The sequence below is a fragment of the Anopheles nili genome, chromosome 2, assembly GCF_943737925.1.
Source record: "Anopheles nili chromosome 2, idAnoNiliSN_F5_01, whole genome shotgun sequence".
Classification (NCBI taxonomy): Eukaryota; Metazoa; Arthropoda; class Insecta; order Diptera; family Culicidae; genus Anopheles; species Anopheles nili.
In genome coordinates this window covers 25348587-25404968 of record NC_071291.1, presented here as the reverse complement: position 1 = coordinate 25404968, position 56382 = coordinate 25348587, and the positions used below count along the sequence as shown (strand labels likewise).

The following is a 56382-nucleotide window of genomic DNA, read 5'->3' as shown; positions in this document are numbered from 1 at the left end:
CCGGTACGGTACATTACATCGGAACGTAGCTGGTTTGCCAACTGAAGGGTACCCATTCCTTTGGCCGTGGAAACATGCGCAGTAATATGTAAACGTGCTGGAGCATTCTCACCAACTTTTCCTCAGCTCTGTGGAACAGTAGAGCCAAACCGTAACTCTCTTGTACGGTTCAATACGCATGTGACAAGTTATCACGGTTTACGAATCCAGTGCTGCAGCCTTAGTTGTGCTAACAGAAAGCAGCTGTCCGTACGTAGTGGTTGCAAATAAAATATTGTCCGAAATTTAATGCAAACCGAAAAAATCTATACCCTGAAAAGAGAAACAGGTGCAAAAATAGGCAAGTGTGCTACAATCGTTCCGCTGTTCTAACGATGCTAAGCGTGAGCTGTGACGAAGCTTGAGGTTTTTCACAAGTGTCCTTGGGCTTTGGAGTGGCACGGCAAAGAAGGCAATTTCAGCTCCTGGGTGTATAAAATGGAGCGCAAGTGAGCGATGTGATACCTACGGTTCGGGACAAAATATGCTGCGAAAAAAGATTTGCTAAACATTCAGCAAATTTATTCAATAGATCGTTTAGGTGAAAAATGCTTCCACGGTCAGATTCGTTCGCGTGTGCATTACTTGCCAACCATGGCTTGCTTTGATTGGTGAGGGGAACGAAACCATCTGGTGAAGGTTAGGCTCATACAGGCCAAATTTGCAGGATATGTGCGTGCTTATGGTAGCGTTTCGTCATATGGTGGATATTTAGAGCATTTAATTTTACGCATAGTGCTGTTGTTGGCATGTTTCCGGCTAAAACAACTAAAGAGAAGGAGCAATTATAGGACCAGAAGCTATAGAAACCACACCGCAACGGTTCCATACGGTGCATCTGCTAACAATTGACTCATTCCATCTTCACGCCAGTCATCGGTAACGGATTTACATCACAATCGCTTGAAATTGCAACAGGATTTGCAATCGTAGCTATCGAAAAATGTTTCCCGAAATAAATCCCCCGAGGAAAATGTCGTTTCAAGCAGGTACGACACAAATTACATTTCCCCCTCCGTTACGTATGCATCCCCGTTGCGGATTGATCGTTATGTTATCGCCATCTGTGTTTGTATGCTTACAATCCTCGTTTTGCGAGCTTTTTTGTTGTTTCGGTCTGTAGCGCAATATGGCAACAAGTGACTACGTGAAATGGGATTAATATTTTTTACAAAAAATGAAAGTAAATTGGTAATATAAGCTTCTAAAAACACCCACCCACCGATGCATGAGTGACTAAATCATTTAAAAAAAAACACACACACATACATTTGCGTACGCCCGGGTGAAATTTGCACTATTTTTCCAATTTCCTTCTTCAAACCTACATCGTTTCATTGCCGAGAGCGAGTAAAACCTCCAGGCATAGGAAGTGGACAGCGATTATCTCAATTTCGAGCAAGTAGAGCTCTCTTTCGTGCAACGAACATTGTGCCGTTTTGTTTATATCGCTTTTACTGACCATCCACCAGCTGTTTCTACGGCCATCTCCAAGTAAAATACGATTTTTTTTCGAGAGAGAAATCTCCACCCTCGTAAAAGGAGCTCTTGCTCTATCTGCCATCGGCATGCGAAAGTTTTCCTTGTTGCACTGTGTTTGATGGGTTTCCCTCGTTTTTGATACGCATTACTACTCCCACACCACGAAGTGATAGAGTGTACGGATATCTCGGATACGGCTGCGTATGTTTTTATTGCATTAATTAAATGGCCACTAATTTAGCCCTTTTGCTACAAAAGCAAACAGGTTGGTTGGGCCAATAAGCTCCGCTTCCCCCGCGATTATGCCGCCAACAGAAAGGGAGTCACGGGTGGCATATGCCGCGACATCCCCATCGTACCTGTGTATCGTATGAACGCGTTCCATGAGCAACGTTGTTCCTTTTGCAAACAAAAAGGCAACGAAAGGGCAGCGGATACAGTGGGCGCCCATACAAGATATACCTACAATATGCTTTCATTTGGAAGATAAACAATATGCCGCTGAGTGAAAGGATGATTAATCGGGCTCAAGAAAGTATCAAAGGAAAACAAGTAGCAATACGAGAGTTGCGAATTTCCCGATAGTAGTAACCACCTGCTACGCGGGATTCGATTCCGTGAGAGCGGAAAAACGCTTAAAGCTTCTCACCAAAAGCTGCTCACCGTGAGTGATGGTGAGTGGAAGTGAGATGAGATGAACGGTGAGAAGCGACGAGTGAGCGAGCGAGCGAATCTGGGAGGTGAACTTTTCGCTTGGTTTTCAGGCCGTAGATAATCGAATCAAACACTGCGGCACATCCGGTCAGCAAGGGTCATTGGATGGAGCCGAAAAGATAAAACCTACGCCTACACTCGGTTGGGATTCGCGTGCATATGTGTGCCACAACACTGGGGGCGAAACTGGTAAACAAGCTGCTGTAATAAGAAGGCTGCTGTAATGCAAAGATGGCATTTGTGCTAAATTACATTACGAATTTTCTTCTGTATGCTAGCATCCCTTCCATCTAGCGAAGATGTACTTTGACGATTTCATCCTCCATACTGTCAATTACCAGCCACCAGGCACCTCCATCATGATGGCGAGGCCTGATGGCGTTACTTTTGCATTTCCAAATCGTACATCAAACGAGCGAGGTGATATGGTTTGCGCTTGAGAAAAATTTAGTGTATTCTCTTTGCGATTTTTCCTCTTTTGGTACATCCGCTTTTACCCATGGCTCGCTCGCTCGTCACTTGCTGACGTCAACACCGGTCAGTGGCGAAAAAAACGAATTTTTACGAAGCAACTTTGGCACATGTTTTGAATTCGCTTTCATCAATCATACCTATGCTTATCTCTCGATATTTTACCTCTTTTTGTTTTCAAACATTTCCCCCCTCCTCCCTGCCCAGCACTGGTCGCCGGTTTGCATGTGTAGATTAAAGCCTTAATTTAATTTTCGTGGCATTGCTCGCTTTCTGTCATTCATACCTGTTGCTTGTTATGTTAAACAAGGAAAAAAGATTGTATAAATATCTGTAAGCTTTTCCTGATAATCTGACGAAAAATCGGATTACGTTCGAAAGCTCCATTTAGTGAATGTTTGTTCTTATAATTCGTCCTCACATTATGTACCTCCCTTCGTACACTTTTCGTCTTTGTACAACCCGGTCAACCCACTTTGGGCCATCACGCTCATCTCATAATCCTTCCGTGATTAAAACTTCACGCCGTTGGCGGTACATTTTCGCATCGTCTCGCGAGTGCGCACTGCAATCGAAAACTGAATTCCAACACGTGTCTTTTTGCATTTCATTCCTCCGAAACTGGGTTCACGTGGCGCAAACTAACCCCGTCCCGGTCAAAACCATCCCAATCCGTCCCGATCACGCACGATCACAACGATCGCGCCCATACGATCCAGACCCGGTCGATTTCAAAGAAAAGCTCATAGCAGCGGTGAAGAAAGAGGTCAAGCAGGTGATGGAGGAAGCCGTCACCAAGAAGTACATACACGAAGAGTCCTGCTCGGTGACGGCCCTGTGTGCAGCGGTCGAGGCCTGCCTGAGCCAGGGTCTGCGCCGGCGGGCTCTCGGCCTGTTCAAGACATCATCCACGACGGCCCTTCTGCACAAGGTGGCCAAGGTGAGTACCCACGGGTTTCCGTGCCCGTGTATCCCGCCCCCCCCCCCTCCTCGGCTTGTTCTCTCTCTCTCTCTCTCTCTCTTACTCCGGTGCCCTCCAGCTCCCGACTTTCCTCTGATGGCGTTTAGTGTAGATCGGCTTACGATCGGTTAGTTTTACGTTTCCTGTCGCTGGTCGATGGTGTGCAATCCGTTCAACGTGTTAAAAGTACATTTGTTGAGTATTGAGTAAAGCGAGAATTGGGTGGAATTTTCCACACCCCCACAAACGTATCTGTAGTGTCTCATTCGGCGTTCCCACTCCATGGAAGAGCAGCAAAAATGTAAGCAAATTTTGGCCAAACTAAACTGTCGTTAAGCGTTCGGTAGAGTACATGCGTTTGGTTTTAGTTTTGTGTTTTTATTTTCTTCTTCAGTTCCAGCCCATTTCATTGCCGTTTGGTTCGATCGGTACAAATAAAGCGCTTTCTAAATCACAGTATTTCTCATTTCCCAACGCTTTACAACTTATGTTTGAATTGGGCCGCTTTTAGATAGCAGATTTCATGACAACAATCGCGACAAAAATCATCTTTCAAGCTTTTACGTACACTTTGGCAATCTTGAGTAATTTGTTTGTTTTGTTACATTGTTCAACTTGTACGTTTCATTTCGTTCATTCGTTCGTTTGTAGGCTGTTAGAGACCTGGATTAGATTCACGTCATGTCATTCCGCAACTGTCTCGTTTCATTTGTACTGTATAGTGGATTAAGTCTTGAAGTTGAAGTTTTCATTACCAGCTGTTTGTTTGGGGTGAACCTCTGTTTAAATAGCTGCAGGTCTGTTGGTGTTGCGCCTAAACGTAACTCAAACACGCTCTTGTGACCACCAGCGCGTTCCTTTTCGGTAATCCATACATCCCAACATCCAAGATCCGTTTACAGTGTACGGATAACACATCTACATCCGGCAGAAATTGTGCCGATCGATCCTTGGGACATTAGATCCTTCCAAATGAACACCATCCGATAGTACCTTTGACCGTCCCGATGAGGCACAAATAACCGCTTACACATACAACACGTGCATCTACGTTTTGTTGGATGTTTCTTTTTTTTTATTCTCGCCTTTTCCTGACCATCGTGCCGCACAACCAACGCAGCACTGCCCCGAAGCCGCCTGTATCAGTAAAAAGGTGCAGGACATCGAAAACAGTGACCCAAACAAGCGGTCCTCCTCCAGCAGCGACAGCACGAATAAACCACCGATACTGAAAAAGGGGAGCAGTAACTCCGTATCGACTACCACACCGCCCCAGACGACGACCGTTGTGAAGTAGGTGTTCCCAACTACTTGATGGAACTCTGTTGTATTAATCCCAATCCTTCGCCACAGATACCTCTGGATACGGTTGGCCTTGTACGAGAAGAAACTGTCCCGCATCATCGACCACCTGGTAACGAATGCGACGCGATACTATGAACGAGACTCACTCGTCGCCGATCCAGATTGCGGTTCCATACTGAGCTCACTTCTTGTGGGACCGTGCGCTCTCGATTACTCCCGTGCCAAAACTGCCGACCACTACTGGACCGATCCGCCCGCGGACGAATTGGTGAGTGGACGATCAGGACTTGCGATGATTCCTTGGTTCCTAAATAGGCAATACAACAAACATCATTCCCACGCAGGTACAGCGACACCGAATCAGCTCGAGCAATCCGACACCACCGGCTTACCGAAGACCAATGTTGAACTTCAAGCGAAGCCTTCACACCAGCTCGGACGAGGGCAGTATGGCGTCGTTCAAGTCCAACAGCTTGGCGTCAGCCTCGAAGGACTACGTGGAATCACTTCATCAGAACTCACGCGCTACGCTACTGTACGGCAAGAACAACGTTCTCGTCCTTCCGGTAAGGCACTCGATGTCGAGAATTTGAACTCCCTTTGCTGACAGTTTCCTTCTTCCATGCACCCGCAGAAGGACGTCAGTGAACCGATGCCGGGGTACCTTAGTCTGCATCAGACGGTACAGTCCCTCACGATCAAGTGGACACCGAACCAGCTGATGAACGGCTACACCGAGACGGACAACATCGACAAGAGCTCGTACTGGGCGTACGCGTTGAACGTGAACGTCGACGAGATCGTGTACGTCCATTGTCACCAAGCACGTGGTGGTGATACAGGTGGTACCATCATTCTCGTGGGACAAGATGGCGTCCAACGTCCACCGATTCACTTCCCCGAGGGTGGCCATATGGCGGCGTTCCTGAGCTGTCTCGAAACAGGTACGTAGACCCTGTAACTCGATGAGCCAGCGTGACGTTGCTTCCGTTATGCGTTTTTAGGTCTGTTACCACACGGCCAGCTAGATCCGCCGTTGTGGTCCCAGCGGGGCATCGGACGTATCTTCCCGTGGCCACAAAAATCACGCCGCCGGCCACTTCCATCACTGCTCGAGAACAACGACGAGATGCCAATTGACTATGTGTTTCGGGTGGTAAACAAGGGTAACACGGATGAGTTTCGTACGTATCGACACACGCCGCTTGTATCGCTCGAATTAGTGATGATCTTCTCCCTTGTTTCTCTGTCGACAGTGGCCACACACTCGATACTGGAGCTGGGACGTACGAGTCCACGGTATCGGGCCCAGCTGAGCAGCTGTTCGACGAACGAAAGCAGTGACTGTTCCAGCAAGAGCCTCTCGATCGATGCCATGTCCATCGACAGTCCGAATGTGAGTACAGCGGGGCGTAGGTTTTGATTCAGGATGATTTCCTATGATCCGTTCTACCTATCCGCTCTAGCCCCAAACGAACCAGTCCACCAGTATCGCCCTCGTGTGCTCGACAATGAAGCGGCAAATCATTTCGCGCGCCTTTTACGGTTGGCTCGCGTACTGCCGCCATTTGTCCACGGTCCGGACGCACCTGTCGGGGTTGGTGAATGGGCGCATCACACCGGAAGCTGGTGCCGAGGAGGGTCTAACACGATCGCGCTGGGAAAGCCTGCACGATGGAAACGGTGTCGTAGCGGACGATCAGGAAGTTTATCGGTTGGTGTACTACGGTGGCGTTGAGCACGACATCCGGAAGCAGGTGTGGCCGTATCTGCTCGGACATTACACCTTCGGGAGTACGCCTGACGAACGGGCTGAGCTGGATGAGACGGCCAAGCACTACTACGAAACTACCATGAGCGAGTGGCTGGCGGTCGAAGCGATCGTACGCCAGCGGGACAAAGAGAAGACGGCTGTGGCCGTGGCCAAACTGAGCTCGGGAAGTGGCAGCATGGAGAACAAGAGCAAAACCATCGATCACGACGCAGACGGTGAGGAGGAGGAAGAGGAAGAGGAGATGGAGAACGAGGTGTTCGAGGAAAATGGCTTTTCCGACATGTCCGAACCCGAGGTCGAGGGAGAGGAAAAGCCGGAAAGCAAATCGAAAGCGGCCAAGGCAGCCATCACGCTTCCGGTGACTGCTCACGGGACTGCTGTGGAGAAGGAAAATGACCCGGAACAGGATGTGAATGGACGACCCGAGGCGGACGAGCATGATCAGGAACAGGACTTTGATAGCAACAAGAGTTCTCCTTCCGATTCGTCGTACGCTACGGTCGGGAACGATTTTATCGACGTGGCGGACATCATATCCCCTATGGGTGAAGCGGGAATCGAGCGCATGCAGGAAGGTGAAGATGACGAACCAGAGGAGAATGCTGACGTGCAGGAGGATCCGGAATCGCCACACTCTCCAGAGCAACCACGTGCCGTCATCGTTACTGATGCGTCCATCGATGTCACCATGATGCCGACCGAGGTCCGAGAGCTCAACAACAACAACAACAACAACACGTTGTCAACTTTGGCGGAAGAAGGCAGCAACCATCAGCAAGCACTTGATTCGCTGCAAGAGCCCAAGTCAGCATGCGTGTCACCGGCCAGTTCAAACGGGGGCATCTACAGTGTACGTGATTTGTTGCGAGCCCAGTTTCACCGATTTTCCGTCGATTAATGAAAGATCTGTGGTTGTCTTTTATTACAGAGCGAACTGCTGGAATCGTTCGGGTTGAATCTGCATCGCATTGAGAAGGATGTGCAGCGGTGCGATCGCAACTACTGGTATTTTGCCAACGAGAACCTGGACAAGCTGCGAAACGTCATCTGCACGTGAGTGGATGCTGATTTGGGGCGTTTAATGAAGGAAGATTTTCAATCCCCTATTGTTCCTTTATCTATTTCCGGCACCAGGTACGTCTGGGAGCATCTAGACGTCGGGTACATGCAGGGCATGTGTGATCTCGTCGCGCCCCTGCTAGTCATATTCGACGACGAGTCCCTAAGCTACGGTTGCTTCTGCCGATTTATGGAGCGCATGATCGAAAACTTCCCCAACGGTGGTGCGATGGATATGCACTTTGCCAACATGAGGTAAAGCGAGCTGGACTCCAACTCCTGATCGTATAAACCGTTCGGATGACCTTGGGTTTTTTGCTCTTGCTTGCAGATCCCTGATACAAATCCTGGACTCTGAGATGTACGATCTGATGCACGCGCACGGTGACTACACGCACTTTTACTTCTGCTACCGTTGGTTCCTGCTCGATTTCAAGCGCGAGCTCATCTACGCCGACATCTTCTCCGTGTGGGAGGTGATCTGGGCGGCTAAGCATGTCGCATCGGCCCATTTTGTGCTGTTTCTGGCGCTGGCCCTGCTAGAAACGTACCGTGATATCATTCTCTCCAACAGCATGGACTTTACGGACATTATTAAATTTTTCAACGGTAACGTCAACGCGGATGGGGGCGAAAGTTACACCCACCTGCTGACACTGGTTGGCTTTGATTCTCTTTCCAGAAATGGCCGAAAGGCACAACACACCCGCCGTTCTGAAGCTGGCGCGAAGTTTGGTCCTGCAACTGCAAACCATCATCGAAAACAAGTAAGCTGACCACGGGATGGTTGCGTGGCGTTCGCTCCATCGTGAGCAGAGAAGGAATTTGAACCACATCCTGTGTGGTGTAAACTTATATAAAGTCTATCCGCACATGCAAGGCAAATGCAACGCGTATACATTCACATTGTACAACAATGGCTATTCTGTAACTACTCCATTGCGAGTGCGGAAAGTGAGGTAGACAAATATTATATATTTTGACATGGCAAGGCCACCTATAGCACATGCGGCCCAGTAGCCCTATGGCACCGATATGATGATACAAACAAATAAGAAGTAAACGAAGTGGGAGAGATGGTAACAAATTTACGTACTAGACGAGAGCCAGAAAACTCTTTTAAATACCAAACTTAACTGTGAACGTAACTGGTTCTTTAGATACTTCAGCACTCTATCTGTCTGTAATGTCGCTGTTACCTATTGAACAGTTCCCTCTGCATTTTTGTAGTCGATCCTTGTAGCTCAAACAGGCCCAACGATGCGAGCCTCCGTTTGTCCTGTCCTGTGTATGTGTGTATGTCCGGAGTGCGTACCGGAGTACTGTTGGTATTTTAGTTTGCTTTTCTTTATCGTTGTTGATGTTGTTGCTGTTGTTGTTGGTGTTGTAGCCGTTTATCGAGATTTTGTTATCTATTTACACTGCGCTAGAGAAACTGTTTACACTTTTACAAAAAGTGTACTACACTTTGGGACTGTTTCCTGCTTGACGGAACCAACAAAACCCCGAGTATGCTTGCAGGTGTATTTCCAACATTCCGGCCGGTACCGACTGTGTCGCTATATAGTTGATGTACAATTGCTAATCCTATTGTACCATGCTTCCATTACAAACGCAACTACCACCGTTTCAAATGCAGTAATCATGCAACCGAATGCAATCTGATGATACTACCGAAGCAACCATCGCACGCACATCCTAGTTCCAATTGCATCTGTCGCTATGGAAACCATTCGGTTTTATTTTCCCAACCCTCAAGGACTCGCCGTGTCTGTTGAGGTTATCGTTTTTACCAATGTAAATGTCTATATCAAGTAGCAACCGACAACAATATCCTTAATATAACATCCATTAACACGAAAAACAAAATGAAACGTAATACCACTTAAATATCCAGTGCAATTGAATCTTATGATGAACCGTACTACAAAAAAAGAAAGTAACAAAATAAAGTTCACGAAACACGTGGAAACTATTTTAGATTTGTAAGAAGCCTCCGATAGTAGCAGGGGAGCATTAGTGCAATGGGTCTTACCAGCATTAGTTCCTGATGTATTCGTTTGCTTTCTAGGGTTAAATGCAAGACAAAGTCAAGGGTATCACTAATGAACCATGTACAAAATCCACTCAGACACGATTTCGATTTTGTTGGAATATTAACATCTCTACCGCAAGTTTTGTTTTTCGAAAAAAAAAAACACTACCTGCAACAGGACACGATCCATAATGGCATGATTTGGTGATCGAATTTGTCGGTCGCGCACAATCAAACCTTCAACCAAATCAAACAACTCAGTGCAGACATCGTCAAGTCACAACCAACAAACTAAAACGTTATCCTTATAAAAGACAGAAGAGTCAAAAGTCGACATATAATCGCATACCAACATATTAACCTATCCTCGACACTAGTGCAATCAGGTATGGATCCAGAGCAAGGTTAACGCAACAATTGGCCAAAACACTAGGGCCCTAAAGGCAGGTCCAGTAGCACAGCATTTTAGAGCAAAGGGTAACGCAAGCGTACCAAACGGGTTAGAGCCAAGGAAACCGCTGCAGAGCAGCCGGTCGTGGGAGTATTTTTGTGTAGTAAATGTTGATATCTAAGAGTGTTTTTGTGACAGGAATAAGCTGGAGCAGCAAGGCAACACAACTAAACGGCAGGACTAGTAGACGATCGAGGACACATCCTTGATACTGTGGTTCTATTTTTTTTATTATTTTGAAGCAAGACACGGCAAGCAAACAAAGTTTGCAGCAAACAGTGTTTAGAGCAGCACTATTCAATAAAGGCATTATATCCTACAACAAACTTAACGGATCTTGGTTCCTTGCGTTCGCTTCAAACAAACACTTGACGGCAGATGAGCGCTCGCGAGCTCATTTGTTGTGATACCTCGGTCTTCTTATGTACGTACGCCAGTAGAAATCGCTGAACATCAGCAGCATAAAAACGTTCTGCATTCCCACGAACCACAACACCGCACGTGGATAGCCGCAATCGATGTCGAGCAGAATGGGACGGAAGAAATGAAATACCAGATAGCCGAACTGTGCCATCTGCAGCAAGGTGATGTAGCGCTTCCAGGACGCACCACGTGTCACTTCCGGTCGGTAGATCGTGAGAAAGAAGTAAAAGTACATGACGGTGTGCACGAGCGTGTTGAGCAGGCCCAGCATAAAGCTGTGCCCTCCGACTAGATAGCGCATGAAGAAGGACGACGAAAGGGCCATGATCGTGTGGTGATACACGTGCAGGAACGACACGTGGGATTGCTTCTTGCGCAGCACGAAGAACACGGTGTCCGCAAGGTCGAGGATCTTCAGCAAAAAGTAGAAATATCCAAGCCGCAGGATCGTCATCGCTTGAGGGTTCGTGTCCAGTTGCAGCGGTTGACAAACAAAGGAGTGTGAATAACTAAACAGATACCGTATGCCCTGCAACGTGACAAACAGCCGGATCAACGCCAATGATAGGATTATATTCGGGAGCTAACTGGTGATAGTCTTACCATCGAGAACGCTGTCGCATTGGCCACCACCTGCACCAGATTGTAGATGATGAGAAAGCCGCGCATTTGGATCGGTTTTCGATTCGCCATAAGCCTTGGGCCTAGACTCTGAACAAAGTACAGGTAGGCTGCCGTTATCAGTGGCACCGTCCAAAAGGACTGCAGAAGAGGAAGGTCGACAATTCTGGCATCTATATAGGAATAAGTGTGCTCTTGATCCTTGGAAATGCTCCATGATGGAAAAGGTGTATGTGTATATACCTGTTTTATCCACGAGATAATTCCTATATTCACTATAGATTGATCGTAAGATCAAAGCCATGATGTACGCCTGCTCGCAACACACTCGAAGAGCTCAACGATCCCTGCGGCTACAACTCTAGAATGGGACTGACTTCCACCCGACTCGTACAAATTCCAGCTAATAGGCGGCTTTTGGTGTTCTTACGGGCAATTAATTAACCATACACCAACGTGGACAGTAAATAGGTTCGTCACTATATGACGTAGATATGACGTGAACTTCAGCGGTTCCTATCGTCGACGAAAGTGATCGTTGTTCTATTTGTAATTACCTCCCGTGTGCCTCACAGGACGGCTATGGCAATGAACTGCTGCGAAGGATGTACGAGCAGTAAATAAAATTACAAATCTATGTGCAAATTTATCGTGCTCTTATGCGTCAACACGTGGGAGAGGAAAATTGTGCCAGTGACCTGTAACTTGGTGTAATTTTACGTATCAATAGCTCGCGATGCACTCCATTCCAGAACAGATGCGTCTGATGTACCTGACCTACAACTTTGGCGGTCAATTACGCTACGTAATTAAGGATCGTCCTCTTTTATGTGTCAAGGCTGCTTAGTGCTATACAAATGGGCATGTTTTCAACGGTAGTGTCCTTTTATTCTACGACTATTGACGTTCTGCACGTTTGGCGCAATACACCATGCTTACTGCCTTCAATGAGTTGCCAAAGCTTAAGTTGTCGAGTAAGTTAAGTGCTTTAGTACTTTAGTTTAGAAATAATCGTGGAATAAATGTTATACCCATTTGAAAAAAAGGAGAATAAATGCTACAAAAAGACCCCATTCTCAAGCGAAACAGCTTCCTGTGCTGGCCACGATGAACCTTGTGTAAACATGGTATGTAACTAACCCCGCAAATAGGGTTAAGGTCGTGGAATTTTCGCTGGTTCACGTTCGGCATACCTACCCGGTACCGGGAGCAACAGCGTCACAGTGACATCGACAAATTCGCACGAGGAACCACCCAACGGTGTACTAACCTATCTGCCGTAGAGCGGATAGGAATAATTGATTTCCTTTCATTTCCTCGAACCGCTGGGACCGGGAGCAGCGATTGGAAATTGTAATTAATGGACCCGGTTCATCGGTTGATTCTGACATTGGAAACGGAACACCTCTTGTTGGTTTCGATTTTGTCCGCTTGTTTTTTACCTCTAACTGGTATCAGTCGTTTTATTTGGCTTTTCGTTTTCGGTTTTGGCTTTACATGTTTTGGTTTTTCCTTTACTCGCACTCGTTTACATTTTGGCGGTTGGCGCGTTCACAACTTTAATTTGTACGTTGATTCGTTTCGTTTCGTGTTTTTTTTTGTTTGTGTGTGGCAGCAACTAGAGTTTGCCCCCTTGCCGGTGCCCTGCCTCCAATGGCGGGTCGCCCCTTGGAGGTTGGCCTCTGGCTGATGGCCCCAAGGATAGCCCCCCAGTCCGCAAGCTACCGCACACATGTTACTGCCGTTTCTTCTTCACGATGTACGACTTAATGTAGAAGTCCACGAACAGGCCGAGGATGACGATGGCCTGCAGGAAGCCGACCCCCATCCAGAAGCGCGGAAACTTGCACTCGCGGTTAAAGAACAGCGGAATGCCAAAGTGGAACGCGAGGTGAACGAACTGCAGCAACTGCATGCGCGTTAGGTGTTGCTTCCACCAGGCGCTGTACTGCGACCCGTACGATGACAGCAGGTAGTAGAAGTACATGACGGCGTGCACGAGCGTGTTCCAGATCCCGAGCATGATCGCGTGGCCGCCGGGCACGTACAGCATGCCAAAGTACGACCCCAGCACCATGATCGTGTGGTGGTACACGTGCAGGAATGACACGTGGGATTGCTTCTTGCGCAGCACGAAGAACACGGTGTCCGCCAGGTCGACGACCTTCAGCAGGAAGTAGCTGTAGCTCAGGTACATCTCCTCCAGTCCGCGGTAGTCCGTGGTGTAGTTGCACACCTGGCACGAGTAGTTGTAGTCTCGGTACACGAAAAACATCTTGGTCACCTGCAACGAAGCCGAATGGAAAACGCGGGTTGGCAACACTGGTTCGTCGCGTCTCACTCGCAACGCGGTCACTTACGATCCACACAAACAGCACACTGTTGATGAGCACTTGCACCACGTTGTACACGCGAATGACGCCACGCAAATCGAACGGCTTCCGGTGGGCCATGATGCGTGGACCAACGTTCAGCACCAGAAGCAGGTAGGTACCGAGCAGCGCGAACAGTGGCCACGGACTTCCGGCTAGCGGAAGATGCGCACTGCGCATGTCGCGCCTTTCCACCATGTACTCCCGGTACAGGTCGTACATTCGCTGCAAAACCAGCGTCATGGCGTCAGGACTTGCGTCTCCTGCAACGACGGGAACTGACGGCGTGCCGGGATCGTATCACTAAGGCGATGGTGTACGGTTTGCCACGTGGCACGACCACGCGCTACACTTTTCGACTGAGTGGCCGCTGGGGTGGGACCGCTGCTTTTAAACGCCTTAAATTTGCAATGCATATCCGTGCGCACGATCGGGTACCTATGGCTAACGGGGGACCCGCTTAAGAGCCGCTGGTCTGAGCTTACACTCGGAATCGAAGTCGAGGAAAGTCAGTTTCCTTGTGTACGATTGCGCTGGTGCAACCGAATTGGCTTTCGCTTATGCGCGAAACTAGGCCATTTTTCGAACCGGAGCATGCACTAGAATCGCCAATCGGGATCGGGTCTGGAAGTGCTTTGATTTGGGTGCCGGAAATGAAACGATCGTTTCAACGATCGTTTTTTTTTGCATTTGCACTTATGCAATCGCCATTCAGGGCACCTGGATTTTCCGACCGTGTTCGCGATCGTTGGTGTATTTGAGTTCGTTAACCACAAACTTGCATACAATGGTACCCGTGCCAATTGAGATAAGTGAGATAAAATTAATGTTTGGGTGATGTTTGATGACATGGTCATGGACGGCTAGACTGTGGCGCTTCCGCTTCATTTCTAAACAAGTGGCACTTCTCCGAGAGACACTCAAAGCCACAAACAAAACACGTCCAAAGCGCACCGGCCGGAAAAAAAACCCGTACCCGGGTGTAACGTATGCGGCTCAGCAATTACCGTAGCTTTGCAATTATCCACAGTTGCACCTCGTGCAGTTGCATCTCAGGGCTTGATGTAGTGGCCGGGTAAAGTGGGTCATGACCTTGTGCCGATCGGCCGGATCCTAGCAGACGAGATTCCTTGGCGCTGAGTGGTGCTAGCGAATCGTAACCGATCGATAAAAAAACCATCCCTTGCCCAGTGGCCGCTTCGGACCGGTGCGCTTGCACAAATGACCGTCCCAAGGTAAAGCTGTGCTGGCCCACGTTTGTGTGCGTACGATGCGGCCAAAAAGTCACCAAAAATAACATTAGATAATAGAAGGTTAATGCCGGCAATGTACCCCGCAGAAGAATGCTACGGTTGAGGCCAGCGTCAAACCGGAATCAAAATACCGGTTTTTGTATTTATTCATACATATTCCATCCCCTCCCCCTCCAACCCCCTTTCACCCTTGTGCTGGTTGCCGTTTGCTACTGTCGCGCTGGTCAGACGATGTGCTTGGGACGAGGATGGCTTTTTGTTATTCTCTTGCAGACAGTCAGCATCATGGGACGGTTTGTGAGCGGATGTGTGGTGTTTTGTTTGGTGATAACATTAGCGAGGAGTCAAAATGGGGCCGGGTCACTTTCCACGCCGACCGTCGATGCGGGCGTGGAGAGATTACAGCAAAGTGCGCAGAAATTTGCCTTGCAATTCTACCAGGTGAGCACCCGGCAGGATCTGTGAGGAGACGTTCCGAGCCGATCGTCTAACTGCGAGGACTACGGTGGCGAGTTTTCGGACGCAGCCGATAGCGTCTGACCTTGGGAGGATTGTGTTTGAAGCGTGTCTTGTTTTCTTCGTTGTACGATTCGTTTCCTTTCCGCTAGTACGTCACGGAACTGGTGGACTACAATCCGAACGTGACGACAACCAACATCATTGTGTCTCCATTTTCGGCGTGGAACTTGCTGCTTCTAATAACGGAAGGTGCATCCGGGAGAACGCTCGACGAGCTGTTGGTCGCCCTGGATGTTCAGCGACAGGAGCAAATTCGCAGCTATTATAAGCCGTTTGTGCAGAGTTTCAGGTGAGATTTAACGACGAACGGTTGACTAAAAAGTCACAAAGAGAAGGTGTTAAATACATCTTTGCAAATTTGTAGCCTACCTGATCGTGATGTGCAGCTGGCAGCGGCACAATACGTCATCACCGACGAAAACCGGCCGGTGTCGAAGGATTTTGAAACGAGCTTGGAAAATTTCTACAACCCCAGCATACTGCAGCCGATGAATTTTGCTGATCGCATGCAAACTTACGAGCGAGTTAATCGGCTCGTGTCGGATGCGACAAATGGCCATATACCCAAGGCGATCGAGCTGAGCGATCTTGAGGAAGCACGCTTGATCATGCTCTCGGTCCTGTTCTTCCAAGGCCAATGGACGGTAAGAGTGTAAGCCGTTGACGGTGTCTTTGGTGGGAAATATATTAGCACCATTTTCTTCTTTTGGGGGTTATGTTGCAGGTTCCCTTCAATAGATCGTTCACTACCAAGGTTCCGTTTTATGACGAAAACGACCAGGCTATCGGTATGGTAGAAATGATGTTCCAGAGAGGTATTTTCCCGTTCGCTGGCTACAAAGAACTAGATGCACAAATTTTGGAACTACCGTACGGCGCTAACAAGAGACTTACAATGCTGCTTATAATGCCCCGAAAGGGTGTTCCGCTGGTCGAAGTTATTCGTAAGCTCACACAGCACGGCATGGATCGCGTTTTTGAGGAGCTAGATCGCAGCATGGAGGATTTTGATGACGACGAAGTAGAAGTGCATTTACCTAAGTTTGAGTTTAATTCGGATTATAATTTGATTCCAATTTTGAACCAGGTACAGTACCACTTTTAAATTTCGATTCCTTTTTTTAACTGCACGGCAATTAATGCATGTCTTTTTTCTCCTTCGTCCTTTAGATGGGAATCAAGGAAGCGTTTGACTCTGGGTCGGCCAATTTTGGTAAAATATCTGATTTGAATGCGGTTTACGTTAGCAGCGTTATACAGCAAACCAAAATTATAGTCAACGAAGAAGGCACCATGACGGCCGCCGTAACGACTGGTGTGTTTGCCAACAAGGCAACACCGCCACGTTTTCTTGCCAATCGGCCGTTCGGTTTCATGATCGTCAATCGGCAACAGCGAACGATACTGTTTGCTGGACAAGTCAAGAGGCCCGATTTGGTTTAAGCATTTAGTATCTGATGGTAGCATTCTAGAGCGTTCTACCATGGGATCTTTCGGAATGAAGTAAAAAGGCGGGGGATTTGAAATAAACTTGGCTTTACCGGAACAAATTAAATATGACTATATTAACTTAAATAAGGATCAATATCGTGCTCCATCCGGTCCGATTCTGTTTCTGCTCCAACGGCACATGCTAGTAGTGTGTTGATGTTCTTCTCTTCTCCAGCTCCGTACACGTAGCCATTCGCTTTATCTATCGCGTTTTTAAGTCTCAGTAGACTGTTATCACGAGAAGAATCTAGCAGCAGGAAGGACACCAAACTATAGTCTTCTACCATGGAAACAATAGCGGCATTTAGTTGAGTAAATTTTTTCCCAAAGCTACTCGTTTCCATGCACTCCAGCAAATAGCTTAGATCTAATACTTCGGTGTAAAAGTCTACATTGAAAGGAAGTTTTGCTTCATGATCCTTCAACTGGTCGGCTTTGCTGAGCACATTGACGTGTGGCAGGCCCATCTGCAGCATCGTGTGCAGAGACAGCAACAGGCACGAAATAAATTTGTACGGTTCGGCACAATAGTGCGACTCGACAAGATGAACGGTACAAAGATGATACCCAAGCTGCTCTAGTTTGGCAAAGATGTTTTTGAGCGCATTGTTGTGCGTGAAGAGCTCCACCTGGCCCGGACAATCGAAAATAAAGTAGTTGCTGTCGATGCTCTTCAGTTGATCCAGCAACCATTGGAAGTTTGTTTCGAGAAACTCTACACAGTAGATTAGTGCGCCATTCGGGCCAAGCGCAAACTGTTCCATTGCATCCTGTACCGTGATGAGCTGCATGATATCGACAGCGCTCGTATACTCCATGTTGTCGTTGGCAGGATCCAGGTTGACGACGGTTGCTTTGCGGCCGATTTTTTCAAGGAACTTTTGCATTTTATGGCAGTAGCTAGTTTTACCTGCACCTGGTGGTCCGATGACCAGTTGGCCGTATAGAGGTGACTTTGTCCGTAGTTTTACTAGTGAATTCTGCATTATGTTTTGGGGTCTAGAAACCAATGAGACTAGGAACCAATAAAAATGGTCCTAGTTTTGATTTGTTTACTGGTTTGTTTACAACACAGTATTGTTGTGACAGCTGGAAATATTCCGGCACAGGGTGCTCTGTACATGTATCGTTTTTTTTAAAAGAATTGTTGTTTTGGAATGATTTAGAAAAAACTTTTATGTTAATAAAAAAATGCATAACATTGAAGATTCATTTTAATTTCGTTCGTAATATACTTAGTAAACCGTAGTTCGAAACGATACGAATTTGAAACGGCCCAAATGTGACGTTCCTATCTCTTTGACAGCTCTCTCTGGTATTGGATGGCTCAACGTCGCAAGCTACAAAAAATGCAAGCAAGTCCAAGGAACGAAAAATCAATAATACAGCTTTGCTCTCAATAATTTGCTCTCGTCCAAAGTCGAGGTCCGTGTTGCGAGCCAGGAACAATCTTAAGAAATACGCATACGCATCGTGCAGTGTACATTGTCAAGTGTTAATATTATTGCGTCGAATAAACAAGAAACGTGAACGCCATGGCAGATAATGAACAAAAGGCGATGCAGTTGATTGCGGAAGCTGAAAAGAAACTGAATTCATCGAAAGGTTTCTTTGGTTCCCTATTCGGGTAGGTCCAGGCATTGTCCCCTATCATACATTGGCACTGTGTAGCTGGCTATCGAGATTGTGAAATCATATAGAAAACAGGTGACTCATACTGACTGTTTTGCGTACGGAACTAGAGGTCACCTTACTGGATTTCCCTTTTTGCCCGTGTCATATTGTGCATGAGGGTGGCTCCCACCTCGACGTATACACGCCCCTGGATAAAGGGTGCTCTTTGTATTGCCCCATCCCGCGGGAGGGATCCTATGTGCGGCGCACTGTGGAGCACAAACTAAAAGACAATCAATAAAGCGTTCTAATCCTTTTACGCCGTCATCATCGTTCGGTGATGGCATTTGTTTCTTTTCATCACCCTTAGCGGTGGTTCTAATAAGGTGGAAGATGCCGTGGAATGTTACCAGCGGGCTGCGAATATGTTTAAAATGGCCAAAAAATGGAGCCAAGCTGGGTCGGCCTTTTGCGAAGCAGCTAATCTGCACGCGAAAGCTGGCAGTCGACACGATGCCGCAACCAACTACGTGGATGCATCTAACTGCTACAAGAAGGTAAGCTATCGAATACTCTGCTACACTATCAAGTAACGCAATTGTGCTCTTTCATGATGTTGCTTGTAGACCGATCCAAACGAAGCCGTCAATTGCCTGCTAAAGGCCATCGATATATACACGGATATGGGAAGGTTCACGATGGCCGCAAAGCATCACCAGAGCATTGCGGAGATGTATGAAAATGAGGCAAACGATTTGGTATGTACATGTCCAGTGAAACGTTCAAAAAGGCGATGAGACTGGTTGGTTAATTGTGTGTATACTTCTTTACATTTTGTAACTTCCACAGCAACGAGCGGTGCAGCATTACGAACAGGCGGCGGATTATTTCAAAGGTGAAGAATCCACCAGTTCGGCTAACAAATGCATGCTGAAAGTGGCCCAATACGCGGCCCAGTTGGAGGATTATGAAAAGGCGATACAAATCTACGAACAGGTGGCTGGATCGTGTCTGGACAGCTCTTTGCTGAAATATAGCGCCAAAGAGTACTTCTTCCGCGCGGCCCTGTGTCATCTTAGCGTGGATTTGCTGAATGCTCAACATGCGATGGAAAAATACGCACAACAATATCCAGCATTCCAAGACTCACGGGAGTATAAGCTTGTGAAGGTACGGTTACTTGTTGGACTTGAATTCAGGTTCGTTTAATAGTTTAAATGATTGCCGTTTTTCCTATTAGACTCTCTGCGAACATTTGGAGGAACAAAACGTGGATGGATTTACCGAGGCAGTCAAGGAGTACGACAGTATCTCAAGGCTGGACCAATGGTACACCACTATTCTGCTGCGAATCAAGAAGCAAGCTAATGACAACCCGGATCTGCGATAAGCTGTTTTCCTGCATCTCTATTGCGAATGCATGGTATTGGTATTTTTGACGTACCGTCGTAAAAATCGAAAACTGTGCCGTCGTAACACCCTAGCCGCCGTTTAGTTTTTGGGCCGTATTTCGGTTTGTACATCGATTTTATTATCTTGTTTATAATTTGTTCAAAAATGTGTATTCCTTAAAATTGTGCTGCGTTCGTTCACCTGATACATTCTTTCTTTCCCTTTTTTGCGGTACCAGTGGTGCGGTGCGGCACGGAAACTTTTAAACTCATCAATCCCACTGGATTTAAAGGACAAACAACAATTTTACCTTCTATTAAAAACCAAGTACGATTGACAAAGCACTCTTCGCTAAGCACAGTAAGCTGTATAAAAATATATATCGAAGCCACCCCTAGCGTAATAACAACGAGTCATCAATCCCGTTTAGCCAGGATCGTTCCTGGGATTCCGTTTGCTCTGTTAACGGCGTCTGCTATTGATTTACATACGTAGAGTGTTATTCTAGCAAGCTTATTATATTTTTGTTAATACAGTTAAGCCGCACTAGGTACTAAGACGTTAAGCATTACGCATCTAAGTAACGGCATACGAGCGTGATTATATCGAGTGAAATTTGGGCGGAATTGGCGTATCTCGCGTTCCGATGGCTTACAAGCACATCGTTCGGTTCTGTAAAGCTTTTGTCGTGTTTCGTCATAATCGCAAACTTGTTTGTATGATTTTCTTGCAAAGGACATATTCTGCATGCCACAGATGGTAAGTCGTCGTTAAATAGGCTAGTGAATGCGAACCTTGCTATCTGCGTTGCAGGCTGACGAGCGAGCGTAACCTCCGCAAGAGCCGGTTCCTCGTCCATTGTGCAAAATGTGCTCGCGTTTGTTGCTGAAACAGAGGCATTAACAAGTAATAGTAACGATTTACTGCGAAATTCGAAATAGAGCAAAGACGTAGACATCATAAATAAAGACCGTATCTTACACCCAGAGGAACGCGCCGCAAGTTAGGGTCAATCACATTGTTACTAAAATATATCTATATACGTGGAGTGCGCCGGCACTTGTGAAAATTGCCACGGGAAAATTACCATACAAGAATTCATTCGAGAACGTTTCGTTCCCAGAAAAGGAACTCCCGTGACAAGCGAATGGCATCAGTATGATTGAAAAGACGGTATCAAGACCGAGCGACTATAGTGAAGCGTTCATTAGGCCTGATAATGGAAATCTGGTATCATCACTTTCTTGCAAATACATTAAACTATTACTACTGTAAACCAAGAGGAATCATAGAAGCATCCTCGGTAAAAAAGCGATAAGGAACAGCGAAGTGCGTGAAAGGACAGTAAAATAGTAAACTATACTAACGATTACATGTTTCCAATTGAATTGCAATAACAAACTACCGTGAATAAAGTCAATAAAATAAAATCAGCGCTATAAACAAATGTCGCGTGTATGCTATTGAGTTCATATAGAAAATCATCCAAACTTAGCATTTCCAATATTGAATCTAATTCTTTATGCCATTTGGCCCAATCCAACGGAATGATCACGCGAATGAACAATCTACAGATCAACAGCCACAATGCACGAGCATCTCTGCGCACAACCCTGAAAAGCCCTAACGAACATCCTTCCCGCAAGCAACCGTGCAAGGTGGGGTTGTGCAAGGATTTTCCACCCCTCGGTCCCTGCGAGCAGACGCACGTCAACAGTCATGCCGCACGCACACCAATACCTCGTTACAGGAGGCACCCAAAGGTCCTGCAATGGTCCCCTCCCATGTACCGCTCTTTCCCTCTTTTGCATTGAACCAACTGCCTCGCAGTCTGTTGCGACTGTTGCTTTCTCTCTTTCCCGTGCTGTAGCCGAATATATCAAGGATTACACTGCCTCCTGTGTGTTTGCGCCAGGAGTGTTTCGGAACGGGAGGGCAACGTGCGATATGGTTTTTGCATGCGCACGTGTGTTCATACGTAGCTGTGCGCGAGACAGTGTAGTAGTGAGCTCGAGCAAAGGACTAAGGATAATAATACAAAGTTCCATTTTCACCCTTGCGTAGGGAAAACTACGGAAAAAGCCCTACCAAGAGAGAGAGAGAGAGATCGAGTTGTCATCGGTTTGGACGGTCGATCCGGTCGGAGGGTTCGGTAAAAATGTGCCCGTTGTCGCGGGTTGAGTACGTGTCCGACACAACCGCCTCCTAGAAACGAAATTATACAGCACGGATCAAAACATTTCCTCAACCCGGGGCTAAAGGACGGCTTCCAAAATCAAGCGAACGAACTTTCGCAAACTTCATCATCCAGTGCGTACCGGAAATCACTGGTTTCCGATTGTTACTAGAAAAAATCGCGGTTCCCAAAGCCTCCTTCGCGGTCTGGAAAAGAGAGCCTGCGAGAGCCTGTTTACCGAAGCGCAGGGAGAAGGGGGGAGGGGGGACGACGATAAAAAAGGATAATTATGAAACCGTCTGTCGGAAGGGACTGTGCACAAAATATAGTGTTCCCCCGATTGCTGCGATTACGGATGCGAGTTCCAGCCTGCAAGTCCAATCTTTTAACAAGTTGTCGGTGCTAGTGTACTAAAAAAGGCGTGAAATTATTGCAATTACCTCGGCAGCCTATTGGCTATCGGAATTGCGTTACACAAGTGTGAAACGAACTAAGCGAACGGCTTACGCCCTTGATGCGCAACGAGTACGATTAAAAACGTGTACAACGTGTTACAAAGCTTAAAACTAGCTCGTGGCGTGAGGCAGATTTGATAGTTTTTGCTCTGTGATCCACTACGGTGCAGCTTCCTGGACCGTACCGACCGGAGAGGATTCATGTAGATGAGAACCGCCCGATAGTAGCGCTTCACGAACCGTGGGCGGAAGGGAGTGAAAAAAAAAGCTAATCACTGGCCACTAAATGGGACGTTGGTGAACTTTTGGCCGAATTGCACGTAGTTTCGAACCATTGCGGAACATTAGACAATCGAAGGTGACAGCCATTATTCTAGTTCAGTGTCGTTCGTCAGATTGAATGATGAAAATTGGGGAGGGAAAAATCAACCCCAACGAAAAGATCCGCCAGCGTTCAGTTGGCCGGAGCTAGTGAGATACGTATTAGCAGCTCGACGCCAAAGCCAAAGTATATCGGTACACGTCAACCATCAGCCGGCCACGAAACCGCCCCTTTTGGTCAGAATTTAGAATACCCTACCGTGAGCTCGGTACATCCAGATGCCGATCCAGCGTCAGAAGCCACACAGTGATAATCGAATCATCAGTTGAACCAGCATGCAGCACAGTTACCGCACGAGGGCGCCCAGTGGCGTGTAGTTGCTGCCTCCATGTGCTCGCCAACATCGGCCTGGACCGGAAGAGGAAGACACCGCGTTAAGGTACAGCTCTAGATTAGGAAGCACGCCACGATGCCATTATTCGATTGCCGCAGACCACCGGTCTTGCAGGGAGTCAGTCATCTGTGAACGAACCACATCACATCGCTGCAATAGCCATCAAGTTGGCACACGTTTGAAATATCCACCTCTCGATTGCGAACCCAAAGCTCCATCACCAGAACAACCCCGAAATCAATTACTCAGGCGGGTGGAAATGTATCTATGATGAGACTATCGAAGGTGTCGCCCAAGAAATGTTTTTTTCTCGTTTTATGTTTCGCCGTACTGATACTATTAGTGTTTAATCTAAGGTAACCGCAAATCGATCGTGATCCCGAGACATCCGTAACCTTCTGATTCGTTTCTTTTCCCGCTCAACAGAGACAAGGATTGGAGCTCTAAATCGCCACATGTGCTATATGCGAGGGAAGAATACCAGCTAGATGAAAGTAGCGTACGACATGAGGTACTGTATCGGCATCAGATGAGTGCGTGCAATTAGGCTTGTAGCATATGAAGGGCATGATCATGACCCATGTTCGTTGTTCGTGCGTTGTTTAGCTACAGCTATTAGCTGCTCGAAACCATGAAGATCCATATCAGCAACATGTTTTCATCTCATTGCAGGCGCTATCGGTCACAACGGTGGAAACCGTAGACGCAGCCGTTGGGGGTGAACAGGAGAACGATATCACCGACTACGGGAAATCCCGATCGGACGAGCGTGCGAAGGACACGTTTACCGCGAGTGATCTGCCGTGGTACTTCTCGCAGGGCATGCGATATCCCAAACCGGCACGGCGCAACCGGAAGACCAACAAACGGGTCGCTCGGCTGCTGCCAAGCGAAACGTCCCGTGGAGACCGCATTAGCAACCAGCTCATGTTTGTACCCCCGAACTATGAGACAATCAAGCGAAAGGGCAAACTGAAAACGATCCTGCTGTACAACGGGTTGAGCCCGTGGAACGTAAAAGCCGGCCGGGATGTGTTCCTCAGCTCGAAGTGTCCCGTTTCCACGTGCAGCATAACGGCCCACCGGGAGAAAGCCTCCACGGCCGATTTGGTGCTGTACAAGGATCACTACATCCCGCCATCCGTTCCACGATCGTCCTACCAGATCTACATGATGTACTTCCTGGAATGTCCGTACCACACGCAGCACGTGAAGTACCCGGACGTGTTTAACTGGACCGCGACGTACAGGTATGGCGCCAGTGGTGACGTAGAACAAACCATGCTAGAACTAATAACGGTCTTTTTGATCATGGTTCTCATTAGAAAAGACAGTGATATTGTGGCCCCGTACGAGAAGTGGGAATACTTTGACCCACGTATCAGGCAGGTGGAGCAGGACCGGAACTATGCGCTCAACAAGACGCGCAAAGTGGCCTGGTTTGTTTCAAACTGTGGCGCACGCAATGGACGCCTTCAATACGCGCATGAGCTACAGAAATATATCCAGGTGAGTGGGGTAAAGTGTTCTTATCGCTGATGGAGAAAAAATAAGCGAGAGAAACGACTCGTCGTTGATTGCACGTGCGTCTCGTGCAACTTTAAATCCAATGTGTGAAAATCGCTCAACTAATTCCATGTCACTATTTTGCAGGTCGATATTTATGGTGCCTGTGGAACGTTCAAGTGCTCGCGAAGTACCGCGGAGCGCTGCTTCGAGATACTGGACCGTGACTACAAGTTTTATCTCGCCTTCGAAAATTCCAACTGCAAGGACTACATCACGGAGAAGTTCTTCGTCAATGCCTTAACACGCAATGTGCTGCCGATCGTGATGGGTGCTCGGCCGGAGGACTACGAGGCCAGTTCGCCTCAGAAGTCCTACATCCACGTGGACGAGTTCGGCTCCCCCAAGGAGCTGGCTGAGTATCTGCATCTGCTCGACCGCAATGACGAGCTATACAACTCGTACTTCAAGTGGAAAGGTACGGGAGAGTTCATCAACACCTACTATTGGTGTCGGGTGTGTGCGATGCTACACGACGAGGCCTCCTTCCGGAAACCAAAATCGTACGATGACGTCAACGAATGGTGGCGCGGACCGGGCGTCTGTACCAACGGGTCCTGGCGCAACTACCGAGCGCGCAATCCAGAGAAACCCGTTGCAGACAGTCGATGAATTCGGACGCACCAGAACGTTTGCTGTGGGAGGTATTCTGTGCAGAAGCAGGAAAAGGCTCAAGGGAGTTGACAGAAGGGCCTGCCGGATCCTTACATTTACTTTCATTCCAATTTGCATCGGTATTATGCAACTCCGCAAGGAGACGAACGCAGACGTTTATTATAGCAAAGTTCCTTTCAATGATACGCACGTGGAGTGCGGCGCGATGTCCACGTGCGTGATACCATAGGATAATTTTTGGTAGCCTCATGAAACAAATTTCCCGAAGGGGTACCAGGTTATTTAGCTGATTATTTATTACATTTTGACGAGGTAACATGGGGAACGTGACAACTTATCACTCAGTATTCGAACTGGCGGCTTTTGGAGGATGGATTAGATAAGCGCGTTAGGATAGCAACCAGAAGCATCAGTAGCGGCAGTAACGAGGAAACAGTGCTTTAAGTTCCTTCCAGAATAATGACAAAGCAAACGCTGCAGAATACTGGGATGGAAAAATAGCCGGCAGAAACGACTCGTTTCTTAGCCATTGAACCATTTCAAACGCGACGCAAGTGGGATGAAGCTGCGGAAAAGAATTTCCTTCTTTGTCCCGCCGCCTGTAAGGATATTATGTTATTTAAACTATTTTTCAAATACATTGTCTTTTTTGATGTAGATAAAACTAAAACAAAATGTAGATATTCTTTTTTTCGGATGTCATGCAGAAAAACAAGCCATTTTTGATCCCGCTTCATATTTGTACTTATGGCACCGTCTTATAAGCTACACGTATACAGACAGAAATTCAGAAATCTTACTCAAGGCTGATCTAAAGGGGAAAATACAATTACGGCTACTCATATGTTTGAGCCTAAAATCGGCAACTCTTCAGCTTGGCGACGAGATCCTTGATCTCACTTTGGGGAGATTTCTTCAGTAGCTTCATTAATATCTTACGTTTAAGTGCTTCCGCTTCGACCGTTTTAGAGAGCTTAAAGAGTAGAGAATTGGTGGGGAAGGAAAGAAAAATAATAGTCAATTGTCACTGCATAACATTCTCTAGTTCGTTTGCTCACCTCGTGTGCCCGTTTTATGATAGCCGTGGGCATACCCGCCAGCTTAGCTGCGTTAAACCCGTACGACTTTGGGCAGGCACCTTCAGCATAGCGGTAGAGGAATGTCACCGTCTCCTGTGTAGGATCGTCACCGTCTTCATTTTCCACCATGCAGGCCTGCAATGCACACGAGCAACATGTTAGTTTATCACATAGAAACGAGTTTATTATCGTGGAATCATAGAATTGCTCACCATGTGCCCGAGTGTGATGCGCGGATCATCATGAAAACTGTCGACCAGGTTGTGGTAATGTGTCGAGAAGATCGTGCGACATTTCAGATCCACCAGGAAGTGCACCACGGCACCGGCGACGGCTGTTCCGTCGTAGGTCGCCGTTCCGCGACCCAATTCATCCAACAGCACCAGACTATTCGAGGAGGCGTGCTTCAGAATGGCGGACGTTTCGTTCAGCTCCACCAAAAAGGTGCTGTGACCTGCCATAATATCGTCGCTGGCACCAAGACGCGTGAAAATGCGATCAATAAGCGTCATGCGACAGCTTTCCGCCGGAATACGCGACCCGATCTGTGCCATCACGGCCAACAATCCAACCTGCCGCATGAGAGTACTTTTACCACCCATGTTTGGGCCAGTAAGCAGCACCAGACTGGCAGGTACGCTCGAGTCTCCGCCTATGGATATTCCGTTTGGAATGTAGTTATCCTTCGCCTCACCTTCGACACATGGATGAAAGCCAGCCTCGATTTCGATGATCGGCTTTTGCTTGCCCAAAGGATCCTCTTGTAGCAGCTTCGGCACGCATGTCGCACCTTCCGTGCGGGCATACTCAGCCAGCGAGGTCAGCACATCGAGTGTAGCCACCAGATCGATACACCCTTTCCACATGGCATATTCGAGCGAAAACTTTTCAAAGATTCTTCTGGCCAAATCTTTGAGCACCGCCTTACGGCGATCTTCGAGTTGTATCATCTGTTTGAGGAACTGGCGCGTTTCGTCGGTGTGGAACCGCTTTGCGGCATTCTTGCCCGATTTGGTGCCCTCCAGCGTGTAGCCGTGGTTGGCTTTCTTTGCCTTAGCTTCTGGTACTTCTAGCTGGAAACGCTTCTTGTCGTTGCCGAAGTACTGCACAGTGCAACCGAAAAACTTACACTGTGCCTTGAGGTACTCATCCTGCTCGCTCTTCATATCCTTCATATCCTGCTCGATCGCATCGTACTCCGGGTCGAGCCCTTTCTCCGGCGTAATGCTGCCGCTCTTGAGGGCTTTCTCATGATCGAACGCGTTCTCGAAGAATTCAATCTTCTCCTCCATCGCAGGGAAGGCTCCCGAAGTAGCTTTGGTGTCTGCTTTTTGTGTCAATAATACGAGCAGCTTAGAACTGACGTTTGCGAACAATTCCGGCAGTGCCGTTAACGCACGGAATCCTTTCAGCGTGGCGATAAAATCACTTATTTTTTTCTTGCCGTACGTATGTTCTTCGTACAGGATTGCCCGTTTAGCAGGGCAATTTCCTTTGTTTTGGGGATTCCCGAATCCGTGAACCTGCGCCAGATGACGCTCCATATCCGGCAGTTGGCCTAGAATCGCGCGAACGTCCATCAGCAGGTCCGGCTTCGCAATTAGCTCACTGACCGCTTCCTGGCGCTGTAAGATGACATCCATTTCACAGCTCGGCGCACAGACCCAGTTGTACAACAGGCGCTTGCCAAACTTCGTGCAGGTGTGATCCAATCGTTCCACCAGCGAACTCTCCGATCCGACTAGCTTCAGGTTGTTCATCGTAATCGAATCCAGCACCATGAAGCGCTTGGCTTTCACGGCCCCCTCTAAGCGGCTCGCCACGTCCGTAGCCATTGGCCGCTGTTCGTCGAGTGGCACATATTCCTCGAATATAGCAAGTCCCAGGACCTGCTGATCCAGAAGGCACCGTTGCAGGTACCAAATGCAGCCTCCGAGCGCTTTTAACGCAAGCTGGTACGATTCTTTCGGCGTCAAACCGAGGCTATCCGTGTCATCCATCATGGCACGCAGAACCGGTGGCCATTTGGACGACTCGCTCGCCGGCCCATCGTAGCACATTTCGGCCAGATATTTGAGCGTCTTTTCGCCCAACCAAAATTGGTTGCCATTTGTTAGTGGCTCTCGCTTGACGTTAGCGAGCAGTGTTTTAAAAAGACGCTGCATTCCTTCGGATGACGTACCCGAAGAAAAACGCTCATGAAGTACTAACACCGGTGGGTAGTGTGATAGCAACGTGAGCAAACGAGACTGCTGCGGGTCATCATCGAACTCGCCGAGCTGGAACAATCCGATCGAGGTGTCGATGAAGCAAACTCCGAAGCGACTGCCTGTGCCGTGGCGAACGGTTTCCGCGATGGCCATCATGTAGCGTGGCTGGTGGTTGGTCGTGATGCTCACTTGCTGCCCAAAGACCTCCGTTCCCTTGACCGTAATCTGGCAGATCTCCCGCCGCACAACTTTATCGTACTTGGAGTTGGTCCGTTCGGTTTTGCACCGTTCCTGCATCATCTCGGGAGTTTCGGTTTGTTCCACCCGGGCCACCTTGTAGCCCCGCTCGACGAGTGTTGTCGACATGCGGTCGTACGCTTGCTCGGGAAAGCCAGAGTGGGCAAATTCGCCCTTCATAAACGTAAACCCGAGCTCCTTTACTCCGACCTCGGCGTCCATGTGGTACAGTTCATAAAATTTGCCCACTTTGAAGAATAGAATGCAGTCATAATTTTTGCTCTTGAGTATCCACCATTGTCGCATAGCCTGCAAAAGAGAAAAAACAACAAATTGATTACTACACCCCATCTAAACGCCACAAAGGCTAGAGCTATGGTCATTGGCTCCTTACCGGAGTTAGCGTTTGCAAAAATGATTCCGGCACGAAGAGCGTTCGTTCATCGTACTTTTCGTTTCCGGGTTTGTTGCCGTAAATGTCCTTTATATTTTTAGGCTTCAAAAACTCCAACTGCTGATGCTTCCAGACCATTGGTTCTTCAAGCGCGACGCCTACATCATCGCTCGGTTCATTGATTTTTTCGAGTTTGATCTTTTTCTGCACAGGACCGTCTTCTACCGCATCCATAGGAGACTTTTTCTTTGTTTCTTTATCGTCATCGATCGTTGCGGTTGGGCGTTCAAACGCACTCAACACTGCAATACGCTTTGAGTCTGCCTCGTCCGTAACATTATTGTTATTTTGCTTGTTTTCAATGTTGGCCATGGAATCGTCGTCCCCGCCGTCCTGCTCTGAATTATCTTCGTCATTGAAGATGTTGCGACGACGCTTTTTGCGAGCAACAATCACTTCCTCATCCTCATCATCATTTGAATTGGTTACGGTCTTTTCATCAAAAGCTTTACTCGATTTACCTGCTGATGTTTTCTCAATTTTTACAGCATGTTTTTCCCTTTTCGGAGTATCATTCAAGGGCGTCTTGGCAGCGGCCGGTCGCGCCAGTGAGCTGGTCGGGGTTGATGGATTTGCCGGTTTCTTCGTGCTTGCAGGAGATCGAGCGAAATAGTTGTGCAGTGTATTTGGTGAGCAGGGCACTTTATCTTTGTTTTTAGACATCTTTGCAATCTCTACTAATGCCAAAAATTAGTACCACATAAAATTCACAAACTTTCACGAGATCCAAAACACGAAACACTCGAGTGAGCGCGAATTAGGCTTTTGGCGCGATTTGACGTCTCCGCAAGCATGCTTGCACTGACGTTTCAACGTCGCAGTTGCCAAATTAAAAATGTTAATTCAGCAGCCGTTAAAGAACCGCACAAAATATTCTATTATTATGCAGTTATTTACTTCTTATAACTTTTATTACAAATTTTCAATGCACGGAGTCATAAAAATTTGAAGCTGGATTTTATAAAACCATATAGAATAAATAACGCAAGAATAAAGGTTACAAGGATACGGAGCTCCGACCTCGATTTGACAGCCCTAAGGACTGTCAATAAGCATGGTACATGCGTACGCGGGAAAATATCCGTAATCTGTATCCAGCCCCACGCACATATATTAAAAAAACTTATTTAAAATAATTTATAAAAACTTGTTTCATGTGTGATGAAATAAAAAGGGTAAAAATGTAACTAAGCACTGTTCTATACGTTTGATTAGTGTTGCAGAATAATAACCTCTATAGGTAGAATATTTATTTTTCAACTAGATTTTTACACGCACGAAAAAAAACTATACTGAAGAGTAAGAAAGAATAGAAAAAAGGACTTTACACAAGTAAAAGTATTAGAGGGAGAAAGGGAAATCACACAACTTCTAGAGGGTCTTTGTCACATTATCAAACCATTCACTTTCAAACAGCTGTGCGATTTCCCCAGCCCATTTCTCCTCAGTCCTTTTCTATTCACGTGTACACGTACGTAGACTCCGTTTTTTCGCCTTCCTCACTCCTTGATAATATTGACTAAATTTAATCGATTTTCACCGTGGGCTATATGTTTAGCCCAATTGTTGAAATACACAAGTCGTAATCAACATGAGATTTAAGTTTTGAGCTAGAACGATACAGCACTATCGCCGCCACAACCAAGTCCAGAAATTCCATCCAAAAATATCCTTTGTATATTGAGCAAACATGTTTTATTATAAAAAAAAATTAAAAACTCACGTCATGTTACTTTGGTACGGTATTAGTTTACAAATAATTCTTATGAGTCGGTTCGGCTAGGAGAAATCCATTATTTACTATTCGTGTTTAATTTCATTAAAATTTCACAAATTCATGTAAACCGCTACAGAAGTTTTCACAAGATGAAATATAACATTCCCCACGCTCTCAGCGGTGTGTGATGGAGCGCCTTAGATAGAGGTCGCGGTGTTGATCGTACAGTTGATCATGGTGGTAACATTGAACATAGTCTATAGTACAACACGTGTCTTGCCCGTGCACAGAACGAGGATACACGCGTGTTAAACTACATCTCAAGTAATAACTATATTTTTTAGCCTATCGTTGCTTATGAGAGAAGATTTTGTCTTTTTTTAAGTTTCTGTTTCGTTTCATAAACACTCGTGTTCTTTACCATAAACAAACAACCTCTAGAGTGCGAACTGCAGCTCAGCTTGCCAGCTGTTTCGCACGTTGATTTCGCACGAAGAGGAACCGAAAAGAAAATAAAACGGGTGCGTTAGGGTAAAGACTAGAGCGAACATGCGTAGTTCGAGGCACTTGTGTCGGTGGCTTAGATTAAAATAATAGCTATAGTAGAAATAAATCAAAATACGGTGAAATTATCGTCTCGTTGGAGGAAGGGTAGATATCTAAATGTCTTTCTAGTGGTCAACATTGGGCTGTCCTATCAGCGTAGGTATTGTTGGCAACGGGCCTATCCGTTCGCTTTCGTAGGCACCTTCGGTACTTGTGCCTCTAAACGGTCCTCTCCTTGGCGGTGATTTGAGGTAGTAGTTACACTAGCAGCGAAATATTCCTACTTGGTGTTCTGTTCGTAAGGCACACATGTTAACGGGGCCAGTTTCGAACGGAGAACGTGAGATCCTCTATTTGGCCGGAAGGTTTGGGGTTTGGCTGGTTATGAGTCTAACAGTTTAGTCTGAAGGTTACGAGCGAAGTGGGTTAAGTGAGCGAGAACGAACGGAAACCTTCGTGAAGGACCGATAATGTAAGCACATAATTGCTGGAAATGTGACTGCCCGCAGAAAGATCTTATTCAGAGTTTACAGGTCTATACAAAATATTGTCTTACTATCACAGCTAGGGAACAAGTTTAAGTAAAACCGAACGTACCAAACGTGTGCATCAGTTGAACGCACGTGGTGGAGGATTGTAACCAAAATTGGAACCCAAATTGTAATCAAGAAACAAATAGAAAATCGTGGAAAGAAAGAAGGAAAAAACAAAACCAAAATTCAAATTGAACCGTAAATAGGATACACCGGGAGGATGGGAAGTTTGCTCGATCGGTTCCGTTGTGTGAGCTTTGCCGATCTCGGGTGATCTGCGCGCGGAACGGCGATCAAACGGTGCTCACTATCGTACTATCGTGAAGTTTACTCGTTAACCTAATGTCTTTTTTCAGTGAAAGTTCCCAGCAACTTTCGGTCGAGCTGCCGTCTGCCTAGCGTGTCCTAGCGCGCCCTGAAGGCACCGGAAGCGGAAGAAGGGGCGCATTTAAATGTCTTTGTCAGATTTGATCACGTCCGCATCGCTGCCTTTTCGATCGTCCGCCTTTCCGTCCGGGCATGGTTTCGACGAGTCTCCGGATTCACCGGATGCGCCTCCATCACGCTTGCTGCCGCTCGTGCTCGAACACCTCGCCGGAGATCCCACCGGTTCCGTCACAGAGGAAGATGGCGAGTTCCCGACCGACGAAGCCAGAGCGGCCGCCGAAGCTGTTTGATTGAACAGCAACGCTGCCGATTTGTGGTGCGCCGCGATCGACTGCAACAACGATGGCAGCGGGTTTTGTGAGGTTAGGTTCGCAAGCAAATTGCTCGCCTGCTGCTGCTGTTGCTGCTGTTGGTGGTGATGGTTTAGGATGGCCACGGCCTGCTGTTCGGCCTCCTGCTTTGCCAGCTGGCTGAATGAGTTGGCTTTCGATCGCTTCCGTTTCGTTTCCGGATCGCACGGACTCGGAGTACCCGGGTGGCGATAGGACACGTGCTTCCGCAACGCGTCCTTACTTCGGGACACGTGCGAACATACCTGACAGGCGTACCTGGAATGGCAAAATGGGCAAAAAAGGGGGTTCGTAAAAAGAGAGCCACCGGTTACCGCTGACCGCAGACTGCCAAACTTACCGGACGTTCTGATGAGTTTCCAAGTGCACTCGCAGGTTGTACTGGTTGCTGAGCTGCTTGTTGCAGATACCGCACGTTGCGTACAGCTTCGACGAGGGCGGTTTCTGGGTTGGAGGCTGCTGTTGTGCCTGAGCCTGCTGCTGCTGCTGCATCACCTGCGCCGGATGCGTAATGTGAAGCGTTTTGATGAGATTCTCGTTGGCCCCGCCTGATGATGGAGACGCCAGCGGAAGCAAAGAACCGGGTGTGGCGGTGGGTGAGGACGCCGTCCCGATGGAGGTGGCCGTAGCGATTGGTGAAGCACGCGTGTTCGGGTTGGAAGCCGCGTTTGGGTGTGACGACTCCAGGCTAAAATTTTCCGGCGTCTTCGAAGCGCTCTCATTCGTGAGAAAGTGATGCGCAAGGTACAGGTTCTGGGTGCTACTGACCGGTGTCACTGTAGGTGGCTTGCTGAACAAGCTGAGCGGAAGCTTGCTGCCCTCGGTTGACTGCTTTAGGGTTTCGTAAAGGTTTTCGGCGATTTTCTCCAGTTTTTTGCGCTTGTTGCTAGCGGTGTCCTGTGAGTTGAGCGACTTCCGGGAGCCGGCTCGCACGCTCGTATCCTCCAAACCCGACGCTGGTGGAGTTGGTGTCGATGGTACGGAACCGTACGACTGCTGCAGCTGGTGGATGGTGTCGGAGAGATCTTCCTCCTTCAGCTTCACGCCCAACAACAGTGGTCCATTGTTGAGTTTACAGTCTCGTGTGCTTTCTCCACCAAACATGGCCGACTCCACCATCGCGCGACCGTCACCTGCGGATCCATGCGATACCGTGGAGTTCTGCTGCTGCTGGGAATAGACCGGCCGAATCGGGGTGCTCGAACGGTGCAGGTTTTGATGCTTCTCCTTCAGGGTGTTGCTTTCCGTGTGCAGGTTAAGCTCGTTCATCTTCCAGAGTGCTTCCGCCGACAGCTGGTCGTTTCTTTCGGCTTCGAACCGAGCGTACAAATCACACGCCGCTGAAGACGTCGACGAGGACGATTTAGAAGGTAGACTCGCACCGATGTTACTGTCGTTATGATGATTTGCGACTCCAGAGCCATTGCCACCGTTGGAACCTAAGGCACTTCCGTTCGAACCACCGGAGTTGGTGATCAGATTGAGGGCTTGGGCACCGCCGCGCATCTCGAGCATATCAGCCCCAAACCCGTACGGTCGGGAAAAGAAGCAATCCACCGGTGAGGACACCTTCATCGAGTGGTAGGGCGATGGTACGTCCGAGTCCCGGGACGAGGACCCTTCCGTCGAAGGTGTGCTTGATTTGTTGGGATTCTGGAAGGGCAAGCGAAGGATATCAATGATGAAAAACGGTGGCGAAAGGCAGCACAGCTCGACGAGTTCCTTTACTCACACTGTTGAAATCGGCCAAACCCTTGATGCCGAGCGTCTCCGCCAGGGATAGCAGCACGGATATCTGTGCCTCGTACACGTTCACCTCACCCGAGTACATGAAGGTGATGAGAGCGGCCACGGCGTGATAGGACGCTCCCGGAAGTACCACCACCGGATATTGTGCACCGTCCAGCGTGCGGAAAAGTTCCGAGAAGAACGTGCTACACGCGCTCAGCACAACACGATGAGCCTTGATCTTCTGCCCTTCTGCCATCAGCGTGACGTCTGTCAAGTGTGACTGGTCGAGCAGCAGCGGTAGCGAGCTAAGTAGGCTTGCCTGGCGTTACCAAGGCGTTACGGAACAGTCAATAGGTGGAGAGAGAGAGAGAGAGAGAGAGAATAAAAAGATATGAGGATCTGCGCCATCAAGCGATGAGGGGCGAAGGCGAAGCGTTGCATCCTTACCTGATGATTGTGCCATCGAAGGCAGAACTGCTGCGGACTTGAACTGCCCGCTCCTGCTGGCAGTCTTCCACCTCCACCGCCACCACCACCACCACCACCACCACCCCCGGTGCAGCTACTGGGGCGACCTCCAAGGGGGTGCGTGCTTGCGGCGTCCATTTTTAAAAATAAAGGCCAATTTTAGGTCACTTCTGCGGACGGAAACGGCTGCAATGGCAGAGAATGGCGGGCACCTTAGCAAAAACCGATGCAGTTCATTCCAATGTGCCACTCGATCACACCTCCCACCGCCCCACACTGGGCCCTTCGATCCCTCGCCCGGATCGGCCCTTCGATCGATCGGCTTAGGGCCCACCCCCATTTTCCCGGGCTTCGGGTGCGATATCGACGCGCACATGGCTTTGCCGTTGGCGCCGACGAGTTTTCGCGCGATCGCGAAAATTGTGCGTGCATCTGTGTATCTGTGTGTGGGTGGGTGGGTGTGTGTGCGCGATTTGGCGTGTTTTGTCGCGAAACGGCGTGCCCCGCCAAAGGTGACGTCAGAAGGAGAGAGAGAGCGAGAGAAAGAGGGGAGGAGAGAGAAAGAGAGAAAGAGCGAGATGATCGAAAGGAGGAAAATAACAACGCACCACCCAACCACTTGTTGGGCCGTGACCGTCTGCGTGCGCGGGAATGCGAGCGCGTGAAGAAAAACGGAAAACCCAGGGGGGCCCGGCGGGTTTTCATCCGGACAGCGGCATTGGGGGCTGGGGAGGGGGGAGGGGTCTGTGTCACCCTCGTGTACAACGGCATCGGGCCACTGATACTCGGCAAGGGCCCAGCCGGGCCGAAGGAGAAAGGATTTCACCGGCGACGGCAATTTCGGGGCACATAATCGCGCGAGCAAAACAAACGCACACACGCGCGCGCGCGCGCGTTAATCTCGCGGCAACGGGCGACAGAAAGAGAGCGAGTGTGTGAAAGAATGAATTTCCATCGGCGATTTCTCGCGCGCGTTCGGTTGTTCGGAAAATTTGGATCCATCCCAGCGGTGACGAAGACGGATAGCCTCCGTCGCACCGAAATCTCGTCTCGAGCTGTGCCGAAACGAAGGCGCAACGAAAATAACGCCAGTTAGCGTGCGAATGGGCGGTGGGGGGGGGGGGGGGGTGGAGTGGCATGGGTGCATAGGGTGGGAGGCAGTGGGGGAGGGGGTTGGAATGGGGGTGAGAAGAGAAAAAAAAAGAATGTAAAATAAAACGCCACCACACCACCAGCGACGAGCGACCCTTTTTGCGGGAGGTTCTTCGCTTCTCCAACGAGCGGATCGCGTGATTTATGTGACCGGGAAGCCGTTTCTGGGGCACGGAACAATCCCCCCGAGCGTCCCGGGTTGTGCAAGCGATCCTCGGTAAGCCCCGGAAAGGGCTGACAAAAAAAAAACGGGCAAACGATGAGACACATTCAAGCGTTCGGTTCCAGATATAGCGGCGAGGCGATCGTGTGAGCTATTTCTAAACACAATTGCCAGGACGCCTTGCCGGGTGGCCACGATCCCACCGATCGACGGTGTGTTATCTTGCGACACACACACACACACACGCTGCCGGATATGAGATCTTGCCACCTGTGCCCATCTAAAAGCCTGCTCCCAAGTCGTAAGGAAGCGATCGTGAGGATCGTTTTAGGGGTGTGTTTCCCAGACCTCGAGTGCCATCCTTGAGACACCCTTGTGAATCCACCCCCAAAAATGCCCTTTGGCGGAGCCTCGGGGTGAGTGTTTCAACCCCTTTTCGGTAGCCAGTCAATGTCGCAGCGCACTGTCATAGAAAATCACCTGTCCGTCTGTGTTGCTAGTTGCGCCTCCATCGCGTCCCCGGGATGGACAACAAACCTGCACACACACACATACACACAGCGGCACACAGTACAGTTTTTAAAAGGCAAGCACAACCCGAAAGCGCACGCCCGTGACACCGGGTTCGATTCTCCGCCCGTTGGAACAAAACAAGCGAACCTACTTAAAATAATAGTACACAATCGCGACCACAAGCGAGCGAGTAGGGAACAAGCGCACGGGAATGGTACCGCGGGTCCTGCCGCCTGGTTGTGGTTTGGTGTGAGTGACCGAGATGGCCACCATGGGGAGAGAGAGAGCGAGAGAGAGCGAGAAGCTGGCCAAATTGAAACAAAAATACCAGCACCAGCCAGGATGGAGGCACCGGCAAAATCCGGGTCCCGTAGCGCGCCGGAACGCACACCGGCAAACAATGGCCACCCTTGGGACCAGACGGCACACAAACGAGCCGAACCCGTTGGCAGGCTGCTGCTGCTGCTGCTGCTACTGAACCACACAGCCGACCAGCAACCGAGCAGCCAGCAGCCAGCAAACTAGCTAACCAGCCAGCCAGCCAGCCAAGCCAGCAAAAGCCAGACTCAGCCAGGCAAACCGCAAACGGCAAACCGCGTCGGCCGAACGGTTGTGCGGCGCGGATTTGTATTTTTAAATTTTCCATGCTCACGTCTCACTGGCTCGAAAAGGTTGGCCGGCGGGTGCCGCTGCCGCCCATTTGTGCTGGCTGATAGAATTTCTTAAAATAAATCTCCCAGAAGACAAAAGCTGATGATAATGCGGGCCCCGCGAGCTCTCGCGCGCGCCCGCGTGTGTGTGTGTGCGGTTGCAGTGGTGTGTGCGAAACTGAAACCTCCCCCTCCTGCTTTCTCTCCCCATTACCCTCTCGTCAACACGTCTTCACCCTCGACGATGCGACACCTCCGTCGGTCACCAGGGCCACGAAGGCGACCGGTGCGAAGGATGCGACGGGGGCGATCTCCACCTCGCTATCAAACGGTAACCATTTGTGACCACGAGCTAGGGGGGGGGGGGGATGGTGTTTCGGGAAAAGCTGCTGCGGGGTGAATGGAAAACGCGCGCACGAGGGGACTAATGAGTAAGCACGCCAGGGTGTGTATTGCAGGTACTGCGCGCACTTCTGCGGAATGTTCGAACTGGGGGTCTATGCGGGAGGAAGAGGAAGAGGGAAAGGGAGGGGGAGGGGATGTGAGAAAGGACAATTGCTCAACCCCACACGTATCTTCACGAGCGGTGATTGATAGGTTAGGAAGCTTCGGTCAAACATATGATATGAATGATGTGCCCACGTGATCGAGTGATCGTGTCAAGGATATGTTTGTGATGGCTTTGGGTCGCTTGGAGGCTCTGGAACTGGAACTGGAACGTCTGGAGAAGAGACAATTTCCAGGTGGCTCACCCCAAACGCGCCAAATGTCAATACCCAACAAACGGTGGTTTGTCATGTCAGCAAGGACATTCGCTTTACAGCATCTGAGCAGCCCTTGTTCGACCAGGAAAACAGGTCGCTCTCGTCTTAGGCATTGCGCACTAAGCAATCACACGCGAATAAGTGGCTGTGGTGCGAGACAAACGACAACACCCCAGAACAGGTCGGAAAAGTGTGTGGAAAAGTCGCGCGACTGTGCGTGCCTTCGCGTGACACATGCTTCGGCAATCCGTCGTTCGGTCTCGCGGAAAAACACACTCTCGACACAATCAACACGGGCACCACCCATACCAGTGGCCGATTCTCCAATCAAGGAAGTTATTTCACACACCACGCGGGCCCGCGCACACTGTGCCGCTAGATGGCGCTGCGCTAGCCCTTTTTCCCCGTACGACTTTGGGGTGCCCCCGAGAAAGCCCCCGAGAGTCCAGGGTATTTTTAGGACTCCCTTACCCCAGGAGATGCACCACCACCTCGAGTCGGTTCGTTTGTGGGCCAGCTTGTGTGCCTCCGATTAGAGAAAACGCGCCTATCCGCGATCGCACGATCGCCTGGGCATGATCAGTCGCATCAACGCGGCTCGATCGCGATCGGGTATTTTGGCCATCCACTTTTGGGGTACGCACTTTCACGGTGAGCGCTTTGGGGCTGTGATCAACGAAGGGAATGAGTATCGCCCGTAGCGGTGGATTATGTCACGCCACGCTCGGCAAGCGATCAATCACGCACGAAACCCCGTTGATGTGGCTCGAGAGGAACGTTGGGCAACGTTACTACGAGCTAAGCCATGGTGTGGAAGGGATCGCACAATTATCGGGCTTAGCTTGGCCGGTTGACATCGTTCCGGGACAGCTCCTGGCCCCGGGACAGCTCGGGAAAAATCCCTCTCCCCCAAGAAAATATTAACGCAAAAAAAACACGCCAGGCAACAATCGACGACAACGACGACGACGTGTTATTGTTGCCCTGCTCTTCCGGCATTCGATCGCGCATGCCAACGCAGTAGGCGACGGTCGACTCGCGTAAGGGTGTCCTTTAGCGAAAATTTAAAACAAAAAAAAGGGGTAGCAGGCGACGCACTCGCGTCCAACGGAGCGGGACTGCCCATGGGCTAGGGTGAGATCGCCAAACACCCCGTTGTTGGTGGTGCCGTCGGCTTTTGGCCTCCACCAGCCAAATGAGCAGCGATCGACGAAGCCAACGACGACGACGACGACGACGACGACGGCGGTGAGTGTGTGATTTATTCGTCGTGTAGCATGTTTTTTTTTGTTTCTGCGCGCAAATGGATAAAGTAGAATTAAGGTTTATTTTTAACCCCCTTGCTTCTCTTCGTCGTAATTGAATCAGCCCAAACAGCCTGTTCGAATCGGACCGAAACGAGCACCGCGGGGGGGGGGGGGGGATTGGCCAAGGGGAACCGGGAGGTCCGCGAAAAGAAAAGCCCCCCCTCGCCTTCCTCTCCCTTCCTTGCCATCTCTTGGGTCTCTTTTTCCACTGAGAAAAAAAAAATCTCCCCCCTCGAGGACGAGGACGAGCATGGCGCATCACCGAAACGGCACAGCACAAGTGTCAATGCCTGTGGAAGCATCCAAATTCAATTACCATTCTTGCTAGGCGGTCCCGCACACACACACACACACACACATAACCCGGCCAGGATGACCAGGAAAAGTGGCCCGGCACGGTGAGCAAGCGCGATCGTAACAAGATGGACGAGGTTATCGCGGTGGAACGGATGACATTACGGTGACATTTGTCAGACCCGGGCGATCGAGAACGGGAGAAAATAAATAGCCAACTCATGGCTGGCTGACCACCGCGGCGAGGATGCTGCGACTCTGGAAACCGTCCAGAACCTCGTGTATGTGTGAATGTATCCCCTTTTGGTTGGATGAACCAATGCCAATGGTGTCAATAATCATCAAACTTACGCTGATTGTCCTTTTACGGGTGGCTCGTTCGAAGCCCGGATTGTTTTGACGTGCCACTCACACACAGCTCGTTCCGTGAGCTCGTTCCAGTGGCAGTTTGTTGTGAGGCTGACGATGCCAAATTGTGATGAAAACTCGTGATAAAAAAACCGAGACTACCCCACAGACAGGCCAACAGAACCTTCAGACCATCCTTCCAGATGGGGGTTTTCTTTTTGTTTCTTCCGCCAGTGAGCTGAGGCGGCACACGATCCGAACACCACTCGCCACGAAAACACGTGCGTTCCAGACCCCCTGCAGAACAGCACGCGGTCGATCGCAGTCGATCGCGTATCACACCCCTCGGGGCACGTGCCAACGTGGGACGAACGTTATCGTTTCTTCGCTACTGCTGCAGGGTGTCCCTCTCGCTCTTTTTTTTGCGCGTATCAAAACTACCGAAACACACACCTCGAGCTCGTCGCGTGCTCCACGTCTGCCAGATCGTAGATCACTTCTGAATGATTCACGCGCCAGTCAGTCCATCACCAGAGCCTGGTGCCCGTCCGATCGTCCATCCGAGAATAGTGCGCACTTATATCACATGCATATCGGCTGCTTCTTGGCGCCTTGTCGTTCGCTTCGCTTTTCTTCGCTTTTCTTCTCTTTGGCTCGTGCTGCTCGCAGTGGTGTGAGTGTTTGTTTTTCTCCTGATCCTCGGTACCGTACCGGTTCGTGCACTGATCCCGCGAGTGCCTCCAAATGGCCAGCCAAGGGACATATGCGCGTTGGATTGCGGATTTTCTTCGCCCTTGGTGTTGTTGTTGTTGTTTTGTTTGCTTTTCCCTAACCTTTTTGCCCTTTCGTTTGCTTCCGTGTGGTCACTTGCATGTGGCGATCTTCTCGTTGCCTTCCAGCAGAAAGGTGTCGTTGTCGTTGTCTCTCTTTCTCTCTCTCTCTCTCTCTCGTTCACAAGGTGGACGGATTTTTGTGACAACCACCAGGCGCTTCCATCGGGCCACCAGCGGTGGAAACTATCGCACACACTTATCGCAAAGAAAATTATCGCACTTAATACCACCAGCCTTTCGAGCCGAAACCGATTTCGATCGCTCGTGTGGAGACACCGCTTGCACCCTACCCCTCCCAACCCGGTTGCTCCGAAGCCTTACGAGCGAAGTAGGCGAAAAAGAATTAAAAAAATAAAAAACCACCCCACACAAAACCCCCGGCGCGGACTCGAACTGGTCGGAGATTCGAACGCCCAGCCGCCTCTAGAGCCGATCTCCGCGATTCTCAAGCACAACTGCTGCTCGAAACCAACCAACGGTCTGACACAGCGGCGATCTGGGCGCGCTCTTGGACACGAATCGCGATCGCGTACGATCGCGGACGCGCGCGCGTGCCAGAGCGAGACCGAGCGTGTGGGAGAGCCAGACACGGGAGAGAGCGATAGAGAGAGAGAGAGAGAGAGAGAGAGCACAAGCTGCTGAGCTCCAACGTGGCCCAGCGACGAAGACGGATCGGTCTTGGACGGAACGCGCGCGCGTCCGGACCGCATTCTGGCAATAAATAGAACGGAGATACGAGTCTGCCAAAGTCCTCCGAGTTCCAACGGGATGCCAAAGGGGATTGGGGGGGGATGTGTGGAGACGACGTGGCCGACGACGGCAACCGGGACGGAGGCGTCTGACGGAGACGACATCTTTTCCCCAAAAAATCCAGGCCGAATTGTACTATTTTTAGTGGCACCCGGCGGCCTGCCCTGGAGAAAACTACAACTACAACAATGCTGGCCCGGGTGACAGCGGCGAGTCCGCGCATTTTCAGCGCAATACGCGTGTCGTGGTGGCGTTTTGGGTGATGCGTCCGCAAGCACGCGAGGTCGCCCGGATGGCCAGACGAGCCGCGCAAAGGTCTTGCCCGGGGGTCTGACCGTTTGGGACGCGCGCGTAGAGAGCTCCGGGTCCGGTCCGGTGACAACGTGACGGAGACGAAGACGGGAACGTTTCCATGCGCATGGATGACACGCACCACACGGCCTGTGACACGCAGTGTCCCATCAATCGGCAGTGTCCGATGCGACCCGGAAAAGCGGGAGGAAAATTGTGTGAGCGCACTGCTCACGCGCGCGATCGGGTTCGTCACCCGTACGTCACGGTGGCTACCTTTCGTCTCCAAACCGCGTGATGGGGAAATTCGTAATCAGCTCAGTGGTGGTGGTGGACAGGACGAGGGGGGTAGGGGGGGTAGGGGTGTGATTTACGACGTTCGGTTGATCGAGCAAAAAAAAAACAAAAGGAAAGCAAATAGAGGCAAACCCCCCGATTGACACCGACCGATCGATTGACGATCGATCGTGTGATCGGGATTGTTTTTTGGGGCGGATTTTCTTCTTTTTTTCTGTTCGCCAAGGGGTTGAGGGCTGGGAAAAACGACTATTGGGCCATTGCGCCCTGCTACCCGTCCCGCATCGCTCACCTGCGCAATGGTTCCTTGTCACACTTTGTCGACGTTTACGTTTCGATTTTTACGCACTTTCAACGAGGAAAAATCCCGGCACAAGCACGCACACGAGTGGCGCACAAGGCGGCTCCATCGTCCTTGCAGCTGACTGTGTCGCACTTGCGGTTGGGTCTACGCGAGTATTTGAAACCGATCAACGCCTGCTGCGATGAAAAAACCGCCTCAAGGATGTCCTTTTACCGGCACGTCCTACGGATTCGTTGGCGTTTAGCACCGTGGGTTCGTTTCGTTCGAATTTTTGTGTAACGTTTTTTTTTGCAGCTTGTTTTTGCCCTTAAACCCCCGTGTGGGTGAGTGTGTGATTGTGAGTGTGCGTGCAGTTTTATTGTTTTGCTGTTCAGGTCCCCGCGTGAGCTTGTGCTCAACTCACACTTGCCGATCGACTGGCTGTGCGGGTATTTCGCACCCGTTTCGGCCGGGAAAACACGACCCCGGTGTGTGGGAAATCGATCGTCATTAATGGCATGAGTCGCAGAGAGCGAGAGAGTGAGAGAAAGAGAGCGCTCGTGTGCCCGTGGATCGCTCGCAGAGCTAGCTGGGACTATAGTCGTGGCGATCTTTTGGAGATGCTGCGCGTTGGGTTTTCCGGTCGTAGCGTCGCTTAGCGGTGTGCGAGAGTAGCTCTTATCTTTCTCACGAACTGTAAGGGTGAGAGCAAAGCGATTTTTCCCGATCGCGGTGAGCATGGATTTGGCGCAAAAGGTTCGAGTCAAGATTAGCCGTTTCTCACCGTTTCGCAACGGGTTGCAGCGCTATCCGTTTGGATCGTAGGATCGCATCGTAATCGGGTGAGAATTAGCTACTTCTACTTAAACCACCGTTGCAGAATCATGATGGGCTGATCGTTACAATTTATTCACCATTTGACAATTGACTTACCTTTACCTCCGGGGGTGTGCACATTGGGTTTCGTTGTCTCAGTGCTTTATTTGACTTTGATTACTGCTCGAAAGCGAATTGCAAAAAGAACACGGCTTTCTGAGCAACAATCAAAATTTTATACAAGCACTTCACCATCGTCTGTGGAGCTGCACCAAAGGGTGTGTTAAAATTTCGTTGATTAGCCATTGAGATGGCTCTTTATACTTTCCTACGCCACTATGAACACTCACTCTTCAAGAACTACACTGTAAATTATGGATCTAAAGGTATTCACTCCAAACAGTCCCCGGAAAACGGGAACGACCCGCTGCGCTCGAGGCTGGCAAACAACTGATATCAACCGATCGTTCGTTGGCGAAAGCTTAACAAAGCTCCCGGTGGATGCTTTTCCGATCTATTTACTCATGGCTGCTCTCTTTCCGGTCGCACCAGCACACGTGCGCGACAGCCACGTGGTAGCGCATGCATCGCGAGTTGAGTGCATGACGTGCGATTTCAATTCCTGTTTGTTGGCACGGCGCAAGTACATAAAAGGATTTGTAGTCTCGCGGTGCAACGAATGCAGGAGAGCGCGAAACGAAAGACATCCATGTAACGGAAGGAAAATTTTGCGAACGGAAACGACACGAAAGGAGGTTGCGAAATGTTAGGTATTGGTGATTAAATAGCATCATGATATGCACTTTCACAGACATAGAGTATGCGATGAATCAGTTCCTTAGGGAATGCACACAGTAGGGTTGCGGAGCGCATCTAAGGCAACCAATCAACCGTATACCTGGCTGTTATATACATCGGTGGGAAAAGGATACGTTAACTCATCCTTTAGAGGCGCGCATGTTTATGTAATGGAAGAAAAGCACTGCAATACTAACATTATATCGTAAAGAATTGAACATGGAGGTTCTTCAACTTCAATAAAATCTCTTTTACTGATTGTTTTCCAATAAAGCTAAAGGGTTTTTCATAGGTCGATTTTTATCCTCAATTTCGTTACTTGTAGGGGTTTTAATCTATAATTTTCATCATAATAACCATCATAATATGCTGGAGTTCTTCTGATACAACCCGCGCATTAGATCCTCGATAGTTCTTGTTTGATATGAATACTACTATGTAAATATAAAACGGAACAAATTCGCTGTAGAGAGTATACAACCATCTTTCTTATTTACTTTTTATAGATTAAATCAACTCTTACTCTGGTGGCATAAACACAGTTGCTAGTTAGAGGAAAGTATTATGACAAATGATGCTAAAAAATTGGGATATTTGGCAAACCAAAAAGCTAACAGCCGGAATCGATAACACGAATGCTGAATAGTGCCTTCAAATATACTATAAAAAATGCTCTTAATTTTTCCTCTGCAACTAATGGAAAATGCCTGTTACTCAGACAATTCGAATCCGCGAAATGGCCCTTGATTGAGTGCACTAATTGATACATGGAACAGTGCGCGTTGTCATAATTATTGCCACTCTGGTTCGGAGGCTCAAAGGGACGCAAGGAATGAGCCGGAAAATGTGTCACTTTCCCATTACTGCACCGATCACTTTCCACGGACAATCAAAACGATGGAACCAGGTACGGTCCTACAATTGTTAGAGTTATTATTGGTCCACCAGAAGCCACCACGAGAGGACAAATCCTTCTACCGTTTCGACGCTTTCATCGCTTACAAAACGTTTGACAGCTTTCAAACAGCGCTTGACATTTTCAGCTCCACGTGCGATACTAGGATTTCCACAATCACACATACACACATGCCTCGCATGCAAATTATTAACCCGTTTCGCCAAGCCGCAGGAAAGAGTCCCGGGGCCGAGATGCTGGCAAATTGGCCGACAGCTTGATGCAGTTTCCGTGTTTTGGCCAATGACGCCTGTTGTGGGTAAGTGTACGTATATGTGTGCGCCATTTTTATGCCATCCCCGCCTCCAAAATCGGTCGCGCTTTCCCGGCAAACGCTTTGTACTGCATAATTAAATAAATTATTGTACGGATATATTCTGACAGGCCCCGGCAATGGAGCTGACATGCCTTACCTTCGTCGACGTCGTCGCCGGGCTGTCGAGATCGAGATCGCTCTTCGGGTTGGAATGTCGTGCATAAATTATTGGCTATGCTTTTGTTTTTTTTTTTGTTGGAACGAGCAAACCAACACCACTTGCAATCGAAAAAAGCGTATAATGCATCCGGAAGGTAGCAACCCCCGGTGGCGTGTCGGTGGAGTTCGAAGGATAGCCGACAGCCAAAAAACAGCACGAAATGCTCGCTTTTCCGGTTGCAATCGTAGCCTGGTGTTGATTAAAACTGGCAGCGATGTTGCGATTTCCAATTCCACTGTCAACACACCGGTCGCCGGTTTAATAGACCGGTCGATTGTCGAATTTGGAAGCGGGAAAGGACGAATGCCGTCCAGTTTGCAGTGCATCGGTCGCACACTCTAATGGAATCGATTACGAATGCAAGTTTTGCTATTTTCGGAATGAAGCCGTAAATGGCAGCTGCATGTACGGAGATGGGGTTGCAATTTTTCCGCCTGGTTTTCATCCCGCTTTATCCATTTTCCCGGCTGTGCATCCTTTCTCTAGCGTTTCCTACTTCGCAGATCGCAGTTGGCTATGGCGAGGAAATGCAAACGAGACGTTTCGCGCCTTTTGGGAAAACCGTCTTCAGAAACGGACCGGTTTCTTAGTGTTGCTTGACTTCTTCCTGTCCTGTGAACCGGTTTATCTGCTCCTGATGATGTGAGCTCTTGCGAATACACACTCAAACACATATGCACTCACATATCGGTTGGCGAGTTTCCACAGACAGCTTTCGGTGGCCTGAGGTACCACTCTGGCCCATCCTGACCCATCCTGACCACAGAACTGACTCGCTGGTGTGGTTTCGCGACGTTTTCCGCGTTCCTAGTTTGTGGTTTTTTGGTGATTAAAAATTTAAACTCCATCTCGCTGCTAATTCCAGCCCTCGTTTCGGTGGAGGAAAATGCATGTCCATCAATCAACTTGACATGTCTTGCTGGCGACTGGTCGGTGGCGGCCACGGCGTTAGCTTGCTTCAGGGCCATCCGAATGGGTACAGAGAACCATTTATCCTGTGTCTGGGTATGAATTCAGCTACCGTGGAGCTGCCAGTTGTGACTTTAGCACCGGAATGGGAACTCGCTGCCGTGGGGAAAAGCGTCCTGTGACTGGAGCTGCGATTGTGGCCGTATTTTCGCGAAGGAAACTCGACCGTCTTCAGTGAACGGGCGTTGCGGGAAGTTGGCGTCATGTTTACATCACTTTTTGCGTAGTTTAGTAACACTTTTTTCACCAAGCAGAAGCCTTTGTTTACCATGGAAGCGTTCGTCCTCCATTTGTCGTCAGCGTCACCACGCTTCCGTACGCTGGGTGCGCCATAGGGCGAGCTTTTCACGGCCCAATTGCGACTCAACTTTCGCCCCAACAGTGCCTGCAATCGTTTGGCCCACCGTGAGAGGTTATATTTTATCGGAAAATGATTTTACACGGCCACAAAAACGTGCGTCAACTCTGGCCGAGCACGTAACAAGCCGCCATGTTGGTTACTTTTACCACCGCACTTTGGCGCACTCACCAACACGCGCGCGAAACGAGCGGCAGGACAGCGGGCAGCGTAAAAAGCGAGCCGGAAAAATGTGCCACACACGCACACAAAAAACACCCACACGTGCGTGCGTACACGCCACCGTCACCCTTATCCGCCATGAGGTACGCAAGTTCGCGCCGTTGCCGTTCGTTCATTTTTCCTTCCCTTCGTCCGGTTTACGGACCAATCGGATCGCGCGAACACGCTAGGACGAGGAAATGGCGGCTCACACTCACGTTCGCCACCCCCACCCACGGTGCGGTGGTTTTTCCGCGCGGGGTGCTGGTGGTTTCGATTTCATGCGGAAGCGAGACGGAACGCCCAGTCGGCTGGGCAGGATGAACACTTTCACTTTTCTTTGGGATTTTCCTTGCGTTTTCTTTTTCCTTTGATTTTAGGCGAATGCCCTTAGGAGCGGAATTTTTGCTCAACACATTTGGCTATTGTTTTGTGACGTTTTAGCACCCGCTGAAGGTGTTAAATGATTGAAAGGATATTCATATTTATTGGGAGTTTTGCTTTCCCGAACGGTGGACCGGGAAAACGGTACGTAATCACTACGCTACGTACGTGAAGTTCAAGGTAAGGCTACCGGGTCTCACCTCCTGCGTATTACGCCACGTTTTGGAGCACATTCACGACAATGTCCTGACGGATGAACGCACGTATAACACCGGTACAGCACCGGAACCGATCGGATGGGGATGTCCCCAGCCGGACACCCAAAACTCCCCAAAGGACACCTCCGGGAATGGCTCCCGGCCATGCGAGCCGTCGAGAGAGAGATGCGCACGCAATACCGTTCCCAGGCGAACTGAAATCCGTCCGGCACCCGGGCCCAAGGTGCACCCCTTCTGCCATCCTGCCCGGGCGAGTCCTGGCCGCGTTTTTCCGAACGCGAAAGGATGAGAGCGAGAGCCACAACAACAACGCAGCGAAGAAGACAAAAAAAACGGCAAAGGTACAATAAAATAAATTAACGAAGCAAAAAATAAAAAGGACGAAAGAAAGAAAACGCACAATCCCACTGAAAAGTGCTCGAGAGTGTTCCGCGGAAGCGAGGGGCGGTTTGCCGGCCAGGCGAACAGGGGAAGAGTGGTACGCAATCCCAGGACTAACCCGAGCAGCGATCCGAACCCGCAGCCCTTCATTAAAAAACGGGTTGCCCTTTCGGAAGCCCCTTCCGGCGTACGCAACAGCATAACGCACGCAGTCAACAACAAATATCATTTCCCCGCAACGGGACTTCCCCACTCCTAGCTGGTCACCGGTCGAGGACGATTTTAAAATGTGCGCGTGTGTGCGTGCGCGCTCCTGTGCGAACGGGAGAAATCTAGCGCCCGACGGGGGATTTTTTTTTCGAGCAATTTTTTGATCCCTTCCAGTCAGCATCCCCTTGCGCCTTGCGTTGGAACCTGTCATTTTTTGGTGCGTTTTTCAGCGAGACAGAGCGACAAAGAAAGAGAGAGAGAGAGAGAGAGAGAGAGAGAGAGAGGCTGTGCGCTTAAGAATGGAAAAGGATGCTGTCAAGGTGCTGAGAAAACTCGAAGCCTACTACGTGTATTCGACGCGGGTTCGAGGTAAAGATGGAATCGTCTCAAAAAAATCAAGGTATCCTGCGGCCAGCGAACGCGCCATGTCGCGCCCAGGGCAACACTGGGCGAAAAGTATCCTAAATGGTGGTCAATAACGACGATGTGATGAGCCTTGGATTAGCATGTGTTTGAATTGCAGGATCACGCGGACGGATAATTGAAATGATTCAATGTTCACGCTCTGCGTTCGTGCGTGGAAAATGACGCTTGCATTTATTTTTTTGCGGAGTGATGTCCTTTAAAAAAAAAAGAGTGTACGGTCATGTCTGCTCAGCTGATTGTTTAAGCAGATTGTTGTGCAGCTGATTTTTTTTATCTTCATTGAAGCGTGCAATGAAAATCTCCTTCCTTTTGTTTATTCTTCGCTTGATTTTGTTCCTTCTTTCGAAGTATCACTTTTCACTTGGAAATTGTTGCTACCTTATCCTTTTGTTTCTTCTTTTCGAGGATCACTTTTCTTCGAGGATCTGAAATTTAAGATACCTTATTCTTGTTGCCGTTTTACACCTTCTCGATGAAAATGGGAAACCGATCCCATCCAAAGTCAATAATTCAAAACTATGTTTGGGATTTTTTTCTGTTTTTGAACTAAACACAAAAAGTTTTACATATTACTGGTATATTACGATTTTCTTGTTATTTCATCGGAATTTTATTTTTGAGGAAAAACTAATAGCTTATTTCCAACACGAGTAATCCTTGACGAATGTTGTAAAAAATCGTTACCCGGTGAACTTTACAGATTTAAATATGCACATTTTAAAGTAACTGTAAAATATACAACGTCTAGACATCAACACACTGCTTGGTATTCAAAACCAGTCGAATAAATAAGCACTAAATGGTTCAGTACCACTTATTCAAACGATCCAATTAATGTGAGAAAAAAAATCATTAAACAACCTATTAATTGCTTTTCGTGTGCGTCGTTGCTAAGCCACAAAAAATAGACTCTTCTCGTAGCGAAACTGGCAGAATTCGCGCATCCCTTGGTCGATGAACCCCGGTTTCGAGTGCGTATGTTATCCTCGGCTTCCCGCCAGGACATCCCTCCGAAGGAAGGAGAACGCCCGAAACGCAGAAGAACAAAATCAAGAACACCAAATTAGATGTTCGGTGAGGAGATTTTTTTCCCCGAGCGCTCCCTTTTGCGCTCTTCATGACGTAGACAAACCCGTCCGGACCTCTGCTAAAAGTGTAAATAATCATCCGGCAGCCCGCGGCAGAACCGTGGCAAATAGCGCCCTTTGCTACGGCGCGAAGGTCCTTTTTGTGCCTCCGATCTCCGGCACCGATCGTACGCCCTTTTTTCGGGTCTCTTTTTTCGGCGACCCGACCATGTGTGTGTGTATGCGCGCGTGAGTTTTTTTTTTGCGCAATCCCTCGATCGAATGGATTAGGCGTTTGCGCCCTTTCCACCCTTGCGCCGGTAACCGTGAATGTGCGCATGCTTCCTTTGCCGCCGGATCGGGTTCAGCATGCTCCTGTTTTGTCCTCTCCCGGCCGGACGGGTTCAGCTTTTGTGCGTGTGTATGTGGGCTTTTTTATGCCTTCCCTCTCTCCGCCCTGGTGTTGTTTGTTTCACCGCTCGTACCCCCTTTTATGCAGTGCCAAACCCTTGCGCCCTTGCACCCTTGCGAGCCGTTTTGCTCTCGATTCCCTTCGCAATGCCAGCCGCGGTCGCGAACCAGACGCGAAACCCCTTCTCACGTGTGAGAATCGCACCGAAGGACCCCATCCTTGTCGAAGGGCCGTCGTGGCGGGGACGGAAGGACGGTAGCACGGAGGAAGTGGGAAAAAAAAGTTCGTTAGCTTTCGGATTAAGGGCCAAGCGCGAGAGGGCCGACAAGCGCAATGATTGTCCTTTCGTCTGCGCGCCATTCACGTCCGCTAATTTCGAAGCAGGATGGCGCCTCGGGCCGGTTATGGGCGCAGGAAGGGTGGGGGGGATCGATTTTCAAACGGTTTCACGGCTCGGAAAAGTTCCCGTGCGGTCCCGTGCCGGCGTAATAATATACCGGAATGATATTGTGTTTTTTTTTGCTGCTTTTACTGCTTCTTCTTCCTCTTCTTCCTCTTCTTGTTATTGTTCGCATTGCCTGCCGCACCCTTCCGTGCACCCCTTTCCGAGTGCCCGGAAAGGGGGTAATCGTGCAGATGGGAGGGGTAAAAAAGTTCAACGAAACAAAAAAAACGAGGTTTAAAATTTGAACCTCAGTTGCGCAGCATCCGCGGCTGCGTAACCGCGTCAGATGGGAATTCTACGCAAGCGTGAAGCGTGTATGCGCGCGTGCGTGTGCGTGTGTGTGTGTGCGTATGTAGGCTGAGTGTGTGCGCGAGTGCAACGGCTTGCAACGGGAATGCAGCTGCGACTGCAGCGGAGCGCGATGATTCGGCTTGATTTCTTTATCGCGTTCTTTACATTACTTTTTTTCCCCATTTCCAGGGTTGTGTTACACAATGACAAGGATGCGCTACCGGCCGGCCCGTTTGTGTACTTTTCCGCAGGATAAATGTTTGAATCATGCATTTTTTTCCACACAGCATCCCCGTGGATCAGTATTCCCTAATGGCTAGATGAAAGTGGAGAATAATATTGGGAACGACCGTTGGTGAGCCGGGTTCAACGTCTTCCACGTGCAAGAGCACCTTCGAAGGGCTAACAAATGCCAAAAGTTCACAGATCGTTGGGATGCGCTTTCGGGGATTTTATTCAACAAGTCGCTATAGCTTTACGTTGAGGCACAAGAGCTTCTACCAGAAAATATGGTTTATTTGGTTATAATTAGTTTTACAAAATTTACAATGAACAACAGATGTGTTCTAATATGTTTAAATTGGAAATAAGGACATTTTTCATTTTATTTCATCCATTTTCTTATGGCCCCTGATATATTCCAACTAAATTCTTGATAAACCGAAATTCTTTCGAATCGAAATAAATCGAATTCTTTCGAAGTTGTTCGTAAGGTGCGGTATGGGATAGGAGATGTGAATCTTACTATCATTTGTGTCCTACACAAAAAGGTAGGCTGTAGTGCAACAAAGGCATTTTTTTATGAATACTTCCTAGAAGATTTTCTCACCTGTTCTTCAAGAACAACTTGTACCTTGCTATAAGCTCTGGTCAGATGCGATAGCTAAGCACTACCATCGACAAATTCGTATCAATTTCAAAGCCACATAAGACAGCAAGGATTAAATCCAATAAGCTAACATTGTAAATACACTTAAGGAAGGATTGAGCAGGCGGCAGAGGCTCTCGGTTCGGAGAATAACAATGGGAAAATGGAAACGTTAGCATATATTCTAACAAAAGTAGCACGAAGTCAAGACGCCTCGAACGGTACCGCAATCGTCCTTGAAGTCCTTGTGGTTTGTAAATGACAGCCGATTTTGCACATGAAATATATAAGTTTCTCGAGTTTTACGGGGAAATGTGTTAAGTAAGCGAATCGGCATGTTCTGGCTATAGTTGCGTCGGGTCAGCACACATCCACCGGTATTTAAATTGCCTTGGTAGTCGTTTTGATTCGTAAATGGCATTCGTTTTTCCACACAGAAAATTACTTTATTGCGTTTTCAGGGAAAATGCTTGGAGTAAGCATGTTAATGTGTTCTGAAAAAAGTTACACCAAATGGAGACGCATTGAAAGATATCATAGTCATCCTTGTACTTTCAGTGGTTTGGCAATAACGATCGATTTGCCACGTAAAATATCAGGACTGGCGGATTGACGTGTTGTGACAAAAATACGCGCATCTAGACGCTCCTGACGGTATCAAGATCGTCCTTCCAGTCCCTTCGGTTTGAAAATGGCGAGCAATTTTCCAAACAGAACGCAAAAGCGAAAAAATTCCAACAAAAGTAATACCCGTGGAGAGGAAGCATTTCTTTCGGTAGAATTTAGTTTATAAGTCTTGTCCTTTTGGTTTATCAATGGCGGCCGATTTTCCACACAGAAAATGCCTTTATTGCGTTTTCCGGGAAAATGGTTCTAGTAAGCATGTCAGTGTGTTCTTACAAAAGTTGTGCAAAGTCATAACGCATAAAATGGAATCCTTATCGTCCTTGAAGTCCTAATCCTTTCCAAAGTAGAATCAGTTTCTTGAGTTTCCTGGGAAAACGGTTGAAGCTAGCGGTTTGACGTATTCTAAGAATAGTTGCGTCCAGTGAAGGCGCACTTGCTGATGGTGCAATCGTCCTTATAGTCCTTTTGGTTTGTAAATGGCCGCCGATTTTCCACACAGCATCAAGACGCATTAAAGACTCCTGCGTCAAGACGCATTAAATGGTGCCTTCATCGTCCAATTTGAGGTTTTTGAAACCAATTTGAGATTTTTGAAAAACTGTTTTTGTATTCTGAAACTAGAGGGTTAATCTTAGTTTACACCAAAACATTATGAGTTTAAGTTCAACATTGTGGGAGTAACAGCCTGTCAAGTGTTTTTGAGCTGAATTTAACCTTTTTTTTCTCTTTAACTAAACATCACAGACTCACCATTTTTACCATTTTAGATAGGTAATTCAATTGTTATTGTTATTAAACTAATTGGAAATTGAGTAAAGGTACCTCCCTAACTTGTCCGTATCCCACAGGGTCTGCCACCGTGCCATACAGATATCCCTCGGAGCCCGCAAATATTCGTGGGGTAGGATCGGTCTGTTACAAATAGCGCCTTCGAGCGGCTCCTCTTTTGGCTAAAAGATCTGCATTATCATTGCCGGGAAATTCGATCATTTCAGCTATATAATCGATGTTATTACTTGGTACTGGAACTCTTGATCCTTTCCAAAAACGCATGCATGCGCACGCAGATTATGTAAAAATTTTTAAAAGGGTCACCGGAATCTATATGAAAAGACGACATGACGACGACGCACGCTCCTGCTCTGCTAATCGGGAGGATTTCGACGACGCATTTTGAACGCCAAAAACGACAAATTTCATATCGTTAGTAACAAGAGATCATGCGTCGAAGAGGTTGCATGCACCAGCTGGACTATAAACACCACATTGATTGGATTTCCCCTCCTAATGTTATCAGTACATATCGTCGATCTTTCCGGCGCATGATAATCAGCATCCCATCTCGTTTGCTCTCGTTTGCTATCGATCGCATTTTTCTACGCACACTGTAGGATCTTGTTGAGCGTCTTAACTTACTGGTCATAATTCAGTCGCAGTATTTTGCCGGTCATAATAAATTGCGTGGCAGCGTATATTTAATGCTTTTTTGATACAAAACATAGCAGCAAACGGTATGCGATAAATTGCTGTTACTTAAACCACTGCTCCCCATATCATTGAGCATCTTTTTATCACAAAACTATACGAAAATAGCGGGTTGATCAAATACGGTATCCTACTAGCACGCAGTACTCCATAGTGCAAACAATTGTCACCTCCTAAGCTCGCCTGGTACAAAATATAGTAGCTTGTCCTTGTTGCTCTCACGTGCTACTACCGTTATCCGAAATAGTAATTTTTAAGAAGTGGGCGTGCTTTTTTATCATAGTGTCAAAGCTGGCGTCGTTGCGCGTGGTTCTTGCGCATGTGGATCTCACAATTTTTATCGATAATTTTGCTTGCTAATCGGGACGATTTCGACGACGCATTTTGAACGCCAAAAGCGACAAATTTCATCTTGTGAGTAACAAGACATCATGCGTCGAAGAGGTTGCGTGTAATCGATAGAATTTTGTGGAATCCACTTGCACAAGAACCACGCGCAACGGCGCCAGATTTGACACTACTGATAAGAAAAGCACGCCCACTGCATAAAAATTACTATTTTGGATAACGGTAGTAGCACGTGAGCGCAACAAGGACAAGCTACTATATTTTGTACCAGGCGAGCTTAGGAGGTGACAATTGCCTGCACTATGGAGTACTGCGTGCTAATTGGACAACGTGTTTTATCAACTCGCTATTTTCATATAGTTTTGTGATAAAAAGATGCTCAATGATATGGGGAGCAGTGGTTTAAGTAACAGCAATTTATCGCATACCGTTTGCTGCTATGTTTTGTATCAAAAAAGCATTAAATATACGCTGCCACGCAATTTATTATGACCGGCAAAATACTGCGACTGAATTATGACCAGTAAGTTAAGACGCTCAACAAGATCCTACAGTGTGCGTAGAAAAATGCGATCGATAGCAAACGAGAGCAAACGAGATGGGATGCTGATTATCATGCGCCGGAAAGATCGACGATATGTACTGATAACATTAGGAGGGGAAATCCAATCGATGTGGTGTTTATAGTCCAGCTGGTGCATGCAACCTCTTCGACGCATGATCTCTTGTTACTAACGATATGAAATTTGTCGTTTTTGGCGTTCAAAATGCGTCGTCGAAATCCTCCCGATTAGCAGAGCAGGAGCGTGCGTCGTCGTCATGTCGTCTTTTCATATAGATTCCGGTGACCCTTTTAAAAATTTTTACATAATCTGCGTGCGCATGCATGCGTTTTTGGAAAGGATCAAGAGTTCCAGTACCAAGTAATAACATCGATTATATAGCTGAAATGATCGAATTTCCCGGCAATGATAATGCAGATCTTTTAGCCAAAAGAGGAGCCGCTCGAAGGCGCTATTTGTAACAGACCGATCCTACCCCACGAATATTTGCGGGCTCCGAGGGATATCTGTATGGCACGGTGGCAGACCCTGTGGGATACGGACAAGTTAGGGAGGTACCTTTACTCAATTTCCAATTAGTTTAATAACAATAACAATTGAATTACCTATCTAAAATGGTAAAAATGGTGAGTCTGTGATGTTTAGTTAAAGAGAAAAAAAAAGGTTAAATTCAGCTCAAAAACACTTGACAGGCTGTTACTCCCACAATGTTGAACTTAAACTCATAATGTTTTGGTGTAAACTAAGATTAACCCTCTAGTTTCAGAATACAAAAACAGTTTTTCAAAAATCTCAAATTGGTTTCAAAAACCTCAAATTGGACGATGAAGGCACCATTTAATGCGTCTTGACGCAGGAGTCTTTAATGCGTCTTGATGCTGTGTGGAAAATCGGCGGCCATTTACAAACCAAAAGGACTATAAGGACGATTGCACCATCAGCAAGTGCGCCTTCACTGGACGCAACTATTGTTAGAATACATCACACCGCTAGCTTCAACCGTTTTCCCAGGAAACTCAAGAAACTGATTCTACTTTGGAAAGGATTAGGACTTCAAGGACGATAAGGATACCATTTTATGCGTTATGACTTTGCACAACTTTTGTAAGAACACACTGACATGCTTACTAGAACCATTTTCCCGGAAAACGCAATAAAGGCATTTTCTGTGTGGAAAATCGGCCGCCATTGATAAACCAAAAGGACAAGACTTATAAACTAAA

General features: G+C 48.4%; 9 protein-coding genes across 9 annotated transcripts; 4 read left to right on the top strand and 5 right to left on the bottom strand.

Moving 5' to 3' along the window:
* The first annotated feature begins 982 nt into the window (after positions 1 to 982).
* Positions 983 to 8610, top strand: LOC128730253 (small G protein signaling modulator 2-like). Its single transcript, XM_053823288.1, has 13 exons — positions 983 to 1028; positions 3426 to 3646; positions 4788 to 4960; positions 5021 to 5240; positions 5317 to 5538; positions 5607 to 5916; positions 5977 to 6156; positions 6229 to 6368; positions 6439 to 7596; positions 7675 to 7799; positions 7881 to 8060; positions 8137 to 8414; positions 8488 to 8610. Exons 1-13 carry the CDS (start codon positions 983 to 985, stop codon positions 8574 to 8576), a joined length of 3342 nt encoding a protein of 1113 aa, XP_053679263.1. The 3' UTR covers positions 8577 to 8610.
* A 2075-nt stretch (positions 8611 to 10685) lies between these two features.
* Positions 10686 to 11639, bottom strand: LOC128731842 (elongation of very long chain fatty acids protein AAEL008004-like). Its single transcript, XM_053824989.1, has 3 exons — positions 11579 to 11639; positions 11318 to 11508; positions 10686 to 11243 (listed from the first exon to the last, which is right to left on the bottom strand). Exons 1-3 carry the CDS (start codon positions 11637 to 11639, stop codon positions 10686 to 10688), a joined length of 810 nt encoding a protein of 269 aa, XP_053680964.1.
* Positions 11640 to 13070: 1431 nt separating this feature from the next.
* Positions 13071 to 13950, bottom strand: LOC128731843 (elongation of very long chain fatty acids protein AAEL008004-like). Its single transcript, XM_053824990.1, has 2 exons — positions 13696 to 13950; positions 13071 to 13619 (listed from the first exon to the last, which is right to left on the bottom strand). Exons 1-2 carry the CDS (start codon positions 13948 to 13950, stop codon positions 13071 to 13073), a joined length of 804 nt encoding a protein of 267 aa, XP_053680965.1.
* Positions 13951 to 15245: 1295 nt separating this feature from the next.
* On the top strand, positions 15246 to 16922 carry LOC128730294 (serine protease inhibitor 77Ba). The gene is made up of 5 exons (XM_053823332.1): positions 15246 to 15401; positions 15569 to 15768; positions 15844 to 16123; positions 16204 to 16566; positions 16650 to 16922. The coding sequence occupies exons 1-5, from the start codon at positions 15246 to 15248 to the stop codon at positions 16920 to 16922; spliced, it is 1272 nt and encodes a 423-aa protein (XP_053679307.1).
* Positions 16923 to 17044: 122 nt separating this feature from the next.
* Positions 17045 to 17956, bottom strand: LOC128720646 (GPN-loop GTPase 2). The gene has a single exon (XM_053814325.1). It carries the CDS (start codon positions 17954 to 17956, stop codon positions 17045 to 17047), a length of 912 nt encoding a protein of 303 aa, XP_053670300.1.
* A 549-nt stretch (positions 17957 to 18505) lies between these two features.
* LOC128721882 (alpha-soluble NSF attachment protein) lies at positions 18506 to 21407 on the top strand. The gene is made up of 6 exons (XM_053815683.1): positions 18506 to 18597; positions 18955 to 19141; positions 19211 to 19342; positions 19434 to 19754; positions 19825 to 20097; positions 20215 to 21407. Exons 1-5 carry the CDS (start codon positions 18506 to 18508, stop codon positions 19972 to 19974), a joined length of 882 nt encoding a protein of 293 aa, XP_053671658.1. The 3' UTR covers positions 19975 to 20097; positions 20215 to 21407.
* A 2177-nt stretch (positions 21408 to 23584) lies between these two features.
* Positions 23585 to 25501, top strand: LOC128730382 (glycoprotein 3-alpha-L-fucosyltransferase A). The gene is made up of 5 exons (XM_053823427.1): positions 23585 to 23679; positions 23750 to 23834; positions 23996 to 24573; positions 24649 to 24832; positions 24977 to 25501. The coding sequence occupies exons 1-5, from the start codon at positions 23591 to 23593 to the stop codon at positions 25499 to 25501; spliced, it is 1461 nt and encodes a 486-aa protein (XP_053679402.1). The 5' UTR covers positions 23585 to 23590.
* Positions 25502 to 26357: 856 nt separating this feature from the next.
* On the bottom strand, positions 26358 to 30147 carry LOC128720427 (probable DNA mismatch repair protein Msh6). Its single transcript, XM_053814097.1, has 4 exons — positions 29425 to 30147; positions 26796 to 29339; positions 26563 to 26718; positions 26358 to 26477 (listed from the first exon to the last, which is right to left on the bottom strand). The coding sequence occupies exons 1-4, from the start codon at positions 30145 to 30147 to the stop codon at positions 26358 to 26360; spliced, it is 3543 nt and encodes a 1180-aa protein (XP_053670072.1).
* Positions 30148 to 30970: 823 nt separating this feature from the next.
* Positions 30971 to 35354, bottom strand: LOC128730840 (broad-complex core protein isoforms 1/2/3/4/5). The gene is made up of 4 exons (XM_053823921.1): positions 35196 to 35354; positions 34750 to 35067; positions 33358 to 34670; positions 30971 to 33275 (listed from the first exon to the last, which is right to left on the bottom strand). The coding sequence occupies exons 1-4, from the start codon at positions 35352 to 35354 to the stop codon at positions 32729 to 32731; spliced, it is 2337 nt and encodes a 778-aa protein (XP_053679896.1). The 3' UTR covers positions 30971 to 32728.
* Positions 35355 to 56382: the final 21028 nt, after the last annotated feature.

Bases quoted from the DNA above. Each gene is read 5' to 3' on its own strand.
- LOC128730253 (XM_053823288.1), top strand. From the start codon at position 983: ATGTTTCCCGAAATAAATCCCCCGAGGAAAATGTCGTTTCAAGCAG. The intron at 6,157-6,228 runs GTACGTATCGAC...CTCTGTCGACAG, and splicing joins GGGTAACACGGATGAGTTTC to TGGCCACACACTCGATACTG. The intron at 7,800-7,880 runs GTGAGTGGATGC...TTCCGGCACCAG, and splicing joins CTGCGAAACGTCATCTGCAC to GTACGTCTGGGAGCATCTAG.
- LOC128731842 (XM_053824989.1), bottom strand. From the start codon at position 11,639: ATGGCTTTGATCTTACGATCAATCTATAGTGAATATAGGAATTATCTC. The intron at 11,509-11,578 runs GTATATACACAT...ATTCCTATATAG, and splicing joins TTATCTCGTGGATAAAACAG to ATGCCAGAATTGTCGACCTT. The intron at 11,244-11,317 runs GTAAGACTATCA...GTCACGTTGCAG, and splicing joins ATGCGACAGCGTTCTCGATG to GGCATACGGTATCTGTTTAG.
- LOC128731843 (XM_053824990.1), bottom strand. From the start codon at position 13,950: ATGACGCTGGTTTTGCAGCGAATGTACGACCTGTACCGGGAGTACATG. The intron at 13,620-13,695 runs GTAAGTGACCGC...GCTTCGTTGCAG, and splicing joins GTGTGCTGTTTGTGTGGATC to GTGACCAAGATGTTTTTCGT.
- LOC128730294 (XM_053823332.1), top strand. From the start codon at position 15,246: ATGGGACGGTTTGTGAGCGGATGTGTGGTGTTTTGTTTGGTGATAACA. The intron at 15,402-15,568 runs GTGAGCACCCGG...CCTTTCCGCTAG, and splicing joins TTGCCTTGCAATTCTACCAG to TACGTCACGGAACTGGTGGA. The intron at 16,124-16,203 runs GTAAGAGTGTAA...GTTATGTTGCAG, and splicing joins TCTTCCAAGGCCAATGGACG to GTTCCCTTCAATAGATCGTT.
- LOC128720646 (XM_053814325.1), bottom strand. From the start codon at position 17,956: ATGCAGAATTCACTAGTAAAACTACGGACAAAGTCACCTCTATACGGC.
- LOC128721882 (XM_053815683.1), top strand. From the start codon at position 18,506: ATGGCAGATAATGAACAAAAGGCGATGCAGTTGATTGCGGAAGCTGAA. The intron at 18,598-18,954 runs GTAGGTCCAGGC...CATCACCCTTAG, and splicing joins TTCTTTGGTTCCCTATTCGG to CGGTGGTTCTAATAAGGTGG. The intron at 19,142-19,210 runs GTAAGCTATCGA...TGTTGCTTGTAG, and splicing joins CATCTAACTGCTACAAGAAG to ACCGATCCAAACGAAGCCGT.
- LOC128730382 (XM_053823427.1), top strand. From the start codon at position 23,591: ATGATGAGACTATCGAAGGTGTCGCCCAAGAAATGTTTTTTTCTCGTT. The intron at 23,835-23,995 runs GTACTGTATCGG...ATCTCATTGCAG, and splicing joins AAAGTAGCGTACGACATGAG to GCGCTATCGGTCACAACGGT. The intron at 24,574-24,648 runs GTATGGCGCCAG...GGTTCTCATTAG, and splicing joins AACTGGACCGCGACGTACAG to AAAAGACAGTGATATTGTGG.
- LOC128720427 (XM_053814097.1), bottom strand. From the start codon at position 30,147: ATGTCTAAAAACAAAGATAAAGTGCCCTGCTCACCAAATACACTGCAC. The intron at 26,719-26,795 runs GTGAGCAATTCT...TGTGCATTGCAG, and splicing joins GCATCACACTCGGGCACATG to GCCTGCATGGTGGAAAATGA. The intron at 26,478-26,562 runs GTGAGCAAACGA...CTACTCTTTAAG, and splicing joins TCATAAAACGGGCACACGAG to CTCTCTAAAACGGTCGAAGC.
- LOC128730840 (XM_053823921.1), bottom strand. From the start codon at position 35,354: ATGGACGCCGCAAGCACGCACCCCCTTGGAGGTCGCCCCAGTAGCTGC. The intron at 35,068-35,195 runs GTAAGGATGCAA...TGGTAACGCCAG, and splicing joins TTCGATGGCACAATCATCAG to GCAAGCCTACTTAGCTCGCT. The intron at 33,276-33,357 runs GTAAGTTTGGCA...TTGCCATTCCAG, and splicing joins GAAACTCATCAGAACGTCCG to GTACGCCTGTCAGGTATGTT.